Source organism: Peromyscus eremicus, chromosome 9 (assembly GCF_949786415.1).
Source record: "Peromyscus eremicus chromosome 9, PerEre_H2_v1, whole genome shotgun sequence".
Taxonomy (NCBI): Eukaryota; Metazoa; Chordata; class Mammalia; order Rodentia; family Cricetidae; genus Peromyscus; species Peromyscus eremicus.
In genome coordinates this window covers 48253735-48325823 of record NC_081425.1, presented here as the reverse complement: position 1 = coordinate 48325823, position 72089 = coordinate 48253735, and positions in this window count along the sequence as shown.

Here is a 72089-nt window from a genome sequence, read left to right as displayed (position 1 = left end):
TATGGTACATGTATTTTTTAACCATATTTTTATAGTAGAGATGTTATTTTGAACATCTATTTTAATGCAATGGTATAAAAATAACAGTCATAGCGCTCCCTGTGCACAAAAATCGAACAGGACAAGATTTTCCTGAGCCAAAGGCATGGAAGATTCCCTCCTTACCCTCTCAAAATCCCTTTTCTCATTTCAGAGCATCTTTCTGTATCTTTTTTGGGGTGTTGAGTGGCTGGGTGGTTCTTCTCTTTTTTATTATTTCCAAACCTGAATACAATATATTTAGTTATAAAAATATTTTTGTATAAATTAGATTATACCTTATAGTCTACAAACTTGACTCACAGAATACTATTTATTAATCACTTTATATCTACTATATCTTAAAAAAACCTGAGTAGTCCCTGAAGAGGTTCAAAGACTGGTCCAGGGAGCCTATGAATGCATTCCATTATATGGCGAAGTGGACTTCACAGATGTGACTGAGGTTGAGATTGGGAGTTACCTAGAATGATCCCCACAGGCTCAATCTAATCCTAAAAACCCATAAATGTGGAAGGTGGAAGCAGACTCAGAATGAGACAAGGAGAAGGAAGACTTGATCTTCCTTTACTGGCTCTGAACACGGAGAAAGGGACCATAAAGTAAGAAATAGTGACTGAGACCTTCAAAAGCCAGCAAAGACAAATGGAAAGGTTGTCTCTCTAAGCATTCAGAAAGAAACATCCTTGTTCACACCTTGATGTTAGCTCAGCAAGACCAAGAACTATTGACCACGGAACCTTAGGCAATGGCTTGTGAGACTGAAGCTGGCTTAAGGAAGAGCCAGTAGAGGCCAGAGGTGTTTGCAATTCATGTAGAACGTGGAGAGGTGACAGCATACCTTGACCTTGTAGGAGAAAGTTCACATGGCAGGAGTCAGAGCCTCACAGCCACAAGGGGCCATAATATCCAAACAGAGCAACAGCTACTGATCCTTCAGTATTTTCTTGTGTAGACCCTAGTGACAGAGCCGTGAGGGGTTAGAGACCAGGTGCTGAGCTGGTGATGGGTCGGTACAAGGACATTAAATGATAAGTCTTCAAAGACCTTAAAATTCAGGATGGTTCAGAAAATACTGTTAACATTTTCTAAAAATTAAGAATCTCAATAAAGTAACTTAAATGGGTCATAACTCTCAAGAATGATGGGCAAACTGCAGGAGCAGGTAGGAAGCATTGACAGCTGCCGACAGTGCTGTGTTCAAGTGCTTTCAGTTGTTATTTGAGCAATTAAAGAGCTTTTGCAGATTTCTTAGGGGGAGAGAAAGATTATGGGGATAAATCAGCTTCTCTGAATAGCAAAATCTAAATGTTAAGTTATGTTAAGTAGGAGATAAGAGTAAAAAAGTTCAAAATCAGAAAACCCATATGCAAGGAATCAAGGGATGTTATAAATACATGTGTAGATCAAATATTCAGCACCATAAAATATAAGAATCACTAAAGATTCACACAGGCATAAAATAGATTGTATCCAACGTGTTATGACAGAGTAATGAATACAGTGAAACACAGAATAGATTTAGCTACACGGTTTGAATCAGAAATGGAAACTTCTGGTTAAGATTGTTGAATAAATTAGCATGGTGAGCTTCAAAGTCCAAAATAAGAAGTGAGAAAATATACTGATGTTCAATGCTTGAAGTTAGGTTTGGGAGAGAAATTTTTACATAAATACAAATTCATAGGTATTTCTGATAAAGTCATTTGAGTAGCTTGATGCAAAGGTTGGAAAATCAGAACCCAGTAATCTAGATTTGAGTTTGTTTCCTCACTTGTAGAATCTCCTTGGACAGTCTATTAAATACTTAGCCATAGAAGAAAGAGAATCCTGAATGGGAGGATAGCTTTCTGAATGGGAGGATAGGTCACTAGTTAGAATTTATAATTGCTTTGCTGATGACAAGGTCCTTCTCAGCAGGCAACTGTCCCTTGCTCCCACATCACAAACTCATCTGTGATGACAAAAGAGACAGGTAGATGGGATATGGAGGCAAGAGTAACAGAGGATTGTGGGAATATTTCCAACATGATAGTTATGTTCCTAGTCTTTATTGTGGTGGTTACATAGATACATTTATCAAATATTATATCTTAAGCATGAGAAATTTACTATCATATATAATAACATATAAAAGAAATATTTTAACCCTAGAAAGACTTTTCAACATTTTTCATAGTGTAGTTCCACTGGTTATATTTGCTTTTAATTTTCCTATGCATGAACACATTCATTTTGAACTCGTTTTTATAAGGTGCTCTAACTGGATATAAAATTCTAGAGTGACAGCTGTAGTTCTACAGAGATTCCTCAGTGTCTGCATAATTCTTATCACATTTGTTTTTCTTTACAAAACATGTCCTTTATTTACAGATTTAAAGTTTTTTCCTTATCATTGAACCTTGTTCTGTTAGACTATGTTAATGCTGTACCTTTTTAGATAGTTCAATATTTCTTGTGCTTAGAATGAGTTGGAATCAGAAATGGATCTTAAATCTTAGAACTAATGATTTATAGTTTTTATGCAAATGTGGAAATGTTCCATCCATTCTTTCCTCAAGCACCCTTTCTCTTTCCCTCTGTTACTTTTGGATACTCCAACATCAAGAATATTAATTGACTGAAGCAAGTTGCGTAGCGTATGGAACATCCTGTCCTTTCATAATTTTTCCTGGTTTAATTTTGCAGTTTCCTATTTTCCATTAACTTTACCCAGTATCTTTCTCATCTCCTGCACTGTGGCTTTCTTCTATGTGATTCTTTTTTTTAATATATCTTTCATATTTCAACTTAAATTTGGAACACTTGAAATGTGGTTATAACAGCAGTTTTAATACCTTTTTTGGTAATTTTAACATTTGAGTTCCAGGCCAGTTTAGACTGGTTCTGTTTTCTCCTCATTATGGATTCCTTTCCCTACTGCTTTGGATCCCTGGTGAGCATTGATTTTTGTATTTGTATAAATTATGGCAATTTTTCCTGAGGTAGAATGTAGTTAGCAAAAAGAACTTTGTGGGGAGGGGTTTGTTCGAATAATTTCTTAGGTGTGACCAGAGCAGCATTTAGTAGTGGAATTATTGTTTTTCACAAAGGCAGGACCCTTCTGCATTAATCTAGTTAATACTCTATGAATTACCAATGTTTTAGTGTGTGTGGTAAGAACAGGTACTCTTTGGGCCCTTTGTCAATATCAAATAACACCATTTTCTCTAATCTCCATTGTTGATTTTCTAGACTGAGGTATTTTATTCACAGGCAGCCATTCAATATTCTATTTATCTGATGGGAAATGCTTGCAGATTTGCGAAGTTCTTTTTCTGTGCTGTTCTCTTATTGGTACTCTGCTCTGAGCATCCTTTCCCTCCAGTGTTTGAGACCTTGGCTGTTGCTTCCTCAGTGCAGGTGCCCATTGAGCTCTGCCTGGATTTTTCCTCCTCCTCCATGTCTGTGTGTTCTCTGAAGATCACAAGCTGAAATACTTGTAGGGCTCACCTAATTGGTTTGCCATTTCCCTGGGATTACTGTCATTCATTGCCTGTGTTCAGTCTCCCAAACGTTGTTTTCCATAGTTTTCATTCTTTTTTAAAAACATGTGGTTTTTTTTTTTCTTGTTTTGGTTGCCCACTTTCAAGCAAAAAGATATGTATAATCCCTATTTCTACATCTTGTTCAGAAGTGTAGTTCTGTATGCCAGTGTCTTCTCTCCTTCCTGTTTTCTTCCTATGTTTTTACATGTTATAGTGCCGAAAGCCAGGAGCCAGTATCAAGATACTGCAAGCTAAAATGTACTCACAGCTGGGCCTAACTTACAGTCCTCTTCTTGGGAGTAAGCGGTCCTTAGCTGCAGCAGAGAGAATCCTATATTTAGGTCTTTCATAACCTTTGCAAGCATGCAAAGCTTAAACAAAAGAACTTCTTACTGTTAGCATTTAGCAGAAACACATTGTCAAAGTGTTTGACGTCATTGTGATTGGCCAGTTTTGGAAAGCCTCATCAAGTCGACCTGTTTTTTTCAGAAGGTTTTTGTGCTCTATTGGTTTGAAAAAAAAAAAAAAAAAAAAAAAAAACCAGTCTACACAGTAGGAACATGAATCTTATACACTTAAGAAATACAAGTACAAGAATCAAAATTTTGGAAACAGGTCTGGGAGCTGAATAATAAGAGGGATGAAGGCTGTTATTTTAAAATATTTAACTCATATTGAAATCAATAATGAATCATTCCAGAAATGGAGGAGTAAGCTTCTAACAACGTATATCAAGGTATATAACATGTTTGATATGCATATACATATACACATATACATGATTAGTTTAGTTAAGCAAGCTACCATAATGTGTCCATTCCTCAAATATCAATCCTCCTATTCTATGGTAAGAAGATCTAAACTCTACTTTCTAAGCAGGGTCCTGGTATGTAGTCTATCAACTGGAGTCTTCATGCTGTGCATTGGACCTCTAGATTAGCTGCCCCACATGACACTTTTTACTCCCTGACTGACATTGCATTGCTTAATAGGTAACTTCTACCCTACTATTTTTATATATGCTCAATATTTAATTACACCTCTAAGTGAGAATGTGAGTTTTTCTTCCCATCTAGTTTATTTCACTTAGCACAGTGTCCTACAGATTCACCAATGCTATTGTAAAGACTAGATCATTCTTTGTAAAGGCTGAACACTATTCCCATATCACAGTTTATTATCCATTCATGTCAATGGAAACTTAAGAGGATTTCCGTATCCCAGTGATTCTGGATAATTTGACAACAATCATGACTTTTCAGATTTCTGTGAGCTGTTGATTTTGTTTTCTTTAAGTGTATAACCGAGAGGGCATTCCAGAGTCCTGTGGTGGTTCCAATTTTGAATTTGGGTGAATCTCCAAGCTGGTTTCCATGTTGGCATGAGTTTGCATACTCATTGTAGGTGCATAGGGCTTCCCCTTTCTCCACACAAACACTTACCACCTTTTGTGTTCTTGATAAGTGGCACCTTGACAGGTGTGAGGTGATGTTTAATGTGACTTTAATTTGTATTTTGTGATTCACAATGTTGAACATTTAAAAATACACGCCTGTTGACCAATTGTTTCAGTGCTGTCGAAGGGTGCAGGAATGGGTTTGTTTTTCCACCAATTAACAAAAGGCAGGAAAGAAGTGGTCCTGAAAACCTTAGGGATGTCACAGCAGGGCTGCCTTGGAATTCGGGTTCTTCTAGTAAGGTTCTTCATTTCATCAATAAAAGAACTTGAGAATGAACAGGAATACAAGCTCCAGGACAAAGAACAGACTCAAAGAGATGCCCAAGGGTGATTTATTAGAACTTAGCCGGGGAACTCCTGGGCAGGCAGCCTGTAAATCTCCCAGCTGCTGGGAAGGGAAGAATAAGGAGGAGCAGAAACAAAAGCCACACTGCTTGAGAGATGGTCATCTACATGACTAACAGGCAGGGAGCTTTAGGGAAAGAGGAAGGTAGCCCAAATCAGAGGTTAGGGAGTTTAAAGCATACTTAGGCTATAGAAAGGTCCTAAAGGAAAAAACAAAGAAACAGAAACATTTACTCCCTTTTTTGAATCAGGCTTTAGCAATGTGGGTAACACAGCCAAACCTCATGGCAACTTGCTGGATTGCAAAGGCTGTACTAGAAGGCAGGAGTTCTGGAAGGGAAAAGCACTTTGTCTCAAGGTGAACTCACCTGTCTAGATGTGGTTTCCTAGCCAGGTCCTTGATATCCCCCATAATCTAATAATTTATGGGTTATTAGATTAACCCATTAGGGACAAGACAAGGGCAAGTCTCCACCTAGATGTAGAATCCATCCTCTTTTTAAAATTTTCATTTTTTTTAGTTAAAATACAATTATATCATTCCCCTTCCTTCTCCTTCCCTCTCCAGCCCCTCCCACAACTCCCCCTCCTTCTCAAATTCATGGCCTCTTTTTTTAAAAAATAATTACTTACACCCAAATAGATAAATAAAAATAAAATCTGAGACAATTTAGTGTTGCTTGTATTTTTCTTTTTCTTTTTTTTAGGGTAATACTAATTCTTCCTGTTTAGTAGTTGTTAATTCCCAATAGTTTTTTTTTTTTTGTTTTTGTTTTTGTTTTTGTTTTTCGAGACAGGGTTTCTCTGTGTAGCTTTGCACCTTTCCTGGAACTCATTTGGTAGCCCAGGCTGGCCTTGAACTCATAGAGATCCGCCTGGCTCTGCCTCCCAAGTGCTGGGATTAAAGGTGTGCACCACCACTGCCCAGCCTCCCAGTAGTTCTTATCTAGGAGTGGGGCCCCATCCATCTTGGCCTGTCAGTTGGTGATGTCATCGTTCAGGTCTTGTTTAGGCAATCATACTGTTGGGATTTGATGGGTGGCGCTTCCCTGCCACATCTAGAAGATAAAATCTTGTAGCCAACTTTCTGGCCTTCTGGCTCTTAAAATCTTTTTGACCTCTCTTCTACAATATTCTCTCAGTCTTAGGTGTATGGGTTGTTTTGTAGCTGTACCAGTTGGGCCTGGATACCTGTGGTAGTTTGAACGTATTTGGCACCCATAAACTCATAGGGAGTGTCACTATTAGGAGGTGTGGCCTTATTAGAGGAAGTATGGTCTTACTAGGGGAGGCTGGATGACACATACCTTTAATCCAGACCTTGAGGCTGGAGGGCATACCTTCTATTAGAAGTGTGTCACTGTGGAGGTGGGCTTTGAGGTCTTTTTTCTCAAGCTTCCCTCAGTGTGACAGTCAGTTGACTTTCCAGTTGCCACTAGGTAAAACTATTCATTGGTTTCCTCCCTTGGCAGCTTCCAAGCATCTTCAGATACTTTGAAAGCTAGACCTTAGGGAGGAGGCTTTCAGGTTAGATACAGCTTGATTCCTCTAGGTCTTGTGTCTGAAGTGCCTGGTATCTTCAGGAGTAGAGATTTACCTCCAATTTCTGTTTGGCAACCTAAGACAACAGCAACAGCATAGAATGATTTGTGAGTTTCTTGGGCTTTCTGGACCAACAACTTGAAAGAAGTTTCTTATATCTGGCACTGGCACTATGGTCCTTCTGCATGTGTGGGAATTATTATCACAATGTCATTACCTCATGAAAAGTGTATATATATATAGATAGATAGATAGATAGATAGATAGATAGATAGATAGATAGATATGTAGTGGCACACACTTTCAATCTCACCACTCAGGTAGAGAAAGGCAGATCTATCTGACTTCGAAGTTGGCAGTCTACAGTGAGTTCCAGGACAGCACAAGCTACAAAGTAATACACTATCTCAAAATAGCTAAAATGTATATGTATGTGTGTATATGTATATGATACATTGAAAAGCTAAAATGTATATGTATGTATCTATATGTATATGATATGTATATGTATGTATGTATTCCATTCTTTAAAGTGTGTCAAAATGTGTCTATTGAGAAATGTCCTACTTCATGTCTTTTCTTTTTGCTTTGTGACCCACTGGGTTTAACCAGGCTGTTCACCTGGGCATGGGTGTTAAGCTATCCACTGGAACATGAATAACTTGAAAGTGGCCATGTACCTGAAGATAATGACTACCTTTCCCCAGGCAGCCTTCAACTGCTCCCCTGGACAGGGCCCCATGTTCCTGCCCCGTATATGACCAAATGCTGGCTAAATCATGCACGGCTAAAGTCATGCTACCTTTGAGAAGCCGTTTTAATTTATTAAAATATATTGCTACTTCTTTTTAGGTTATGGTTTCTAATTTTCTTTCTAAGTCTACCTCAGGTCCCTAAGAGTCAAAAATGATTGGAGACCCAGGGTTGTCCTGGGAGATCTTACCAATTGTGATACACAATGTTGAAAGATAAAGAGTATTGTCTGAGCAGGATTCAGAGAGGAAATGCTGGACTTATGTATGAATCCATCATGGAAATTACAGTTTGCCCATTCCCACAGAAACTGAGTGAAAGGAAAAGAGCACAAATGTGGAGGTAGGTGTGGAGAGCTTGGGATGCAGATCATCTGAACTGAGATGTGCTGTGAGAATAAAATACATGCTAGATTTTAAGGACTTAGTGAGGAGAAATTAAAATAGTTCTTTAATATTTTTAATAGTGGTGGTCGTTTAAATGATATAGTAGCATTATTAAAATTGCTTTTTGCCAGCATGGCATGGTGGAAGGGACGTGTAATATCAGCACACAGGAGGTGGAGGCAGGACAATCAGGAATTCAGGACCAGCCTTGGCTACATAAGAAGCACAAGGCTAGCTTAGACTATGTGAGACTCATCTCAAAAAAACAATTAAAAAATGCTTTTGTCCAACTCCTTTTATGCTTGTACTTTTGCTAGGACATTTAAGGTGATAACATTGGCTACATTGTATTCCCTTCCATGGAAGAGGTGCTGTTGCCTGTGAGTCTCAGCCAGTCAAGCTTGCTGTAATGTAATGAAGTAATTACATAAGGTAAAATAAAACCCCAAAAAGGATGTCTGTAAATATTAGAAACACATTTGATTATCCCAGGGTGAATTATAGAGGAAAGTCTCATCCTCTGCATATGGTGATTCAGCCTGTATGCTTACTCTAATGCAGAAAAACCACAGTACTTGATGGCTAAGAGCTGAAATAGAATAGGATTTACTTTAAGCAAATGGAGATGAGGAGAGCATGTTGAGACTCACTAAATTAATTGAACAATTACCAAGTATAACTATGTATTGAAACAACAGTCTACAATGAGTGTGTGTGTGTGTGTGTGTGTGTGTGTGTGTGTGTGTGTGTGAGAGAGAGAGAGAGAGAGAGAGAGAGAGAGAGAGAGAGAGAGAGAGAGAGGAGAATTTGTGTGAGTTCATGAGCTCTTACTATCTATAGATACAAGCTTTCTGGGGAAACTGGAAGTATTGGGGTTTCCCACTTATGATACATACAGGTTGTTTGATGCTGCATCTGTTAATTGGATAATACTAGACCATGACTCATCAAACTTTTATTAGTAAATTAAAAATCCCATAACACAGTTACTGTGAGGGTTAAAAACATTTCTAACCCCATTCCCCACACAGTGACGGTCCCTGAGTAGCTTATTGGCTGAGTATGCCTGTCCTTAGGTTTTCTGAGTGGTGCAGAATGGAGCTTGTGTGGTCCACATTGGGACATCCTTTCTACCTCTTTTGTGACATTTGATGGCTTGCTGAGGCTCCCCTGTCTGTACTGTGTAAGTATCAGAGGGAGTGGCAGGTGCAGAATCTCAGAACAAGGGCAAGGTCAGTTGCTAACATTCTAAGTAGCACGTGATGACACATGGCATCAGTTTCTGGCAAGAAAATATAAACATCACATTGTTGAGCAAATGCTTAAAAATTTAATTCCACAGTATTTCAGCAACTTTTACATTGGCAAAGTTCTGTCTCCTGGTGATAAAATGGAACGTTCTACATTTTTTCCCCAGAGTATAAGTCAATTTATTTGAGATTTTTCCCACTGAAGAGATAACGTAAAATCTGACTTTGGCACACAATGAGTCACTACCAAGCCATTTACTAAAATTACAGAATTAAAGTATTTTATATCCTGTCATGTGTGCCAGCTGGCAAAGGGCATTCCTAAGGACAGTCAGTACACATCCCGGATGCTTCACCTTGGACCTTGGCACAAGAAGGAACAACCTCAGAGCCTTGTCAAACAAGTGTCCTGAGGGGCTCCTCACCAGCTGGGACAACCTGTTGACTTACCCCGGAGGTTGTGATAGTCTTGAGTACCAGCTTCAGGGAGTCACATAGAAAATGTTTTTTTTTTATTTTTATTTTTTATTTTGTAATTTCTTTAGTAATTTTTATCAGTTCAATTCCTCTTTGAAAATGCTCTCGTGTCTCCTTTAAAGTAACCCAAAGAAAAGTTACTTTTTGTTTGGAATGGGGATAAGAAAATTAGGATTTATTATTTAAAATATGCAATGCATGATCCTTGTAGAAAATCAGAAAATACAGAGATGAATAAGAAAATGTAAATAAATGAATATCTCATCTTCCTGAAGCAAGTATTGTCAGTATCTCATGGTGTTTTGCTCTGAAACATTTTTATGGCAGTGAGTAATAGATTAGACTTCATTTGGATCTTTTCTATAATAAAACACAATAGTAATTATACCACAAAACAGTACAAAAAGTGGCCTTTGATAATCATTTTCAGGATATATTATTAAACATCTTTTGAAAATAGTATTTTAAATGGTCTGTGTTTTTAGTTTACAGTCATATTTTTAATTGATCCATTAGATTTTAGGGGCTTTTTAAAAGTTTATTTTCAGTTTTTTGGGTGTCTGTTGAATATCATAAATCATTAAGCATACTTCATATTTTCTTAGGATGAATTTCTAAGATGAAATTTGGTGTTAGTGAGTATGAACATCTTTAACTCTTCATAAACAGATCCTTAAATTTTCTTCTTGGAGCTTCTATATTGATTTGTAGTGTATGAAAGTTAATAATCTTCCTAGGCCTAAAACAGTAAATGGGGTACCATAGCACAAGTTAGCAAGACGATGTTCTCATTATCGTAATCTTTACCTCTGCAGTTTCTTTTCTTGATTTTTGTTGTTGTTAACCACAGTACTCCGTGGGTTTATTTCCTGTCCTCATTACCACTTCCCTTGTCATTTTCCTGGTCTTTGTTTTCACTGTTACAGTCTCTTTATTCATACATGCTTTTTTTTCAACACATTATTTTCTAACTTTTAGGCAAGTCTTTCAAACTCTGTACTTTTTGCTTTTTACAGTTTCAATCCTTTCTTGTGATATACAATATCTTTATCTACCGTGAGATGAATATGCTGTCAACATCTTTAACATTTCTATGCATTTTTGCACAAAATTCTTCAATATGAGTCTCATTTTGTCGTGAAAGGAGCGAGTGGTTTTGCTCTCTTACCACTTTCCTTTGTTCCCTGCCGCTTACACCTTTACTGCTTTTGTTGCATTGAACAATCCAACTCTTCCTGAACGAGCTGCCACCTTGTGTCATGAGATGTGTCTGTGAAAGGCATTGCATCTGTTTCTGCTCTTCCCAGAGTCCTGCTGATCTGCCTGTTCCTGTTCATTCACTGGGGTTTCTGCAACTCCATCTGAATGTTTGAGTCTAGAAATTTCCCTTGCTTTGTGATCCCATTTGAATGTTCAAATCTAGAAATTGCCCTTGCTTCATGAAAATCAGGCTTTGCAAGAAATGTTACCCACCACCCCCTCCTTCTTTATATTTCAATTGATCTCCAAGTCCTAACAAGTCTATCTGTGAAGTGCCTTTGAGTCCCTCTAGATCTCAATGCTTAACACTTACTGCCGCTTCAGGCCACCAGTATTTCTTTGTTCTGTACGTTGATTACACTCATTCCATCCTACCCTGTCAACTTACTTCCTCCCTGTAGGATTGGAGGTGTAGTTCCGTGGTTGAAGAATTGTCTTGGCATCTGACTTACAATTAGAGTAAGCTTTCTAAAATAGAATGGTATCATAAGAACTATTTTCTCAAAATACTTAGTTTTTCATTGACTTCTTGTTGAAGTAAAATATTTGCGATCCAGTGGTGAATGTTCTTGCCAAAGACTTGTTTTCTACCTTCACCTAATGTGGTTGTTTGAATGTAACTGGCCCCCATATCTCATAGGGGGGCACTAATGATGGTCATGCCTCTTCTGACCTAGCAGATAAAGGATTATCTTAGGCAGGTCAATGGTCTTAGTTCTGCCTGCCAGGATGATGTTGGATGGTCCCTGTGCTGAGGAATGTGTAGCTCAAATATGTAACTGGAGTTACAACCACATGCTGTTGTCTCTGTTACTCCAGTATATATGTGTACTGATTGAGAATTGATTTTTAAAAAATGTAGATTTGATTCAGCAAACCTGGTGTATGGTCTGAGAGTATGTGTTTCTAACAAGTTCCTCAGTAATAAGCACACGTTGAACACTGAGGCATTCAAAGTTTTTTGTTTTTTGTTTTTTTTTTTACTTTGTTTCCTTATTTCAATGTACCCTGAAACACATATGATTTAAAGGTGTGTTAGTCTTTCTATGCAAATTCAATTTAAAGCATATGTTTTAAGTTGATCATATGAAAAGTGTTGCTGTTAGAAGGAACAATGAGGAATACTTGGCCAGTTTTGTAGGGTCCCTGAGGAGGGAAAAAACATAAAGAAATGAAAGCCCAGTGTCGTATGTTTTAAGAGTGTGTGTAGTAAAAATTAACAGAGGTATGTAAATGCATTTCCTATACCAGCTGTGGAAACTTCAGACTAGACTTGACATTTTGACAATGTGTAAGGAATCCACTTCACTTTGGACCTATTATGTTTCCCAAAGGCCCATGTTTTAAAGGCCTGGGTCCTCCCCATCCTGGAAAATAGTGAAAACTATTGGGGCCTAGTGGAAAGAAGTTAGTTCACTGGAGGTATGTCCTTGACAGGGATATGGGGGCTCTGACCTCTCAGTATCTCCGTCTCTGTTTCCCAGCCACTGTTTGTTTAATAAGCTTCCTTGTTAAACACATGCCATGGTGTACCAACGCTGCCACAGGCCCCAAACCCAAGATCCCAGTGACTGCAGACTCAAAACCCCAAATCCACATTCCTTCCTTTTGATGGTCTCAGCTGTTTTCTTACTGTAATGGAGAGCTGACATGTGACCTCATGAACAAAGCTAGGAATACACCAAAAGAGAAGGATGGACACAAGACAGGACCATGCTTTGGTGGCTTCTAAAGTTATGGTTTATATTTGGAGGAATCATGCCACATGACTAAGGGGTGTCTTCAACACTTGGCCTGTTAGCCCGCTCTTCCTCTTCAACTTTGCCATGTGTAGTGTAGACATAATGAGAGAAGACTTAACAAGACACTAGTTAGGAAGTACTCCAGATAGGTCTGGGCCAAATTAGTGTCAAAGTCTCTAGTTAGGATTATAAAGGATATGATGCCAGTAGAGAGAATATTATATTTCAGCCAACAGAAACAACAAACCCTTAGGTATATGTTGAGTTTTAATATCATAAATTGATATACTTACAACACAGAGCAGCATGTCATTGTGTCATTAATTTGGATTTAAAAGTACATGCTCCTAACAGAGGCATAAACTTGCCTGCTAAGAGGAAAAAGACATATACATTTTTCTGATGGGACACAGGAGAGCATCTGAAAAAAAAAAAACTGCGTTGATGGTAGATGACATCCTGGAATAGCCAATCTTGTCACATCAGTACAACACATTCAAATGCATTGCACACTGGGACACATCCAGAGCACATCACGTTATATTTGCCTGTCGGTGATTGACAGGGCAAAGGTTGTTAAAATGACTGTATGTCTTTATGTATGTGTTTATTAGATGTGTAAATGCAATTTACATATTCTGGATACATTTTAAAATCAGAAAGTGAAGTCTGTAGGCTCTTCTGAAACAATCTGTAATGCATGGAAATACAAGTGACATAAACTTGGTATGAATATTTATTTCCTGAACATCTGCTTGAATACAAAATATACAGTTTAAGCAAACCCAACATGAAAAAAAATGCAGCTAAAACTATAAGCATTTAAGATGAATGTTATCTTGAAAGCAATAGATTTCACTTGCTGACAGTGAAGAATATATTGGGCTTATGAAATGACAAAGAACAACAGAAGAAATCATTAGCTGAAGTTACAGAATGCTAATGAGTATTATATAAATAATCGTTTGAACCTTATGAAGTTACATATTCTTCTTCTCAGAGTTGCTTTAGGTATACCTCAGATTTCTAGTGAACTGTGCATTCATTTTCGTTTGGTTATAGGAATTGTTAAGATTTCCTGTGATTTCTTTCAGTGACCCCACTGGTCATTAAAGAGTGTATTTTTCACTGTCCATGTTTGTACACATTTTCTAGAACTTTTTTGCTATTGAGTTTATAGTTCTGTTGTACTATCACATGGTAAGAGAAATAAATGATTGCATATTTATTTTTATTTCTTAAAACTTGCTTTGTGGTCTAGAATGTGAACTATGTTAGAGACAGCAGCTGAGAAGAATGTGTATTGCCTTTTTGTGGGAATGAAATAGTCTATAAATGTCTATGAAGTCTATTTGATCCATAGTGTGGCTTAAATCTGAAGAGTCTTTTCTGATTTCCACTTTGGATGACCTATATAGATATGGGAACGTGGTCCTGAAATCTCTCAGTTATTGTATGAGTACTCACCTGAACCACTAAGCCTTTTGTTTAATAAGTTTGGAGCCCCCATACATTGTGCACATATATTTACAGTTGTTGTATCTTCTTTATGATGGTTTCCTTAATTAATATGTAATGGCCCATCTTATCACCTCTGAATAAGTTTTTTTTTCTGTATACTTTATCAGATATCAGAGTAGTTACACAGCTTTTTTGTGGCTTCCATTTGCATGATAGATTGGCTTCTAAACGTTGCATCTCTGTCTGTGGGTGTCATTTTCGCAGATAGATAGCATAGTTGGGTCTAGTTTTCTACCAGACAGCCTGATTATTTGTCTTACTGGTGAGTTGAGGCCATTTCTGTTAAGGTGGCTATGAATGGTGTGTTTCTGTAATGTAGATGGTGGCTTTTCTGGTTGGTTGGTGTAGCCTTTGTTCTTTTTTTCCCCTTATCTATTAACATTAGGGTTTTGCTGGTTTATTCCTTCAAAGCGCTCCTCTGTTCATCTGTTTCTCTCATGAATATGCTCTCGCTATTTATCTTTCTTTCTCTTAGTATTTAAGTGCCTTTTATTATGTTATCTTGCTTAGGATGAGCTGCCTTTGTTAGTGTGTGTTTTCAAATGTTCTTATTTCTCTATCAACTTTAAAATTAGCTCTGTTATATATAGCAATCTTGATTGGCACTTTCAGGGTTTTATATATTTACAATATGTATATAATTGAAATTTTCAGTTGATGATGACATCTGATGTTATCTGGATGTCTGCTTCTGTAGATGAGTTGACATTTTTTCCCATTGCAGCTTTTGATACTGTTGCTCTGCCTTGAAAAGAAATGACCAAAGTTGAGCACAGCTCTACCCATCCGGATCTCTGTCAGGGCACCACTCTCAGGGTTCCACTCATTATATTACAGTTAGCTTTCTGTTGCTGCGTTACACACCGTGACCAAAGCGACTTGAAGAGGAAAGGAGTTATTTGGCTTGTGCATCCGGGTCATAGTTCATCACTGAGGGAAGTCAGGGCAGGAATTTAAGTAGGAGCAGAGGCAGAATGCATATAAAAAGACTGCTGGTCTGCACAGCTGGCTTTCTTAAACAGCTGTCTAGGGATGGTACCGCCCACGGTGGGCTGGACTCTCCTACACCAATCAGCAAACAAGGAAATGCCTTCTAGAGATACCCACAAGCCAATCTGATTGAAGTAACCTTGTAATCAAGACTGACTCGGATAACTCTGGAATAGGTCAAGTCAACCAGGAGACCCATTTTTTTCCTCGCTGGAGTTTCCAGAAAACTGTTACCACCTTTCTGGATTCCCAAAGCTTTCTCCCTTCTTTGGAGTCAGATTTATTTTTTGTGTCTTTGAGTCTTCTTAACATGTCACACAAAAGCAGTTCATAGTCTGACATCCCAGAAATCTCAAGAACTTTGTTGACGTCTGAGGGTCCAGAATCAGTATTTTAAATTACATTTGTAAAGGTAACATAAAAAAAAATATGAGATTTATGAGGCAAAGCATAGTCCTATGCAACCTTTCCTGGATTTTAAAAGATTTAATTAAAGTGTGTTTCCACTTGCTCTCTATGAAATTGAGGTATTTCAGATGAAATTTTCATCTAACATCAATATTTATAGATTCTTAGGTACAGAATAAAACAAAATTGGATACTGAGTAAAAGAAACAAAAATAATGTGCCCAAGTTGCTATGCAAAAACTTCTCACTCCAAAAGTGAATAGTTTAAAATTCTCCTTGTGAGCTTTTACAGCATATCATGGGGTCACAAAAATCAAGTTACACCAGAAAAGAACAAACAGTCCATTTACCTGGCAGCTCCATATTCATGTGTATACTCATTCAAATGGTCATGCCTCTTTTTCAGACATTCTCGGAGCTGGCCAGAATATGTTCCACAAAGAGACATGTGGAAAGTGCTAGAAACAAATATGAATATCCATACTTTGAGGCTTAAGTTACAGTTTACCTTACTCATCATAATTTTGCATCTCAATGCATTTTCTGCAGTGCGAGAAGCAATAAATACATTTTTACAGTTACTGATACAGCTTGGTGGTAGGTGCTTGTATGATTTGAGCAATGTCTTGGGTTCCATCCTGACACCTGTTAATGAACCTACTCATTTATAGAAGAACCTACTCATATATGGGAAGAAGAAAATGGTCTCATTAGTTGAGGCTGCTGATAATTGTTTAACATGACACATTTCAGTCCCATTCCCTGGGCATCTATTTACTGCATTCATCTTTAGAACAAGCAAAAAAAAAATACTTCCACTATGTCAATTTGCAGAGATCAGAGTGGAAGTTAATTGTTTGAAGTAGATAGGCCACACCATGGGCTCCTAGTCCTGTGTTCATACTCTCCATGTTTATGGAGATGTCAGCTCCATATTACTCAAATTTCTTCTTAAATTGCTGTTGGAGTCACTATCCTTCTGTGATTCATTCTACTTTGATGTGAGTGAATGAGGCAGGCAATGACTTCTGCTTGATTTCATGGCCTGTAATGTATATAAAAGGCTAGAGTGTGTGCATTTTGTTGAATGCTGTTATGTCTTCATTATCACATTTTCACTTAATATTCTTATTTGTTTTTCATCTCTTGTTCTGTTCTAGAAGTGTGTTTTCCTTGATGTGTCTATATGTCCATGTGTTCGTTTATTCAGGGAAAAGTGAAATAGATACTAATTGAACTGGAATGTCACTTTTTCCCACAAGGGAATGAAGCCTGATAGTGAAAGGTGGCCATAAAACCCCAGCCCCAAATAGAATACATCAATCTTGACTTCCTTTCACTGTAGCTGGGGGGCGGGGAGGGGGAACAATGACCGAATTCATAATGGACATATGCCTAGGAGGAAACAGAGTGATGATGACATTTGAACACAGATCCTTTTTAATGGTTAAGTGCAAAGAACCAATTCATAATGGACACGATTCTGGTTCTGGTATATTCTCCCGCACCGAGAACAGAGCCACAGGTTTAGGAAATGCAGAGCAAGAATGCTCATGTGTCATTGTCTTCTAAAAGTAGCTGGGGGAATAAGATCGCTTCTCTGTTCCTGAGACTGGAGAAAGGAGCCAGTCATCCACACAATGCAGCGGACCCATCAGCAATCATTTCAGAGTTAATAGGAGGTAAAGTTGTGACTTTATTTGACTTATCTCCTTTAAGGAGGATGGTGACAGGTTCTATACTGTGCTAAATTTGAACCTGGAGGGTTTTGCGGTTTTGCAAAGGATTCCTGAGCTGTGTCTTCAGTGAGGCAGATAGCACTAACAATACTGATACTTTCATGTCTGTTACCCTACTACGTTCTCAACTGATTGTGTGGCTTCTAGCCTCTTTGCATTTGAATGTCTCAGTTGTAAGGGGTCCCTAAGCCCTTTGGTGCCTATGATGGCAAACTGTTAGCATGACTCTTACTCACTCTGCTTCTGGATGCTGGGTTGGGACCTTCTATGTCTTCTCTCTGTCTCTGTCTCTCTGCCTGTCTCTCTGTCCCTGTCTCTTTCTTGTTTGCTACCTTTATACATGGGTCTCTTGTTTGGTTCTTCAGCAATAAATAAATAAATAAATAAATAAATAAATAAATAAATAAATAAATAAATAAGACTAAAATGCAAGAGGGAGGGAAAAATTGACTTCTTTGTCACATCTCCCAAGAAGAAATCTTAACATTTGATGAGAAAATTTGGTCCACTTTACAGTTTCATCCGTGCACTCAGACTTCAGTGTCTTAAAACTCAACAATTTCAAAGTTAATAACCTAACTTATAAAATGGTGAAGAGATATGATCATTGAAACATTCCACTTAAGAAGATATGTCAAGTGGCAGACTGTGGTTCCCAGTGTTACAGCACTCTGTTGTGGCCTTAATGGGCACTAAAAATACATGGCACATATACATACATGCAGGCAAAACACAGATAAAAATGTCTAAATAATAAAAGAATCCAATCTGTATTTTAAATAATGATCATTTATTAGACATGTCTTTAGCAAACACCTTTTTCCCAGCCTGTGTTTTATCTTTCATTCTCTTGATGTTAGTTTATTTGTTTGGTGTATGTGTATGTATATATGTATACCTATGTGTGGTGTATACATGTTGGGCAATACACTTTGTGTCAGTGTGTGTGGAGGTTGACGGTAGGCATGTCTCTCTATCATTCTTCTTACTCTGTTTTAATTTTTCGTTTATTATTACTGTGCACATTTGCACTTTTTGGAGGATAACTTTGGTCAGCTCTCTCCTTCCACCTTTACATGGTTTCTGGGGATTAAACTTGTCTGGCAAGTACCTTTCACCCACTTAAATCACATCTTTGGCCTCATGTTAATATATTTTCAAGTGTTCTCTAAATGTATGCATACATAGTTTTAAGTATAAAAATGAATTTTCTTATCTTATTTTTACTTTAAAAGCTTTGATTACATTTTAGTGTGTGTGTGTGTGTGTGTGTGTGTGTGTGTGTGTGTGTGTGTGTGTGTTGTATGTTCCCCATGTACCAAAATGTATGTATGGAGGTCATTCTACCACATGGGTCCTGAGGATTGAACTCAAGTTGTTTTGCTTGGTGGCAGGCACCTTTACCCACTGAGCCTTTGCTCCAGTCCTGCATACACTATTTTGTATGATGCTGACATAATCCTTGCCATTGACATCCGCCTGTTTCCTCCCATGTAAAATGGTGGTAATTATAAGAGTTGTGATCTTAGAACAAAGCTTGATATATATGACACACTATGAAAACATGAGCTCTTCTCATTGGTACTTTGAAAATGAGCAAGTTGAGATTGTCCAGCTGGTGAGAAGAGAAGCTGTGACTTCATCACAATGGTTCTACTCTCCAGACTTCTCTCAGCTCCAGTTCTGAAGGAGAAAGAGAAGAAGTTGTTCAAGGACCTGAGTGTGTGTCAGTGGGGAGAGTTATGGGGAGAATGACTGCCCTTCGGGGGTAACAGCATTGCAATTGTCAACTTTGGTTGCATAAGGATCGATCTCTCTCTCTCTCTCTCTCTCTCTCTCTCTCTCTCTCTCTCTCTCTCTCTCTCTCTCCCTCCCTCTCTCCCCTCCCCTCTCCCTTCTCCCCTCCCCTCCCCTCTCCCTTCTCCCCTCCCCTCTCCCTTCTCCCCTCCCCTCTCCCTTCTCCCCTCTCCCCTCTAATCTAAGTAGCAACATTTGCCCATTCCCAGATACTTGCTGAGATACCTGATACTTGTTTTAAAAATTTAAAGTGGTAGCAGAGCTGTTAAAAATCAGCAATTCTAGGGTCTTCATTAAACAGTTAAGCCTCAGGTAGGGAACTGAATGGTGCATGAAGAGATGAGTTGACTGTTCCTGTCCCACTGAGCCATGAATACCCTAATCCAGGTCTCCATGTACTTAATAGGGATTCTTCTTCATAGTTCTGTTTCTTCATTTTTCTTCATTTCCCTCTTCTGTCCCTCTTCCTGTTCTGTATCTTCCTTTCCTTCTTTACCTGGAGTGTGTATATGAAACATCACTGATGCACAGAGAGGTTCATAGTAAACACATAATACACAAATCTCCCATGAATCATGACCCCAGGTGAGAGGTAGACCATAGACTATTCATGGCAGAGCTGATTATATCACCTGACTCCTTCAACTGGATTGTCAGGAGATAGGGTGGGATGTCGTATGCTACACTAGAAAGATGGACCAGGCACCAAGTTCCTCTCAGGCAGTGAACTGGCATAAAAGGGAACAAACCTGCAGAGATGCCTTGCAAAGAACTAAGCATGGCTAAATGATCGTTAGCTGATGTGCCAGGAACAATTAGCATGGGCGGAAGAGAATTTGGATCACAGATAGGTGTTTTGTTGTTGTTTTTGTCCCCCCAAAAACAGCTTTAATCTCTAGGGAAAGTACCCCAGGATTGATGCTGTATTAAAATCTTTCCCTTTGCATACACCATCACATAATTGTCACAGTCAACATGGCCAGAGAAGGTTTATGTCATGATTTTGAATACATTGACACTTGCCTGTTAGCTAAATTTAAACATGCTGTAATGTGCAGTTTCTGTCATGAATAATCTGCAATAACTTACAGGCACAAGTGGTTTGAGTGCTTCCTTTCTCCACATATAAATGACATGTTTGCTGAATTTTGTACAATGTCAGTCCTGCGAGGATGTGTCTATTTAGCTCTGGACTGGCAGTGTAGTGAAGAGGAAACACTGGAATTATAGTGAGGTGTGTGCTGCTGCTTACAAACAACAAAATAAAAACAGAGCTAAGGATTGGATTTTTTTTTTAAAAAAAAGCCACAGGTGCTATCCCTGATCACCAGCTCGGCTCTTCTCACACCACTTGAGAGTCCTTATACCTGTCCACCATTACCATTCACGTGCTCCTCTTTGTAGCTTAACACGTGTTATCTGACATTATTTTCTGTAGGTTTATTCTGTTTATCATTTATAGTTTATGTTTATAGTTTTTTTAAATCAAGCTTTACCTTTGGGGTAGCCATTTCTAGTCAATGCCATTCCATTTAGCCTGTTTTGTTGCTGTTCATAATATACATGCTACACAACAAACTTCATATTAAAGTTTATAGTTTCATGAATTTTGACATGTACACCATAGAAACAGCACCAAAATCAAGACAATGTGCAAACACATCTCCCCAAGGCCATGCTTGGTTGCATCTCCTCTTTTATGCCCCTGCCTTCTCCATACACCTTCCTCCAACACTCTAGATGGTCATTGATCTGTTTAATGCCATTATTCATGAGTACTATTTCTAGAATTTTATATAAATGAAATGGATGGTATACTCTTTTTGTCTGGCCTCATTCATCCTAGAAGGCATGATGTGGTATCTTCTTTGGGTTTCATTTTTAAATTTTATTGTTTAAAAATGTGGATATGTGTCTTTGTGTAAGTAAGCACATGTGGGTACAGGTGCCTGTTGAGTGTGGAGGAGGGTGTTGGATCACCTGGAGCTGGATTTACACATGAGCTGCCTAAAGTGGGTGTTGGGAGCTGAATTCATACTGTGTTCTGCTGGTTCTCATTAGCTGTTAGTTCCACCTGAGAGGTTCGCATCTGAATATTATATTTTTTATTCTAAGTGTTTATGAAGAAGAGCAGTACATAACTGTTGAGCCATTTACCCAGTCCATCTTCTTAGGGTTTTGATTTGGTGTGTGGTTATCTGTGTATTTCCTTTGTGAAAATATTCCTGACTTTTATTTTGGTGTTTAGATATTTTGTATGAGTCTGTCATGCATCTCATTTTTTTGTTACTTGTGGCTTTGTTCTCATTTTTGTGATAGTGCCTTTTGAAAACAAATGCTTTAATTTTCATGACATCAGTTTCTTGTTTTCCTTGATTATTAAGATTGTATGTTATGTTAAATCTTCCTCCAAATCATTGTTATTAAAATTTATGAATATAGCATTTTCCTGTGAGAATATTATACTTTAAACTAACTCTTAGATTTAGATCCATAATTCATACTAAGGTTAAAGTAAAAGTCAGGGCTCATATTGTTACAGCTAATTATTGTTACTAAATTATCTCTGGAAAATACTATTGCTTGTTTTGGATTGCCTTAGCATCTTAGTGAGTGGCTGACAGACGATGATGTTTCCGTTTTAGTATTTTTTATTCTGTTTCTTATATGTTCTCTTACCTAAATGCAATCCTTTTCATTAGGTTTGTCTTATGTTTTGAAGTCAGGAAATTTCAGTCCTCCAACTTTTTTCCCTACAGTTCTCTTTGATTTGTTCTAGATGGCTCACATTTGTACACTTGAATGAACAACGTAATCCTAATAAAAGTTTTAGGATATGTTTTTAATATTTTAATCCATGAACATGGTATCTCCCAGGCATTTGGGTCATCATTAACGTCTCACTGATGATTTTTAGGATAGAATATTATTTGACATTGCTTTATGTAAGTTTATTCTGCTTGGGATTTATTTAGTTTTTGGATCGTTTTGTTCATAGTATTTTAAATCAAGTTTAGTATTATTTCAGCCATTGTTCCTTCAAGTACACAAGCAGTCACCAGTTGCCATTTTTCTGACTTCAGTTTCAAGTAAGACTGTATTATTCCAAATGTCATTGCTGCTCTGTTGACCTTTTACTTAATCTCATTGCTTTGTTTTGAAAATTTATACTTTTTATGCCACAAATTTCCTAGTCCTGTCTTCTACCAGTTCTCACTAACTAGTTATTCCACTCTGAGAACTTTCCATCTGCCTGTTGCCTTTTTGATTCTATATCTTTGTGTTTGTTTTTATGCCCATGTTTATTTTCTCATGAAATTGATTAATTCCTTGGGTGAGGACTTTTTAAAGCTGAGTGCACACAGTTGTGTATCTTGCCCTAGGCTGCAGGATGATAGTCTTCTCTAGTCTTAGGACTAAATTCATTGAGATGGACAGACAATCTAACGGACTCTGTAATGGCCTTCCACCACTGGGATGACAAAGTTAGGGCTGTAAGGCGAAGGAGGTTCAAACAAATGACCACTTTCTTTGCAAGTAGGTGTCTTGTCGATCTAGTGGCACCTTGCATTAAAGGTTAGAGGTTACACTGAAGGTTAAAGCCAGAGGTATTTCTTGAATGACTCAGGTGAATCAAACTTGGGTTTTTTTTTGTTTGTTTGCTTGCTTGCTTGTTTGGGGTGTGTGTGTGTGTGTGTGTGTGTGTGTGTGTGTGTGTGTGTGTGTGTTTATATGCACCATGTGTGTGCAGGTGCCCAAAGAAGGCAGAAAAGGGTGTCAGATTCCCTGGAATTGGAGTTAGAGGCAGTTGTGATCTGCTGTGTATATGCTGGAAACAGGATCCAAGTCCTCCGTCAGAGTAATATACCTCTTAACCTCTGAGCCATTTTTTCCAGCCTCTAATCTTCAGCTTTAATTTTACATAAGAACTCACCTAATTTTAAGGTCACCTCTAAATTGGAATATCAGTTTATATTACTCATAGGTTTTAAAACTTCAATTGTAATCTATGCATATTTGGATTTTTATTTCTTTGTTTGGGTTAAGGACGGTGATGAAGATTATATCTAGCCCTTCATGTCTGGTAAATACGTGCTCCATCACTCACTTATACTTTTAGCCCTGTATTTTAACTTTTCTCCTTTTTTCTAAATCCCTTATATTTATTACATATCTGTAGGTAGGCACCTTAAATACTTAGAGAAATTTTTGTTGAATTTACTCCCTCCTCACTCCAACCCTTCCCCCTCCTGTAGCTGTCTCACCCTCTACCCCAAAACCCCTTTTCCCTCAGAGTCATGGTCCCTTTTTTGTTGTTGTTGTTTAATTATTATTGCCACATATATATGTGTAAATATGTAAGTACAAACTGCTGAGTCAGTTTAATGTTTCTTATATGTATATAGATTCAAGGCTGACCCTTGTTTTCATCCTACAAATTAGAAAAACTAAATTTTTCCTAGCATCAAAAGACAACGGTGTTACAGAATCATCTTCAAATGGCTTTCATTTCTGCGGCCCTTTGGAAAACACTGTCTGTTCTGGTTATTGACTTGCTGCTTCTAAAAGTCCGACACATTTCTTTATCACCATCTCTGTAATAAGAGAGCTGGCACCTGTCCTTTGTCTGGTGGCAGGATTGTCACACTCTGTCCTCAGAGGGTGCTAACTATAGGGGGAGGGGTGGAAAGGGTGTTCTCATTCTGATTCTGCTGCACTTTCTGGGAAGACTTTCACTTGGTTTTCTGAAAATCATTTGATTTTTGACAGCGCCCAGCTCTAAAAGGGTTCACTGGCCAGTAGAGATAGGGCTTCTCCATTGCTGGCATCTCCTGGCATCACTTCATTGCATACTACCCCCGGCATCCCACAAGTGTCTTTTCAGAGTCTCATGACTAGCTTTGACAAATGATCCCTTGAGCAGCTTTTAGAGTAGAACCAACTAATGGGTGGCTTCCTTAGGCCCAGGGCACCTCTCAGAAGGAGCCTTCCTAAGAGCTATGACACTTTACCATGGGTGGCTTTTTTGCAGAGCCCTTAGTGAATTGTTTTAATTCTAGATGTTATGAAAAAATTTATACCTGTCAGGCAACAATATGGTTGGACCTAGTGAGTTTTTATGCTAAGTGAAGTAAACCAGGGACAGAAGGATAAATACTGTATTTTTACTAGTAGCTAAAATTAGTTTCATAGAATCAGATTAGAGAGATTATTTTTTAATCAGTGTCAGGGAGAGGAAGTGAGGAAAGGAAAGATATAGGTCAAAGGTTTGAGTTAGTCCAGAGGAACAAATATGTTTCATTTAGCTATTATAGAACATAGTGACCATAGTGAATACATAAAGAACATTTCAAATTGCTAAAAATACGAGATTTTTTGCCTCTTAATAAATAAAATAAACAGAAGGAGCAATGGATATAAATTAGTTTGCTTGAATCTTTGTACAATATGTATGAGGATCAAAGCATCACATTGAACCTCAAGAATATACACATTGATTGTCAATTAAGTTTTTATTTAAAAAAACATGTCTTAGATCCTTGTCAGTTTAGTTGTAAGAGAGGTGTTGATCCAAATGATGTAGCATGTGGTTACTGAAGACTTGAATGGTAGCTTTTTTTTTCCCCCAACAAGGAAATTTGCTAAACCTTAAGAGATGAGAGAATATCACATGGACCTTTCCTATAGAAATACTGTTGTTCTAATAATCACAGCCCTTTGGGCTTCATATGTGCTTTACGATCTCCCCAGTTCATTAGCTAGTTGGTTATAGCTCATTATGGCTTTGCTGAAGTTAACATTTGAAAACTCATCTCTTAACATTTTTTTGCACCAATTCTCTTTACCAGCCACTCTGAATTTCTGTATACACTTCAGAGCACCGTATCTTTCCACCTGACCTGCTTTTCTAACTGGTATACTCCTTCTCATACGTGTCTTGGGAAGCATTTGGACATGACCTCTGAAAACTTCCACTGGCTGTGTCTGTGTTTTTGCCTTGGTGCTTCCACAATCTACTTCTATTTGTATCCAGTCTATTCGTCCTTGGATTGAAAATGTCATTCATTGATTTATTCATTGAGCAAATAAATATTTAGCATATTCCCCTGCCAAGAAAATGAAGATAGAAAGATGCTCAAGGTAGGCATTATTCCAGCTTGATATTTTGGTTGAACCTTGACTATTTAATGTTCTATTTTCCTCAGACTTTCATGAGATTGTTACCTTTCAGGACCTCATTCATGAGCTGCACACACAACTGTATAAAAAAATAAGTAAAAAAAATAATTCTTGAATGAATTAAGGATGAGGTCTGAAGCAGAAGAGGAATTATGAAATCTCAACATAGATTACTGATTGAGAAATACTAAAATGGTTACATTTTGAACCAACCTGTTTTGTAAGTTTACAGGTTAGTTTTCCATTCCTTATGTTTTTCTGTATTTGATTTTCGTATGAGTTGATATATTCTATACTTTATTTCTCTTGTGTGTGTGTAGGTGCATGTTCATGTTTATGCAGGTGAATGAGTATGTGTTCTGTCGACCTGGGATGTCACGCTTCTAATGCCATCCACCTTATTTTTGAGATGGGGGCTGTCACTACTCTGGAGTTCACATGTAGGCTAAATAGGCTGGGTGGCCACTGAGCCCCAGAGCTGGGATTATAAGTACTCATCATCCCATTCAGCCTTTATGTGTTTTGCTTTAGACATATTAATGAACACAAAGGAAATAACTCAAGGTATTTGAAGAACTTAATACAATTCTGCAGCTTCATACTGCAAGCCTAGACCATCCACGTATTCAAGAGCCTGATATCAACACACTCTGCTGTTTCTCACAGTTCCAACGAGGCAGAGTTTGAAGGACTCATTGTATTTAAAATGTCTAGGATGATGATAGTTAATTACTTTAGAAGCTGATGTATAATTCACTCTCAAAAAGGACATATAAAGAGCTGGTCATTCACAATGTGTCTTTATTTACAACTCCCATGGCCTTGTACATCGATTTCTTTCTGGCACACATCAAATGTGCATTTTTATGGTTATACTTTGAAAACCTGACATTCCTCATGCATACTTTCAAATAGCTTCCTTCAGCATACAGAACAGTAGTGCATGCTCTTTCAGCAGTGGGGTATTATTTTAGAATACAGGGCTTGCTTTTCCCATGGGCTTGTGGGTTTGTCTTAGTGCTTAATGGGGAGGGACTGTAGCAGAAAAAGCTTGGGGTAGAGTACATTGCCTTCATCCTGAGTGTCCAGTTTTGGGAAGCATCCTGGCTGTTGCTCACAGGTTGAGAGTCTGAGCTAGAAGCCATGATGAGTGGTATACTTTTATCTTATGCCTTAATTATTGTTGGTTGGTCTTTGGTCTTTTTTTTTTTTTTGAGGGGCCCACCACCCAGCTCCCAAATAAATCACACATGGAGGCTTATTGTTGCTTATGAATGCCTGGCCTTAGCTTGGCTTAGTTTCTAGTCAACTTTCTTTATCTTAAATTATCCAATCTACCTTTTGCCTCTGGGCTTTTCCCATTCTCTAACTTCTATAAATCTTACTCTTACTCTGTGGCTTGCTGTATAGCTGGGTGGCTGGCCCCTGGAGTCCTCTTCCTTCTCTGGCTCCTAGATCTTAGCTCTTTCCTCCCAGTTTTCTCCTTCTATATATACTCTCTGCCTGTCAGCCCTGCCTAACCTGTCTCCTGCCTTGCTATCTCCAGTTCTTTATTAGACCATCAGGTGTTTTACATAGGCACAATAACACAGAGTTAAACAAATGCAACATAAACAAAAGTAGCACACCTTAAAATATTCTACTACACTTAATTATGATGGGAGAGAAGACAATTTAGCTACCCATGGAGAGGTTAGTTAGGACTGGAGGAAAATAGTTGAGAGCAGACATCTGGGAATGACATCTGTTTGTAATGTGGTTCACAGCTAGACATTTATGCTCAAAGTTCAAATGAGAACTCTGTCCCTTATGGCTCATGTGCTTGTCCAGAGTAACCTCTCAGAATTTACCTTTCATACCTCCAAATAAAGGGGGGCCATTATTACTATCTGTCTCAGTGGAATGTCTAGAGGTTTACTTTTCTCCAGGATATCTGTGAATCACAATGAATGTTCTCTTTTCCTTGTCAAGTAAATGAAAGCAAATGTAGCAATAACCCTTGCATATTAAGTACATGGTTTGGTGATTGCTTAGTCTTACTCTACTGACTTCTTGTACTATCAATTTTTTTCTATGTATATACATTTATTCCATAGAACACTTGCTTTAATAAAAATAAATTTTCTATTGGAAATATGGGATGAAAATTAGGCCAAAATGATCACCTACTAAAGTTATACATATGCCCCAAAGTAACAACTGAGACCATCTGAAGAGAACCTCAAGATGATCAGGAAAGGGAGATTTAGGAAAGGGAGGAGTTGGCTGTGTCTCTACCAAGGAGAAAGTAGGACTTTTTGACCTGCCTAATATCTGGGTTGGAGAGACACACTGTGTGTCTACATGACACACTCCATAAATCCATGACTGGATCAAATAGAATCCTACATGAGCTTTCCAGGCACAAGTAAAATGGACACAATGGCCATTAAACAGCCTTTACTATACAGCTGGGAGATGCCAACATCATCACCAACCAAATTAAGTCTCTGGTAGGATTTTTGGAGACTTCATAATAGTCCTTTACACAGTAAAGGCAAAATCCGTAAGTTCTCATGGGTTTAATTTCATTGATGTCTTAATTATTGTGAAGAGACACCATGATCAAATGCAACTGATAAAAGAAAGCATTTGATTCAAGACTTGCATACTATTTTAGAGAGTTAGTCAATGATCATCATGGTGGGGAACATGGCAGCAGGCAGGCAAGCAGGGCTCAGAATGAGTAGCTGAAAGAAAGCTTACATCCTGATTCATAGACAGAGAGGTGGGGGATGGGGGTGGATGAATATGAATATAAATAAAAATGGGCCCTGCATGGGCTTTGAAACCTCAAAGCTGACCCTTCAGTGATACACCTCCTCCAACAAGGCCACACCTCCTAATCCTTCATAAACAGTTCACCAACTGGGAACCAAACATCAAATATATGAGCCTATGGGGTGAGGGGGAACATTCTCATTCAAACCACCATAACTGGTGCATCATCTATGAAGCTGATACTCTTTAAATGTCATTTCTCTGATGTAGGACCTCAGACATTCAGAAAGGTACATTAAGTTGATAGATATTATAGGCTAGTAAGTGGGGGCCTTGAACTCTAACTCACTGAGCCATGTAGCTATCAGGCTTCATTCTAATACATAGGCATCTGTACCTGAGGCTGGCTGGTTCTTGTGGCTACTCTTGACTATTGAATGGGAGGATTCAAATGAAAACAGTGGGTGGCAGAGGCTACTCGTGAACTGGATTTGGAGAATGCAGTCCCATGGTATCTTTCTAGTTTTTGGTATCTTTCTACGTCTCACAGCCTTGCTCTAGGGTTTTGAAAACAAACACCCAGTGGAAGTCTCTACATATGGAAATAATTATTACATAATTATTCATTGATAAGGAATGCACACAATAATTCCTACATCATGTATTCTAACTTCAGTGAACTTTTGTCTGCTCTTATTTGGAAATTTTAGTAAGCAGATCAACAAAATTTCTAAGGTAAGGATCTATATTCCTGTATCTTAGACACATTATAGTGAGAATCTCATAAACCAATGGCTATGTACAAGACCCATTAGAAATCTTTCCAGACATACTATTCCTGTGGGATGCAAGCCTGGTTGGATTCTTAGTCCCAATTCTTGCATAGTTCAAGACTAGTTTAGCGATCTTAGAGCCAATATACACAGCAAAAATATTTTCATTTTCTTTTAATGAGTTCTTATTTCTAATACTCATCAGACAGAATTGAATACAAAAAAGACTCTGGTTCTATGAATGAAAATCACTAGCTTCTGTGCTAGCAAAGTGTCAAGTGTTTATTGAGATACCAAGACCAGGGGGCCCTTGCAGCAGATACCTTTAGTGGCTCTTCAGGTCTGGTCCCTGCTGATTCCTAAAGCTGAAGTTGGCACGAGTATAATGCTACACTCATGTTGTGCTATTTCAAAGTGAATTGGGGACCTTGTAGCAGAATTCCATTTTTCTACATAAACATCTTTGGGGGTGCTTCTCTACTTTCATTTAAATCCAACTTCCATATGGGAGAAGGTAAATTTCTTTCTATGGTATAAGTTTTGGTTCTGCTCACATATTCTGGTTATGTTTTTGTGAACTTGATACAAGCTAGGATCATCCTGGAAGAAGGGACTTGAGAAAATGCCACTGTCAGACTGGCCTGTAGACAAGTGTATAGAGCATTGTCTTCATTAATGATTGATGTGGAGGGTCCAGCCCACTGTGATGGTGTGCCCTCTAAGTGGTTAGGTGGTCCTGGGAGGTATTAAAAGGTGAGATGAGTGAGCCACAGCAGTGAGCAGTTTTCCTCTCTGGTCTCTGCTTCAGTTCTTGTCTGCTGATTCCTGCCCTAACTTCACAAAGGACTGTAAGCTGTGAAATGAAATGAATGCTCTCCTTCTCCAATTACTTTTAGTCATGGTCTTTGTCACAGCAGTAGAAATCAAAGCAGGACACCATACTAAGCAAATTGAGTCTTTTGTGATGTGTGTGTTACTGAACTTACAGTGACAAAGTCAACGTTTAGGGTAATAAGCCCACCTGCTAAGCATGTCCTGTGGCGCAGAATTCTATTGGCTACTTTAGCAGTTTTGTATAATCCTTAGAGCTATCTGGTGGTAGTGCTTTGTACCAAAATAGAGGTTAAACAACTTAGCCAGTGTCACACAATAGCTGGGGCATTACTAAAACTCTGAACTGGAATTCCAAGCATCACATATTTAATTAATACACTCTATCACTCCAATGAAATTTTATTTAAAATTCATGTTTCTTGAAGACAGTACATCATTTATCCCAATGGTCAACATTTTCAGAAATGATTATATAATGATGAGGTATTGTGTCTTATTGGTTTGAGAATTGCTAAAATCACATGACAGAGGGCGGGGGGGATGGAAAAGTGTGTGAACACATACTTACCTCTAATTCTGAGCATCCTGATTTCCTATTGCAGCATATTTCTAACATTCCATGAAACTCACAGCATATTTGGAATATATTCAGTGAGCCAGAGTAGAGCTGTCCATCCCAGTACCACTTGGGAAACCTGCATTTACATTCTAGAAATTCTATGTGACTGAACTGTTTTTTCTGCCTTGGGTTAAAAATCTTGTGGGTTCCAGGGATAGATACTGTATTCTGATGCTTGAAACAGGCAGTGAGAATCCTGGAAAATCTGTCACGTTGTTTTCAGCCAGTCTTGAGTAGCTGACATATCTCAACAACAATAAAGGCGACTCTTTCTATGAAAACCACTTCAGACAGAATTGAAGCTGAGAGACTAGAATAATCCCAAAACACAAATCAGTCTCAGACCTTTACCCTTAAGTTTGCAAAGACAAGTCTACAAGTGGGTGTTTTTGTGTGTTTGATTTTTTTCTTCTTGTTTTTATAAAGTCCAATCAGTCCTTGGCAAAAATGACTTCTTGAGGCCACCGAGAGACTGATGGAAGGCTGTACCTGTACCATGGCCTTTCAAAGCCTTCTGAGTGTGCCATCAATATCCCGTTGAAAGCTGAAAGCTGAGGCTAGTGTACAAACTTTACCTGGATCATGTTTGAAAGTGGAGAATGTCTTTTTTCCAGCTGGGGTTCAGTCACCAAACGGAGCTGCTTGGCTTCTTAGATACAGTGGAGTATCAGAAATACGGTCTCTTTATGACAGAAACTTCAAAACAAATATGTGTAAACCAAGGGGATCACTATAAAGAACACTAGCCTTGGGGAAGTCAAACACCTTAATAAGTAAACCAGAGGGAAGCTTGCATAAAAATACCCTTGTACATGTGTAGGTGGCAGCTATAAAATCTTTTCTAATAATTTAAATTCCATCATTTCCTTATACCCCAAAGATTGCTAAAGTGTTAACTGTGACAGGAAAATGGGCCCCTTATCCTTGAGCAATAATTTTTGTTTTAAAATAAACCTCCTATTAAAAGAAATGTTATATATGAAGAGCTTTTGCCCAAGAGTCAGCTAGACTGTGGTTAACTAATGTTCCAGTATAGGAATGTATGAAACGGTATGTTCATGGGAAGTACTTCAAACCCTACTCAAGGGAAAATGGCCATTAAAATCTGTTCCTCAGGAGACACTATGAGGGTTAATGTAGATGTCCCTGAAGTTATCCATCAGAGCCACAGTCAGGACAATAGAGAATTACAACATGCTGGGGGATCAAATGAGGGGTGCTGAGCACAAAGTGTGGAGCCTGACTCTCAACATAAACACACATTTTATAGCTGACCTTGGATTAGCTAATTGGATGCAGTTTGAATGAGCTAAAATAATTATTTAAACAAATAGCATTGAAAATGGAATTTTGGGTAATTTAAAATTTAATTAAAATATAATTTGTATCATCCCCCCATCTTGCTCGCTTTCAAATTCATGGCTTTTTATTATTTATTATTGTTACATACATGTATATAAGTGAAGAAATATATCAATGAAACTTGCTGAGCCCATTTAATGTTGCATGTATGTGTATCTTTTTAGGGGTGACCATTTGTGACTGGATAACTATTTAGGGTGCTCATCTCTGGGGAAGACTAATCCTCCCTCTCTCTATACTCTTTACTTGCCTATAGCTCTTCTTCATCTAGGGCTAGGGCCCTATGCAATTTCCCCCATCTACATTGGTATGCCGACTTGTGTCTTTGTTTAGGTCTTATTTAAGCAGCCATTTTGTTGAGATTTCTTGGGTATAGATTTTCTGTCATTTGCAAAGTACACTATATCGCAGCAGACTTCCTAGTCCTCTGGCTCTTAGAATCTTTCTACCCTCCCTTCCATGATCTCTGACCCTTAGATTAGGAGTTGTATTATAGATGTACCAATTGGGGCTTCACCCTACAGTCATTTTCTGCATTTTGACCAGTTTGGGGCTTTCTATAATGGTCTCTTTTAGGGTAGGATGCCTCTTTGATGAGGATGAGCTACACTTATCTGCAGATATTAAGATAAGTAGTAAGAATGCAGTTAGGAATTATCCTGGCTTAGGAAAGTGGCAGTAGTAGATTCTCCTCTAAAATCTATGGTCTCACTCAACATGGATTTCCTAGTACTAGGCATGGAATATTTTTTTTTTAATTTGATTGAGTGGGACTTGAGTCTAAATAGACAACTGTTTGTTAGATCCAAGATGTAAGTGGCACTATTGCACTTTTAGGGCTGTCGTGCTGTGCTGATCAATGTTATTGTTCACAGGTGTTGCAGCCAGGTAAGACTACTAAATGCTTTCCCCCCTTGGTGGCTCACACAGCACCTTTAGGCATTATGGCTAGTCTTGAGGGAGTAGGCTTTTGGGTCAGCCAGATCTGTTTTCCAAGCCCTGCGTTTAGAATACAGATGTCTTCAACAATGAGACTTACTTCCAACATTTGGGAGGCAACCAAGGGCAACAGCAATAGCCTATGTTGTCTGGTGAGTCTCTTGGACTTCCCAGACCAACAAAAAAACTTGAAAGGAGGTTTCTTATGTCTGGCACTGGAGTTTTTGTTAGACAGTCTATGAATCTTAGGGAAAGCATTATCATTCCAAGTGGCATAATTTCATATAAACTATATGCATATGTATATAATATACTTTTATATATCATATTTAATATGATTTCTTCAGGCATTTTTAGAAATACTGAGAAAAACTACACATCCTGTTATTTGCCTCATTCCACTGGGTGACACATGTCTTTGTAGTAGTATTATGTGGTGTGTAGGTGTGTAAATGTGTGTGTGTGTGTGTGTGTGTGTGTGTGTGTGTGTGTGTGGTGTATGGATGTATGCTTGCCTATTGTATGTGTATACATTCCTGTGCTATATCTGCAAGGCAATCTAAGATGCTAGATAAAATCCATGTTCTTCTAAGTTGAGACTTTGGGATTAGAGCTGCCAGATGTTCAAAAGAAGCATGTTTCTGGTGACCATGGGAGGGAGGCAGTAAAAGAACACTAGTAAAATTAATTTTACTTGACAGAGTAAATCTAACAAGTGGGCAATATAGCTCATCCATTCTCTTGAACACATCATGCTGAAACGTGAAGGGAAAGATGAAAGAGTATCATTGCTGATTTTGCCTTATGGCTCTGTTTTTCATTTTGGAGGTGTAATACTAGATGACTTGTTACTTTTATTGGTTTTGCAGTAGGAGTAGATGATGGCTATAGATAGTGGCAACTGAGGCAAATCTCATTTATATGTCAATCTTGTTCATGTTTCTCATGTAGGCCTATAGTGGTAAAATCAGGTACAGAGGTGCCTCATTGACTATGGTGGTTGGTCAGTTGCATGTACTCAAGGCCAACTGTGGCTGATGCAGAAAAAGGCAATGTGACTTGAGTCTTTGGACTGTATGACAGGTACTAGCCAGAGAAAGATGGCTGAGGGAGAGGGGTGAGGGAGTCAGAGAAAGTACTGTTGATTAGTTGATTATCATGGAGGAATAGCTTGTTTTGGGCTGTATGTAGAGGAAGGAGTGGAAAACTGGAGACAAAATGTGCAAAACTGCTAAGATCTATATACTGAGGAGTGGGTATTCTTTGATTCTATATAGGTCTATCTGGAAATTGTGGTCAAAGGAGCCTTCCAGGTATGCTGGTTATGCTGCTTGCTTCTAGATGGCTGGCCCCAACACCCTGGCTCTTTCTGCCTGCCCAGCTGACCCCTTGCAACTCAGATTCTTGGTTGGATCAATAATACTGTGTTATCTTAAACCCTTATATGGGCCCCATTTGTATTTTCCCTCCCCCTACCTCTTCCCACGTTCCAGCCTGTCAACCTGTTTTGGAATAATGGAACTCAAAGAAGTGGAGAAATGCATTTCTGTGCTTCTGATGCAGGGAATGAGTACACCGGGTACTCAAGGGCTGCTTAATACCAAGCAAGGGCAGGTAGTCCACTTCATATTTTATCTTTCCAGGAATCTGGTCCTGTTATAACATCTTATGTGCCTGCTATTTTTCTTCTTATGCTTCCTTTAAGTTTTCCAGAAATCATGGCAGATCTGCCTTTAAGTGTGTATGTATGTATGTATGCATGTATGTATGTGTCTTAACTCTAGAATCCAAGCACCTACTTCTAGGCTTTAAATTTTCTTCACAACTTTCCCCTGAGAGATCTATTATACCAAAAGGAGCTCCGATGGTTTGCTTTTAGCTTCATATCCCAGAATTCCAAGGATGGTAAAGAAGGAACACTACCCCATTACCTCTTCTTCTTTCTCTCTTCTTCCTCCCTCTCTTATATTTTAATACACAAGGAACTATTTTTTCCATATTTTAAATCAATGAATAATCTAAAAGTAATGTACTACATTGAAATTTTAAAAGTTTTACCCATTGGGAATTGTATATTTGTACATATTTTTCCAAACACAATGAAATCATAGAGGAAAAATGTCCTTGTTTCATATCTTTTGTAAGATCATATCAAATAAAAAGGTGGTCTGCAGTAGTGATTACACTGAGACTTCACCAGTACTGTTCCCCATGTTTGGGACCTCTTAATTTTCTTCCTTAGGAGGCAAAATTCTGTTTTCCTCATTTTTTTTTCAGCATCTTGTCTCTTGTACAGAGTTCTAGGGTTGTATCTACTAAGGTGTGTGTGTGTGTGTGTGTGTGTGTGTGTGTGTGTGTGTGTGCGCGCGCGCGTGCGCATGTGTATGTGAGTGTGTGTGGGCAAGGGGGAGGGATGAAAGGAGGGAGGGAGAGAGAGAGAGAGAGAGAGAGAGAGAGAGAGAGAGAGAGAGAGAGAGAGAGAGAGATGCAGAGTCTTTCTGTAGTGGCTTTCAAATTTAACATTCAGATGGAAAGTCTTTCATGTGTAATATTATCATTCACCCCAAGTTCTAATTTGCAATTTAAGGCTGTAGAATTTCTTCATAAGTCATTAGGTATTTCTATCTAAGAATAACATTCTCTTATGTACTGATCTAGAGAGGGGAACTTGAAACAACTGAGAGATGACGGTGAGCCATGGCAAAAGTAGATGTCTTATTTTTTTTATAGCATTTCCAGAAATTATGCCTGGTCATAGAATTCTCTTCTTCTGTTGTACACGTAAGACAAGCATTCTTCAGCTCCTACACAGAAGGAACCTTCTGGAAGGGTCAAGTAATTTGCATGTCTGTCTTTCATTTACACTTGCTGAAGAAACATGTTTGTGCACGCAGCTGCCAGGTTCAGTGTGGAGATCCCTAATTGAAAATGCCCAGCATCGAGCGAGATCAAGGCATAATAAAGCAGAAAAGGTCACTAGGCAGATTGATTATTTCCTCTCATCACTGTGTTTCTCTGCTGGCAGAAAAAGAGGCAATATCATCTCAGGTATATGTGGTTGCCATAGGGACAGAAGTTGTGATTTACTGGGGAACAGTTGCTGCAAATAGCAATAAAGCAGCAATTCAGCGGAGGTCAGAGGCACAGAGTCTCTGAAGCTGCAATCAAACCAGACAGCTGCTCAATTCATTCAGTACGAATTTCACAGTTGCCGTCGGAAGGCAAGTGGAAGAATGGGGAAATCAAGCCAAGTGCTCCTCTCATGCTCACTCCTTTGCAAACGACGCCAGGGCTTTTGTCCAGAGCTTTCAAGCCACCATACCAAGAACTCTGGGTAATTAAAGGGGGTAAAAAATATGTTACCAAAAAAAAAATGTTATTGTTAATAGAGTAACTCAAAAAGCAAAAATTTGGAACCATAGTCATATTCTAAAATGTGATGCTTTGTGAAGCAACATAGAGACAAACAGCATTAAATATTACAAATAAACCTGGTGCTCAAGTTGGCTTATGAAATGAGAGGAGTACTGCATGTCAGCTGAATGTGCTATGCATGTGTGTGGTTATGATATGCACATATGGAGATAAGCATGAATATACATGTGGTTTTGGTTTTAAGTGGAGCAGACTGACTTGGCAATGGTCTCTCTTTCTTCTCTCCTCCCCATCCCTTCCATCGCTTTCTATCTTGGAACAGTGTGCTCTGAAATGAGGGATGCTCTCTGCTGTCTTAGAGTGAGGAGTGTGTCTTTTTCTTCATTATCAACATAGCTGCTTACAGCCTTGTCTCCTTTGGCCCTTCACCCGAATCTTCGGTTTCAGTACGTCAATAGGACTTTCTGTTATAATTTTTATTTGGGGCAAGGATTTGACAGAGGAGGCAGTGGCATTTTGAAAGGTAATAGGACAAACTTTACCTATGCATTTGAGATTTCCCTTTAGTTAACAGGCACTTAATAGAAGCCTGTCTGGTATCTGTTCTCAAGGGATGGAATTTGGAACATGCAAAATAACACCAGCTGTGGTTTCTGCACAAAGGAATGTAAATTTCAGTGAGACTCTTAAAAAGAAACTATTAACAGATGAAAGAGCGGACTGTGCAGAAGACAGAGTGCTCTGTTGCCTTTTATAGGAATTCGCTGTTGGAGTGACTCAATGTCAGCTGAGAGCCATTGAAATGATGTAGCAGGATCCAGGCTTTGGAATGTCCAGTCCTTAGAAGCCTTCACATCTGACAAGCTGGGGAGGGCTCTGGGATGTGCATGTTTCAACTTTTGATGGGCCGAGTGAGCCATTAGTTGGTTCATATTTGTCTTTTTCTTTTATCAAAAGAGATTACTATTTCTTCTGAAACTCAGGCAAAAAAAGATTATACAAAAAATGCAAAAAACCACCACAACAAAACAAACACAGAAGGCGATTTTCCTCTGTGCTGCAAGTAAAACTGTTTTGTACCTGTCTTGCTATTCTGAGTTTTTGTCAACTTAACACAAAGTAGAGTCATTTGGAAGGGGGAATGTCAATTGAGAAAATGCCACCATCACATTGCCTGTAGGCAAATGTGTAGAACATTTTCTGATTAATGATTGATGTGGGAAGACCACGCTCACTGAGTGGTGCCCCTGACTGGTGGTCCTGGATAGTGTAAGAAAGCAGATTGAGCAAGCCTTGGGAAGCAAGCCAGTATGCAGCAGTCTTCCATGGCATCTGCAGCAGTTTCTGCCTTGAGCTCCTTTCCTGTCTTCCCTCAGGGATAAAGGGTGACCTGAGAGTTGGAAGATGAAATAAACCCTTTCCTCTCCAAACTGCTTTTGGTAGTGGTATTTTATCCAAGGAACAGATCTAACTAAGATAACTGCTCTTAATTGGCATTTTTCTTACTCAAGAGCATCTTTATATTTATTTGTTTGCTTTAAATGTAGAAGTGGAAAGTGGAATTGATCATCCATGACATGCAATGATTAATGTACAGTTAATCAGTACTGGTATCTCTTGACTGCTATGTTTTGTTTTGTTTTTGTCTCAGTTCCTGGTCTGTGTTATAGTTAATGTCCTTGCCTCACCCTACCTCCCCTTACTTTTGTAGTTCAGTTTGTTTAATGCCTTTAGCAAACATTCTAAGATGAATTTTATCCATGAAGAATATATAGTATTCTTTTCACAAGGTATTCAGTGCAGTAGTCAAGGATGAAAACCTGGACCCACTTGCTTGGGTGAGGCCTTCACTCTGCCACACACTAGGCAAGTGTACCTCGGGCTAATTGTTCATCATGTCTGTGCCTGAGATTCTATTTAGATAGTGAGAGTAGTGATTAGTGCCCATCTTAATGTCTGGTTGAGAAGACTATAAAATACACACACACACACACACACACACACACACACACACACACGCATATATATGGAGTACATAGTATTTATATTTGTTATTATAAAGATTATTAGATATATTTAATTTATACAGACAGAATTGGGACATAGCAATTTTTCACAATAGTTATTTTTCAAACAGCTATTTGTGTGGCCTAGTCATTTTCTTGATTGTCAGATTTTGTGGCACACATCCCTATGCATTCTCACTTACAGAACACCCAAGCTATTCTTGTCCTCCTGTAAATGTACACGAGGCTATAGTTTCTGTCCATGTCCCTCCTTAAGGAGAGTCTCTAAGGCTGTACCTGCCACCATGAGGCTACTGAGCCATGGGACATAGGAGTTTTGTCAAGAACTACCCTCGTATTCTTCTCCATATCTTCTTCATACTACTTGGAATGTTTCCATTCTCACCAGAATCCTATGATCTTTAAAAAAGCTGAAATTGATATATCATTTTTTTTATTGTTATCTACTTATTGTACACAGTAATGGGTTTTATCGAGACATTCCAAGCAAGTCTATCAGGTCTTTTGACCACCGTCACCTTCTCCCCATTCTTTCATCCACCTTTGCCCTCTCAGACATTCTTGCTTCTACTTTCATGTCTCTTATGTATTTGTGTATATGGGTTTGTGTGTGGGTACCTATATCTGTATCTGTGTACAGCATAAGACCCTCAAATTACAGAAAACACAGTTGTCTTTCTGACTTGATTCTCTTACTTTTGCCCATTTACGTTAAAGCCACGGTGAAAGAACCATTCTTTCCCTTGCCCTGATGGTAGACAATGGGATGTTTCTTTATTATCAACCATTCACGTTTTCTCCATTGTCACCCTGTGCCTACTTTCTTTTCTGCTTCAGCTAATGTCTTTTTCTTGCCAATTTTTGGCCCAGGCTGGTCTTGAACTTGCTATGAACTTTTGATAGTCCTTCCTCCACCTCCTGAGTACTGTGATACAGACATGCACTGCCATACCCAGTTTATATGGTACTGAGCATTGAGCCCCCACTTCACGCATGCAAGGCAAGTACTCTAGCAACCGAGCTCTGTCTCCATTGTTCAGTTTTAGATGCTGTAGATATCATTTAGGACTTTCTAGCTAATTCTGCTAAGTAAGGAATATCATTTACATTTTTGTCAGTTAATTTTCTGACATAAAGATATATTCACAAGTACATCATTCTTTTTTTTTTCTGTGTTATTTGTAAGTTTTCCTTTTCACTAATCTGATAAATTATAATTTCAAAAACTCTGGTCATAACTTTTTTAGTTGAAAGTTTAACCCATTGTTTTTAAATTTTCTTGGCTTTTTGATAATGTATTTGAAAATGCAAGCATCTGAGTATTACTGTAGCTGTTTCCTCCAGATTTTTACATCTGGACTTAAATGGTCTCTGGAGCCCCTGATGTCCATGCCAATCGGCTTCTTTGCTGACAGCATCTTTGTTGCTAAGATGTCCCCAGTCCTCACAAACAAGCTTCTTACTGTTATCATTACAATTTTCCTGCTTAATGGAGCCTGAAAAAACTTAGTGTATGAACTGTTTCCTTGGACAGTACTGATGTCTCATGGTTATTATACTGTCAGTTTATTATAGTCCCACTGCATGTGAAGGAACATATTTATAGATATTCATTTATATATGTTCAATCAATATACTATTTGCCTTAGAAATCACATTATAGAGATTTTAAAACAACTACTTATTTTTGGCATCTTGAGCTATCATTCCTGAAGGGAATAGACATAGCCTATGAGGATAGCTTTGTTTTCCAGGTTCACATAGGTAATTAAATTGGAGCATACAACGCGATACCTAGAAATGTCCCCATTCTACTCTGTGACAGCCCCATTATTTGCTTCACAGAAGCAAACCACTGACTTTTTGTGTGTGGTTTCTTCTCTTAATTACTTTCATATTGCTAAATTTTCAATGTAAATGTCAATGTGCATATGTTTTATTTATACAAATGAAACTCACATGTGTATACATTTTTTATACATTGAGATTTTATGTTCATATAAATGTTGAGCAGGAACTATTTCCTATGACAGGGAGATGCAGACGTAATTGTTACATGCTTTGATCTCTCCTTTCTGTCCTCCCATGCCAAACAGGTATGGTTTTCATGGCTTAGCTGCATAGATTACTGTGATAGATGCCACAATATATTTCTGATTATGTTTAGCAATTGCCTTATTTCTCACTGATGATTTGTCAGAGATGGAAAACCCCTTTTGAAAAGATCAAACATGCCAGAAAATCTGCCAGTTTTAATTTTTTTATAAAAATTGATATTGACTGTGCTCTAGGATTTTTATATATATATATATATATATATATATATATATATATATATATAAAACTGTATATATACATATATAGAAAAGCATATATGTATAGATCTATAAGCATATATGTATAGACGTATAATTATATATACATATAGTATATACTTATATAGATATACATATATATACTTATAAACATACTTTCTAAGATTCCTTTGTCTCTTCTTTCCCCTATAAAGCACCCATTTTCTGTTTTTCTTCTTTTCTTCTGGCTTCCTTTATAGAACTTCTTAGAATCTTTTGACTATGAATCTGTAGATGCAGAAGAAAGGTTTGTAAGTGATCGCTGAATGAAAATAGTGTATTTCCTTTCACACATGATTTCATGGGACATAATTCTCCATTTTGAACAATTCTCCTATTGAGCACTGAGACTACAGCTTTGTTGAATTCTATCTCCCAGGACTGTTGTTCTACCATCCATCTTATATTTCACTTACCTTGTAATAAACAGTACAGAAGGATGAAAGCACCAAGGACACATGTGGTTCCTTGTTTGGGCCCCAGACATCCTTGGGTAGACTCTCCTGTGTGCCTGGCAGCTGGGATATGATGTTAACTAAACTCACTTTCTGTTTCATAGCACTGCAGGGTGGTCTAGCAAAGACAATGTCAGCAGAGACATGAGAACCCTTAAGCATTCCCTTTGGCTTTCCTGGTCCATGGCACCCTCCTTTCTAGATCCTGTCATTGACTCCCTAAGTCCTCACTAAATCTAGATGACATGGCAATCTACTACAGCTGCCATGTTAATCAGGATCCTCAAAAGACTTTTGCTATGACATATGTGAATCTTATTCAAATATCTTCAAGACCATATTTACTAGTTAATTTCATTAAAGTAAACAAATATTGGAATACATTGTCTGTGTGAAGCTTCATATTTTTTCCTTTTGGTGAGTGGCATATCCTCTCAGCCCCTTGTGAAACTGGACTCTTAAGAAGCAGTTTCGTTTCTTCCTTTTCCTTTATCTTACAAACTTACTTCATCACCATATTCTTAAGACATTTCTTTCTTCAAAATATACCCTAATGCTGTCCACCTTTCTTTTAAAACTTACTTTTATTGTTTTAAATTATGTGTGTGTGCCTACAGAGGCCAGCAGTGCCAGATCTGGAGCTGGAGTTACACAGGTGGTTGTGAGCCACTCAGTGTGGTTGCTAGGAATCCACCTTGGGTCCTCTGCATGACCAGTGCATGCTCTGAAGCTCAGAGTCATTTCCCCAACCCCCACTTTTCTTCATGTACCCTACTGTTAGTGTGGATTACTGTAGTAGCTCAGCATGGTCTCCGTTCCTCTAATGCCCTCATTCTCTGCAGGGAAGCAGATGCAACATTTATCAGATGTCCTGTCTCCATGGCAGACAGGAAGCATGGCTCAAATCTCAGGTGCCATTCTCTCAGCATCTGACTGGCTTTCAGTGCCTGCATAAGTCTCTGTTCTTCCCAAGCCTCTATTTTTGTGTAGGAAGTACTCTTGCCTTTACTGTAACAGCTATTGCTCATCTCTTGAGCATCAGTGTGAATAATAAGAGATTTTCCCTGAGGACTCATTCTAAGGTGAGCCCTCCCCAATTTCCACTTAGAGTCATTTCCTGTTCCTTCATCTCATTTAAGACTGCAATCATATTGACATTTACTTGTTTACTTAGTGTCTGTCTCCCAAGTAGACTGTAAATACCATAAGGCAGGTGTCCTGTTTGTTTGTTTTGTTAAGGTCCCTACCTGAAGAAACTTCCCAGGACCTTGTTGAGCCATAGTGGCTGCATCTGGACTTAGTGGCATGTCTTAGTCAGTGTTCCATTAATGTAAAGAGACACCATGACTACAGCAACTGCTAGAAAAGAAAGCATTTAATTGGAGCTAGCTTACAGTTTCAGAGGTTTAGCCCATTATCATCATGATGGGGAGCATGGTGGCATCAGGCAGACATGGTGCTGGAGAAGTCATTTACAGCTAGATCTGTAGGCAGCAGGAAGAGGGAGAGAGGGAGAGAGAGAGAGAGAGAGAGAGAGAGAGAGAGAGAGAGAGAGAGAGAGAGAGAGAGACAGACACAGACACAGACACAGACACACACACTTGGGCTGGCTTAGGCTTTAGAAACCCCAAAGCTCACCCCCTACTCCCTGTTACACAATTCCTCCAACAAGGCCACACCTTCCAATCTCTGCTAAGTAGTGCCACTCCCTGATGACCAAGCATTCAAATATATGAGCCTTTGTGTCCATTGTTATTTAAACCACCACACAGCAAGTGTTACAGCCCAGCTCTGTAGATGCTGCTGAAGAAGTTGTGACCTGGATATGTGGTCCACAGATACAAATTATTTGTTCAGCTCTAAAATGATGACATTTGCAGGACAATGGGCAGAATTGGAGTCATTATACTAAGTGAGCTGAGTCAGACTCAGAAGGATAAACTTGCATATATGTGTGTACATATATAAGTAGGACATGAAAATAGAAAGGGGGCTTTGAGAGGAGAGGTGGAATTCTAAAGAAAGGGGGATGAGAAGGCATGAAAAGATAGAGAATATATATGTCATGAAAGCCAAGTGGAAAACTATTGGAGGGAAGGAAGGGGAGAAGCAAGAGAAGAGAGGTGATATGGGAAGGTAGTAGCAGAGACATTGAATAAGGACAAAATATAATGGTATGAATGTATGAAAATGTCACCGTGCAATGCATTTGGTTGCATGTTAACAAAACATTAAGAAAACAAAAGTTAAAAGATTAGCTAATGGAAGGCTAGGGTAGAGGATAGGATATTAATATGTCACCCCAAATATGGAGCGATTTCTACATTCCCTGAAATATACTAGGTATGGAGTTCTAAGCTTGGTGCACTCATACGGGAAGTTTAAATGTCCAGTTTGTATTAACGTATGCAGTTGCATGTCTGAAGAAAATCTATGTGTTTTTCATGCAAAGTAGAATGACTTAAGTATTCCCACAAAGCTAAGCATCAGTCCTATGGATATGGTGGCATCAGATAAAATTTGGAAACAATGGTGAAGGATTGTAGCAGGTAGCTAGGGGCCTTCCCTGTCTTTCAGATAATATGAGCAGTTGTGGAATGGATCAAGGCTCTGGTCAGATGGACTTAACAGGATTTCCTCTTCTGCACAGATCTTGGTATTACAGACAAAAAAATGTGTGTTGCATAAAGAGAGCATTCCGGTTAAAGATTGCAGATATTTAATACGATAGACCAGAAGGATACTGGTGTTAACCAAATTTTTGTCTGGTGATTTGCATACAAGTAAATTAAAATTTATCTCAATCATACCTTCTCTTTAGTGGGCCATTATGATTTTGAGAATTAGGTATTTTAAACACTATACATTTAAATCATATAAAAGCTATGAGTCTAGGAATCATACAATTTGTCTACTAATATATTTTTGTGTATGTACATCCAGATCTACTTCTAGGTAGAATGAAGTTTGACTTAATTTGAACATAATTCTTATTTTTCTTTATGATTTTACTTAGATTATAGCTATACACACGGCAGCTAATTGCTTCTGAGCATTTTAATGTGAGAGGGGATTTCTCTTCCCTCTCAAGGTAATTTGCTGCTGTAAATAGGCACACAGTGTTCGGTGCACATCACACAGTGGTTTGTAAATGTTACAGCCTTTGTTTAAAGGTGACTGATGAGAGTGAAGTGACAACCAAGGATTTAATAATTCATGGGAATCCTATGTTCTCTTGAGTGGCCGCCTTCTCCTTGGAAAACCTTTACTGGCATGCCATTTACAATGGCTAATAAAAGAGTTCACCAAGGGACTGGGGTTGTAGGCTTGGCAACAGGCTTGTGCATGCTGCTCCTTTTCCTCTTCTACAGGACTCTGAGCTCCAAGTTTCTCTCTGTCATTTCCGAGGAGATTAACCTGGTTTCCTATATCTCGGACTCCTAAAGATAAAGCAAGGGTTTGTGCTGAGAGTGAAGAGCAGGAAGGGTCCTGTATGTAATTCCCTTATAACTCAGACTCTTGCAGTTCCATTATTTTTAGATTGTCTAGAGAATACTGTTAAATCTCGATGTGTTTTTAGATTGATGTCATTGAGGAAATACCTACCCAGATCAAACTATAGGCTGCATAGGAGAGATCTTTTTCTTACTCAGATGTGAGTAAAAAAGTCTTATAAAGAAGTTGTGGCAGATGTACTGTAAAGCCCAGTATTAGACAATAGAAATCTTGAAGGTTACCAGATGCTGAGGTCAGAATCCTCAGTTCAGCAGCCAAGCATTCAAGATCCTTTGCAGGTGATGACTAACATCAGGTCAGAAGATGGTATGACATTCTGAACAGTGATCAGAGGTGGAGGGAAAAGAATAAGGATTGAGGATTGTTGTCAAGAGAATAGGAACAGAAAGATTTCCATTTACCTATTATGGGGTTTAAGAATCCAGAAGCCCAATTTTTGAGATATCTTGATAGAGGGAGCCATTATAGGGTTAGGGAGAAACCTGATGCTAGGGAAATTTTCAGGAATCTACAAGTACAGCCCTAGCTAAGACTCCCAGGAATAGTAGAGAGGGTACCTGAACTGGCCTTCTCCTATAATCAGATCCATGACTACCCTAATTGTCATCAAAGAACCTTCATCCAGTAACTGACAGAAACAAATGCAGAGATCTACAGCTAAGCACTGGGTCGAGCTCTTTGAGTCCTGTCGAAAAGAGGGAGGAGGGATTATATGAGCAAGTGGGGGGTCAAGATCATGATGGGGAAACCCACAGAGACAGCCAACCTGAGCTGGTGGGAGCTCACTGACTCTGGACTGAGAGCTGGGGAACCTGCATGGGACTGAACTAGCCCTCTGAATGTGGGTGACAGTTGTGTGGCTCGGGCAGTCTGTGGGGCCCCTAGCAGTGGGACCAGGATTTATCCCTAGTGCATGAACTGGCTTTTTGGAGCCTATTCCCTATGGAGGGATACCTTGTTAGCCTTGAGCAGTGGGGAGGGCCTTGGTCCTGCCTCAACTTAATATGCCATGCTTTGTTGACTCCTCATGGGAAACCTGTGCAAGTGGGACAAGGACGGAAGTAGACACTGAAGTTTGCTTTCAACACTAACTGCTGTTTCCTCTACTCGATTCCTTGCTTTTGCTTGCTCCAAAATTTTCCACGTCAACTTGTTGATCTTGACCTTGAATTGTGAGTTCGAAAACACTAGTCTAGTCTTTCATGTCCACTAGCTTATTTTCCCTGTGGTCTGATGGGTGTGGAGATCTCATGGACTATGATTGATGCAATCTAGGGGAATGCATTGTTTTTCCCATTAGAGTTTAGGATGCTTTGGGGACATGTTATGTACACATGTGTTTCATCACCGTGAAATTCAGCTTAAAAGCACCAATGGTATTCAAACCCTCTTTGGAGAATGAGTCTGTGAAATTATAGGGTAAATTGTTAAAATGTTTATGTACTTTGACTTACGTATAAATGTTCTCCTTCTCTGCCCACAGTCTGTTTCTGCTCTCTCTCTAGTCTGTCACCATCCATCACATGGGCCCAGAATAAGAGCTAGATTCATAGCTCTTACCAGTGGCTGACAATGTTATCTTATAAGAACGCTGATGTCCTCTTTATGCCTCTGATACCTAGAGTGACTAATGTGGGTGTCATTCTAGAGAAAGCCTCAGAGCTTAGAAGTCAGCATGGTTAAGCACTTTCATATTTATTGTTTGGATCTGTTGCTGTTCTACTCCCTCATTACTTATATTACAATTAAGGGTTTTATTTGTTTGTTTTGCTTGGGCTTTGGGGTTCATCTCTCTTCTGTATGTCTTACATTATGATTTTGGTTAGCAAAATGCAGAGCACGCTACCATGTAGCCTCGAATAACTTCTTCTCTCTAACTTAGGGAATCAAATTCACACTTCTCATCACAGTATTCTACTCCTTTCACAGTTCTGTCTCAACCTTGTTCCAGCCTTATCTACTGCATGTCTCCTGTCTGTCCAACTTAATGACCACACAGTTGGTGTCTCCCAGAATTGACGATATAGTTTCATGTTTTGAGTATAGGACCTGGAGTTGAGTTCCAGCAGAAATACTTCTCCACTTCTCTTTTGGGATAATTGATCAAATCCCTTAGTATTTGTCTTAAATCTCACCTCCTCTGTAAAGACAGCAAGAAATCTTTGAAGCAAAGAAGTAAATTGGTTTTTCCTCCCAGCATCCTGTTGTCCATTCTCTAGTATCATGGATTTTTGCAACTTTGTTCTGCAATGCAGTGAGTTCCTGAGAGATGTTGATGATCTCATATTGACTTTCCCTCCCACATCCTTTAACTAGAAAACAGTGTGCATATAGTAAACAGTTGGCCCCTAGCCTCTCAAAGACAGGGCAACAGTTTGTTTCTGTTCCCCATCCCTGGAATAAAACTGTCTGTGGCAAATTGTTCCGAGTAGGAGGTTGGCCTGACCCAGGCAACCATCTCCTTAGAAAGACATCCCTCTCCTGCGTGGCTCTATGTGGCTGCCTTGACTTGGTCATCTGTTATTCTCAAGTCTTTTCTGTCTATCCACATGAAGGTCCAGTCAAGTGACAAGTGGGTTGGAAACTTCCGGAAGGTGAAGTAAAATGTCACTGACTACTGACTGTCTGCCGTGTGACCTCACCTAACACCGCCGCTTCGGTTGGACATCCTCGTCTGGAATAAGGAGATGGTGGCAAACTACCATATGGTTAACCACACAGTTTTAACATTGTGTTACATGTTATATGCTAGAGTTTACAAATGGGGCGGTGTGTATATTCATCTCTTTTGAAATGAACCATGAGGAGATGCAGTTGTAAAAATCAAAAAGGTAAGAATAGAATCTAGAAATGCATGAGGGGCAGGAGCCTTTAACTAAAGAACACAAAGTAAGTTGAAAGATTAAGAATAACAAGGGTTTGCTAAAAAGCCAGGTTGTTGGATCACAGCTATTACGCCTAGAGAGAAATACCTTAAAAAATACCATCAAAAAAGTGGGTGAACAACTGAGATCAGAGGAACTCTGGAACCCCTCCCTGCATTGATTTATTTGATCCATAAGTTTCAGTGGGACCATCATTCCCTCTTCTCCAAAAACTAAATATTGGGGCCTTATAAATGAAACTGCAAAGTGATGCTGGGGGCCTGTGGATATATCTCTTCCTCTAGTGGTTCTTTGCCCATATTTGACAACTACAGTTGATTTGTATGAAACAAGATAAGACAGGCTTGCCATTTCGCTCACATAAAATGAGTCATACCAGGTATTCTCCTGGGAGTCTTGATAAGGTTTTGATAAGGAGGAAGGCAGAGGAGAAAAGAGGGCACCAGACTAAACAAACAAAAACAAAAACTGTGGCATAATTACCACCCCTCACTACCACCAAGACTTAGGACATCCCAGAAGAGGAGGCAGAAAGAATGTCAGAGCTGGATGATGGAGAAGATTGTCATGAGATGCTCATTTCTGGATGTGGCATGGTTGTTGCACATATGTGCTCACAATGACTATGGCCACCTTTACAAGACCCTTGGAAGATCCAGCCAGTTGAAAATTCCTGGAGGGATAGGCAAGGAACTACTGAGGCTCTACCTATAGCTGAGCCATTGTTGGCAGCTGATAGCTGTTAGTGGACGAAGAACCACTTTCTCTGAGGAAGTAGCCTCTAGTAGGTTGCCCTGCCCCAGTGGATGACCACACACCCCTGTGCCTGTGGGCACCATTAATTGGATTGAGTGGCTCAAAAACTGAACAACAAACAAACAAACAAAAACCAATGAAAAAACAAGCGAATGTTTTTTTTTTTTTAATATGGCAGAATTGGGGAAAAGATCAGGTAGGCCAGGGCTTAGGAACTCAGCATTCTCATTCTTATCTAAGAGAAAAATTCTAAATTCTTTGAGATTGTTGAAGATTCTGAAAAGATAAAAAGTATGCCAACCCAGAAGAGCTTCCAAACAAGTACAAACTCCTGACATCTTTAAAAATGCTAGGATGATTATTTACATTGTGAAGTAAAGGGTGAATATAAAAAATTCACGGTTTACACAGCATGTTCAACCTCTCATCCATGCTGGGACTAAATAATACATGTGTTTTTATTATTGGAAGTGTTTTCACTTGCGCCAAGTGTATTAAAAACTAAAAAATACATTAATACAATATTAAAGTTAAATACATGAGTTTCAAAGAAATTGTTTTTCATTAAGCCCAGGAGTTCTCGAAGAAGGGTGTTTTTAATGGCAAAGTAGAATAAGAATCTTTCTTTGTGTGAAATGTTCTTATTAAAAAAATTGTCAGGGCTCTGTAGGCTCTTAGAAAGTTGCTGTATTGATGAATGGTTTATTTATGTTTGGGCTAGCTCATAGGGGATAGTTAAGGGCCTAAACTCCAAGATGAATTTCTGTTATTCATGCTGCTCCTCTTTTGGCTCACAAAGTATATGAGATTGACTAAGGATTTCCCAGGGTCAGTGAGATTTCTAATATGGTTCTTTTGAGCATGTAACATGAGAAATTGCTGTAGTTTGTGGATAATACAATCATATAAAGCCACAGTTGTCCATAGTGAAAGTACAATCTTTTTACATCTAACACTAATGAAGAATGGCTCAAGAAATACTTCCAGAAAGGAATTTTATCTGTCAGATCATTCCTGGGCAAAGAAACATTTGTCACTAACCACATGATTAGGACCATAAGGAAACAGGAAGAACAAACACATAGGGACCACATCTGCATTCTTCTTTAGGCTGTGTAAGTGTGTATTAGGCTGTGCAAGTGTGTATTAGGCTCACAGGCCAATGCAGTCTAGTGTCAAAACCAAAGGAACTGCTCAGGGAATGTTGAAATAAGTCTTTTCAGTAATTCCATGAGTTTCTGTAAATATACACTGAATTTCTTCCTAATTCTTCAACATCTGCTTAGAGATACACATTTTCCAACTATGTAATTGGGTTTTAAGCGCCTTTTCACATCTATAAATAAAGTGTTACATGTGATTGCATTGAAAAATCTGTAGTGCAAAAGCAAGCTGCAGCCTACAGGTTACTGTACCTCAGCATATGGAGTGTGCTTTATATGGTGTGAAGGTAGCCAAGTGAAGAAGAACGCCTTACTGCCAAGCTGGGTAAGAAGCTGCTTGTATTGATAGAGTCCCTTCCCATAGTCATTTGATAGAAAAGATGACATAGTTCAAACTAATTCTCCTGTACAGTACCATGACTGGGAGGAAATAGTAGCAGGAAAAAATAAATCCACTGAGGATGGAGACCCAGAATGTTAACCAAAGTTTTTAAAAGAAAGTTCTATTTCTATCCTACTTTCAAACCTTTGAATTTTTCCCACCCAGGATAAAAGCTGTGATTCACAATATGGAGGTGATTTGGGACAAAAGATCAGAAGGTGTGCATCTTTGATATAAAGTTCACCCCTTTAGGTACCAGCCTCCATCACTTGAGGCCACATCCATACCTCTTTTTTTCTAAGCTACAGTAATAGATGTTCAATTACTTCTCACAGTGGCTGAATGCTGAAAGGCAGATGGTCCTTAAGTCTGTTGTTAGGAAGAGGCAGAAATCAGAGATCACCTGTGTGCATCATGAAGCTGTAAATGAGGATGCTTTGAGCACGTTGCTTAAGAAAGAGCACACTGCCAAGAGACCCTTTGTCTTAGTTCGGGTTTCTGTTGCTGTGAAGAGACACCATGATCACGGCAACTCTTATAAAGAAAAACATTTCATTAGGGCTGGCTTACACATCAGAAGTTTATCCATTGTCATCATGGCGGGAAGCATGGCGGTCTGCAGGCAGACATGGTGCTGGAAAGGCAGCTGAGAGTTCTACAACTGGATCAGCAGACAGCAGGAAGAAAGTGCCACACTGGAGAGTGCCACACAGCATCTGAGACCTCAAAGTCTACCACCAGTGACACACTACTCCAACAAGGACACACCTCCTAATAGTGCCAGTCCCTATGAGTCTATGGGACCATTTTCATTCAAACGGCTATGCCTTCTAGCTAAATCTTCCTTCTTCTGAAACTTTGCCGTGTTCTTTTTTCCAAAGTGGCCTCTATTTTAGCTCCTGTCTTCCTGCCATACATCCTGTCATTGACCACTTTCCTTTGCTTCCTGCTCCATTGCTCTGCCAGGATGGTCTGCAGAGCTCGCCCTTGCAAGTCTCTCTTGCTTTGGGACCTAACCAGACTGTCACCAGATCTGTTCGGAAAGTTTGCTCATCCTTCAAATCAAATCCACAGAGCCTCTGTGGGTACCATGTGCATTTTGTCCATAGCTTTAGTTTAGGTGATTTTCTGAATTTCATTTTCTAACTTCAAGGTAGAGCAAGCATTTTCTTTGATAAAAATATTCCCATTTTAAAAATTGTTAAATGTATGTGTTTTCCCCCCCCAGGATGTAACAAATGTTCCCACCAAAGAGAAAGCTTCCCAACAACATAATGCACAGCTTTGTGTTGTTTTCCCCATCAGCTTGTGGTTTCTGCTTCTTTCATGCCCTCTGGTTCTGTCCTCTGGGCTCCCCTGAGAGGTCAGATAGAATGTGAGAAAAAGTCTTTTCAGCCATTAATATTTATATTTCATCAGGGAAGTGAAGGGCTAGACATATCAGTGAGCTCTGATGTGTCTGGAGCTGACTCTAAACTAACATTTAGATCTGTGATGGAGAAGAGTTGGTGTAGCATATGCTGAGTTTATTGGTGTAGTTCAGTAATTTGTGTTGATGGGAAACAATAGAGTCTTCCAAATCCATCTTACTGAAAAACTGAGATATTAATAAAAATTTCCCCATAACTTATTGCTCAGGGAGTTAAAACATGCTAAAAACACAATATGAAGATAGTTTATATCATTTAGGATTTAAGCATAAGAGCAACTCAGTTAATTTATATCATTTAGGATTTAAACATAAGAGTAACTAAGCTCACACCTCTCAATAGTAGACTGGCATTTAATAGAGGGATGTGGAGAAGAACGTGATGCTGAGATGAAGCCACACACACACAGCCAAGAAGAATGGACAGCTGAATTAAAAACATCAACAATTTCCAGAACTTAAAATCCTGAATCATGACATGACACTAGTGGAATTCAGGTGTTTCTGGTACATAGACTGCTCTCACCCAATGTGAGGTCGAACTGTTGACCTTGTGTACATCCTACTTCGCAAATGAGTCTGTCAGATATGCTAAGCCTTAGTTACTCTTATGAAAATGGTGACCAGATACTGTTGGGATTTTTGCAAGTTGGTATTTTCATTCCTTGTCTGATTTTTCCAACAAGGAAAACTCTGCTTCATGAGTAACAAGTTCCAGAAAAGTTTGATGTATGATTTTATGTGTAATTTTAAATGTCCCTTTCTTCAGTACTTATGATTACTACTCTCCTCTTTCTCAGAAAGTGTGACTCATTATTTATTCAGTCTTAGAGGAGACAAAGAATCAGACATGTTGTGAAATGGAAATCCTTTTGGACTGCTTCCTTCCCTAAGAAATAATGGCTAGATGAATGGACATGAAGAAAGCATGCATGAACATTATCACCAGGAAGCCTTTTTTTTGTGAGCTTGAGTATGAGAGACTTAGGAAATCCGTCATCTATACACAGATACATGCCGTCATGTATCTACATTATAGCTTTTTACATTTGTTTTCAAATTAAGCAAACCGTTATTGAGTTCCATTTTATATCAGAACTTCTATACTTGTAATCTCATTAAACATATCACTGCAACTTAAATTTCATTGTGTCTAATTTTATATTAATGAAAGCTTTTCTGGTGCCTGCCCTGAAGAACATTCTTCCAGAGTCCAGGGAAGGCAGTACAACTGGCTGGGGAAACTACTTACCTATGAGTAAATCTACTTATCTGAGGGTATATCAATAAATCTACACACACCATGCTCTTTTAGTCCATCACTTTATTGTTTCAAGTAAGCGTCTGATCTCTCTGCTGTTCTCCCTTTGTTCTACCATTTCTCTAAATCTACAGCTTCTTTTCAGCTCTCATTCTTAACTCTTCTCTTGCCTGACTATTCATACATTTCTAACAAGAGACTCCTTGCAGTCCTGAGAAAAGTTTCAAAACCCTCAAGGTCATAGCATATTTCTAGACTAGACCATAAGGAGCAGAACCATTACCATAATTTGGTTCCACGGTCTTGGGACCAGAGGGGGGGGGGGTGCAGTGCCCAGTGTGACAAACTCTGAGACATAGCTTTTTATCAGCAGACTTGGGAAGTGAAGAATTGGCAGGCTTTTCTTAGGGTGTTTTGTGTGAATAATATTGGTGGGACACCTGCGACTCTGACCTTGTGCATAACTGTAGAGTTTTAAACTTATGCTCTATATACAAAGGTCTTTCGTCTAATTTGAACTTGCTCTGAGGTAAAAATGAGCTAAATGCATGCAGTTTGTGTTAGAATGAGGAGAGATTATTAATTTCTGTGTTAATCTGAGCAAAAAAAAAGCAGGCTTTAAGTGTCTACAGTCTCATGGAACAATAGATCTGGCTATGAAGCATATCCTAGTATATCTTCTATATAATAAACTTATACAACTAAATGAAAGAGTCATCTTCCTGACCACTGACAGATATATGTGCCCACAAGATTGAGCTGTAATCATGAGATTACATATATACATTTTATGAAAATGCATGGTAATGGGGAGATATCATAGTGTAATTGCCTAAAAAGTTTACAACAAGAAACAGCCAATTCATTCAAAAGGCAGCAACTCCAACACGCCTTGTGTGATGGCTTAGTCCTCTCCCAGAGCCCTTTGTTCTGATAAATTGACCTTTTGAATACTAGTTGGCCCCTTTTGTATACTCCTATGGCCTTTGGCTACCAGCAGCTCTCAATATTATATTTTAGATACGATTACTTTATCAGACTTTTTTAAACTTTTTCTTCTGGTCTGTGATTTTTCCTTCCATTCTCTTAATGATGTAATTCATGGAGCAAGCATCTACTTTTAGCAAACTGTTATAACCCTGTGGTTATAACATGTAAGGCTCAATGTAAGTCTTGCTGTCTCTCAAGTTTTCTGTGTTGTCTTCTCAATGTTTTATAGTTTTGTGTTTTAAGTATAGCCATGTGATGCTTTCGCAGTTAATATGTGTGTATGGTATAAGGTCTTTGTCCATTTTTAGTTGTCTACACCTAGCTGGCTTATTTGTTCAGTGTGATCTTTTGAAAAGACAGACTTTCCTTTTTTCTACTGTCCCATTTTCAAAGACCAGGCCTCTCTTGTATATCTGCATGGGTTGATTTTGAGGCTCTCTGTTCTAATCCACCTAGCTGTGGATTTTTTTCTATTATGACTAATTTGTCTTACAGGAAGTCTTGGGGAGGCAAGTGATCACCTCAGGTTACTCAGTTTCAGATAGGGCTTTGAATTTGGGTCCTTTGAAATCTTAGCCTGTGTGATTTACAACACATTGGTCAAGTGGGGGCATAGTTATTCAATAAAGTCCTACTCTTGAGTAGGCAATACATTGCGCGCTATAAGAGTATCTACCTGTTCAATCTGAGCCTGGGAATTGTCTAATTGGAGTTTGATTGCTTTATTGAAATATACACAGATGCAGATTAAAACCCAAATCCCTCCAGAACCTACGACAGAAGGTTTCTGGTAACATGTACTTGCTGGATAATGACAGAGCTGCTAACGGTGCAGCTGGAGAGGCTGGGAGCTACTCCTACTGCTGCTTTTTAAAGGGGAATGATCTTGCTGGAAGAAATATTTGCAGGGCCCTGATTTTGCTCCTGTGGGCACATTTAACATAGGAAATGTTTATTTTGAATGTATGTGTATATGTGTGTGTTAAAACAGTAACAGGTTTTTATAAGATTAGTGTCTTCAAGACAGTATTTTCTCATATAGTTATCATTCTTTCAAAAATTTTACACATATTAATTAAAATAGAATTATATAATGTTCATTCTTCCTTTTCCTCCCTTCAGATCCTCCTATTTCTCTGTCTCCTCTCAAATTGATGTCCTCCTTTTCTTTGATGATGATTATTCATAAATATATGTGTATTCACAAATATGTAATTACAACCCACTGAGTATATTGTTGTTTGCATATGGTTTCAGGGTTGACTGCTTTGTATTGAATAACCAGTAAGGGCTCTCATTCCTGGGAGAGGCTAATCCTTCCTCTTCCATCAGTCATATGCAGCCTATAGTTCTTTGTCTAGAGGTATAACCCTGTGAGATCCCCCCCGTTCTGTATTAGCATGTCTATTAATATTGCCATTGTTCTGGTCTTATTTATGAAGCCATTTCCAGGAGAGATTTCATTCCAGCAGACATATTAGTACTCTGGCTCTTACAATCCTGTGAACCCTCTTCCTCAATGTTCCCTGAATTACAGGTACAGGAGCTGTGATGTAGATGCCTCCTTTGGGTCTGGGCTTCCCACCATCTGTTAATCTCTGCATTGTGCCCAATTGCATTTTTTTTTCTGTCATGTTCTCCATTTACTATTAAAGAAAAGCTTGCTTAATGAGGGGCAGGAACTACGTTTATCTGTGGGTACAAGGATAAAATTTAAAATGCCATAAGGAATTATATAAGGCTAGCAAAGTGGTGGTCGTAGATTCTTTTCTAAGGTCCATGGCCTTGCTAGCCCTGGAAAGTTGGCTCAGTTTGTAGTGTCAGGCATGAATTTCCTCCTTCTGAGTGGGTCTTATGTCCTGTTAGATAGCTGTAGTTACCACCAACATGTGAGTGCCACTCACTGCACATTTAGGGATTTCTTGCCCTGCTGGTTGTTGCTGTGCTTTAGAGGAGTTGCACCTGGATGGAGCATTTCCCTCCACACCTGAGAAAGAGACAGACTGGACAATAGAGGCTAATGGCTTTCCTTTCTTTCAGATGGAAGAACTTTGACCTTCAGTTGAGTCAACATGAAAGGAATTCAAGACAGAGCCCCTTCTATGGAGCTTAGGTGAAATCTTCGATGGGACTCTGGATAATGAGTGAACTCTAAGACCTGAACATTCTGTAGGTAAGTAACAAGTCCTTCTACTCATGTGTTGTGATGGCCTAGCATCAAGATGGGAAGATGAGTAGTAATCTGAGTAGGGTCCATCCGTATGCAGATCCTACATGCAGTTTTTCCCCAAGAGCGAGTTCTGGATGATGTAGCACCTGAGATACAGGCCATGCCCCTTGAAATTTAAGGTTTAAAGATAATTCAGAAGAAATATAAGTATAGAATAGGGCACTATGGAGATGCTTGGGATACAAATCTATATTGTTTTTATTAATACTATGCTGAGTCAAAGCTGAGAAATCGAGATGCTATTAAACAATATATAGATATACTAATACTGAAATTTTCTTTGTTTATTGGCATATGGGTCATAATCTGCTGTGTTGGATTTCATAATGAGATTTCTGTAGTGTATCATATATTTAAACACACTCACCCTCCTGGTCTCTTTAATAATCAGTAGTATAGAACAAGCATTCCCACTCCAAACCAGAGGAATGAGGGAATAGCAACAAAAGGTTGGACCAAAGCAAGAGCAAACCCAGCAAGGTAAACATCAAGGCCTGCAGGTCTTTGTCAGGCATTCTGATCAGCAGTATGAAAGGGTTCTTTATCCTGTCATCTCTCCACAACCCCTGCATCCTCACTATCATGCTTTTGTTTCTCAATGATAGCTACTGTGAGATCAGATAAAATTGTAATGTGTTTTTACTTTTAATTTCTTTAAAATTGAAGGATGTTGAACATTTTTTATGTTAATCTACCATTTGTACTTCTCTTTTGAGAACTGCCTGCTCATAATATTAGAAGTGTTCGGATGTTGGATAAATGATTTGAGTTTTTGATTTCTATCTCAGCATGCTTATTGATATAAAAAAAAGTTGATGATGTTTGTATGTTGATTTTGTATCCTGCTACTTTACTGAGAGTGTCAGTTCTATGAGTTTTCTAGTGGAATATTTTGGGTTTCTAATGTACAAGATGATATTCTCATCATGATGATGATGATGATGATGATGATACTTTGACTTCTCTTCTTAGTTATATCCTTTCTATTCATTTCTCCTATTGTTCTAGCTAAGATATAAATGACTATATTGCAAAAATGTGGAGAAAGTAGATGTTCTTGTTGTCTTTCATCTCTTAATGGTCATGCTGTAAGTTTTTCCTGTATAATGTTCACTATAGTTTTATCAGACACAGCCTTCACTATGCTTAACTCGGTTCCTTTGGCCTCTACTCTCTGCAGGGTGTGCCAGGGAATTTGGACTCTATTCTCACCTCTTAAGAGAATCTTGTGATTTCAGCCCATTATTTTCATTTTTTTTTTGTCATTTTCAACCTAGTTTTGGTGTCCATTGGCTTTATACAACCTACCAGAAATCTTTTATTTCTGTCTAATGAAATTGTTTGATGTACATAGACGCTAGTTCTCTGAAACCTTGGTGTAGCTTGAAATACAGCTCAGTGGTAGACAATTTGCCTACCTCTAAGTTCAATTCCCAGAAAACATCAAGCCCTGGTAGAATCCGTCCTGAATCTATCTGTGCCTAGACTTATTTTTAATAGATGAGAAACTTTTAATTGCTATTTCAATCTCTTTGCTTATTGTAAATTTTCCAATTGATTAGAATACATTGTTTTTAAATATACCAAAGAATCAGGTAATTCTTCTGTAACTCTTATTTCATTCTCTAATTTTATTAATTTGGAACCTGTTTTTCCCTGGATGAGTTTTCTAAGTGATTGTCAATCTTCGTTACTGTTGTAAAGAACCAACTTTGTTTCATTGATTCTTCATGTTGTTCTTTTAGTTTTGTTTAATTCCTCTTTGTGTTAGTCACTAATACTTCTTTCATCTGCTGACTTTGAGCTTGGTTTGTTCTTAACACCTGGAGGTACAACCCTGACTTATTTGATACATGTGTAATTTCAGTGTAGACTGTCATAACTACAATTTTTCCTCTTGAAATGGCTTTCATGCTACAGGTTAGCCCATGCTGTGTTTTCAATTCTATGATTTTTTTGCTCCCATCACCTACCTGTTAAGATAGATGGACTCCAAGTATCCCTGGTGTATTATTTATATTGCAACAGTCTTTGCATGGTAACCCATCAAGTCTCCAAACATACCCTGAAAATTATGTTCTTTAACATGCATTATAAATTAAGATGAAGGTTCTCTTAGTAAGATTGAAATTCTTCTTTGAAGGCCTATTATACGGATTCATTTTTTTAAAAAAAATTACTTTATTTTTATGCACGTGTGAGAGCCTGCATGTCTATATGTATAACACATGTGTACATGGTGCCTGAGAGGCCAGAAGAGGACAAAGGATCCCCTGGAACTAGAGTTATAGGCAGTTATGAGCTGCTATGGTAGTGATAGGAACCAAATCTGGGTCATGTGGAAGAGCAGTCAATGTTCTTTACTGCTGAGCCATCTCTCTAGCCATTGATTCATTTGTGTATCATGTAATCCTAACAGTTCTTTATCACACCTCAGGGGCATGATTTTGCCATCAAACCATTAAAGGGTTTACAATTTGAAACTTCCTCTTAAGCACCAAAATGCTTTGTACCATCTATATTTGAAATACTGTCTAAGAATTTAATCATAGACATTAATTGTGTTAGTTTTGGATTTTGAACTATATGGGAATGAATTCTTCTCTACTAGGTTTAATATCTGAAAATGAAATTGATTTTGGAATTTTATAGGAAAGCAAACATTTTTTTGACATTTGCAGGATACTTTAAGTCCTTAGGGTCAACATGTTATACTTGTAAATTATGACTGAATAAAAGGATGTAGGAACTGTTGGAGTTCCTAGAACAAATCATATGGCCTAAAGTTCATTTAGTCTGTATAAATAGCATGTAAAGCTTGCTTGGAATCCTTTGGATTTCACCCAGATGTTTGGTTCAGATTTAAGAGAAGACTTAGAGTTTTGCATTTGTAAAAACAAAACAAAACAAAAAATCTATATCTGAAAGTAGCTGATCAAAGATCTGAACTTTGAGACATTTCTTCAGAGAAGTGAAACTTTAAAAGTAGTTAATGTGTACTTGTTTATCATTTCTCACTTTCTTCTCTGTCTCTGTCTCTCTGTCTCTGTGTCTCTCTGTCTCTGTCTCTGTCTCTCTCTGTCTCTGTCTCTGTCTGTCTGTCTGTCTGTCTGTCTCTCTCTCTCTCTCTCTCTCTCTCTCTGTGTGTGTGTGTGTGTGTGTGTGTGTGTGTGTGTGTGTGTGTGTGTTAGACATTTATTGTATTCAGTTTGTTTTTTTCTTATATTCAGGTCAGGGTCTTAGCCCAGGAAATGGTGCCACCCTCAGTGGGTGGGTCTTTCCAACTCAATTAACCTTATCAAGATAATCTCTCATAGGAATGCTTAATCTCATCCCTCAGGTGATTCTAGAGCCCCTTAATTTGACCATTGTGGTTACCCATCATAATGGGCAATAATGCTTATGTACTTTTCTCCACTAAGTTAAAAACCAATACAGAGATGGATACAGGGGTGTTTGGATATAGGGGATATTTGGCAAATGAAATACTAACTTTGTCACTAGTAAATCTACCTGGAAGCTTTCGAAATGAAAAGGTGGGATCATTTCTCCTAAAGCCTGCACTAACCCCTTAGGCACAGGCAGAATGGAGTAAGGATAGTTCACCCCAACAAAGGCAGGTTGTTTCTGGTGTCAATTTCTATTGTCACAAAGGGGCCACCTCTCTTTTATTTGCAGTTTCAGAATTAAGCAAAGTAGCGTTGTGAAAGATTGCTCAATGTTGCTTTCTTCATATTTTTCCTTGGCTCATACATTTCCTCTTTTTCAGTGACATTTTATAAGAAATTAAATGCTATCCCCATCATAGGAGAAGTGAGGACAGATATAAGGAAATTTGTCACCAGCCCTAACATCTTGTACTCTTTTTAAACAAATATCCTAGGCCTTATAGACCATGCTGCACATGGGATTGCCTCACAGACATCCCAGAATTCAATAAGCCCTGTATTTCATGATAACCAAATGACAGGCTCAAGTGATGCAATAGTAACCACATTTACCTTCTCACATTTCAAATATCTCCCTTGTCATAACCCTAAGTGAGCTGATGGAGAAACATTTGTCCTCTGGAACAGCTCACTCACTCTCAAATCTAGCATCCCTTCCCTCAGGGAACCAAGGCTCAATGTGGTCCAGAACATTCCTCAAAAGGACCTGGTAAGTTCAGAAGACTGCAAACTTTAGCACTGAACTCTGCTTGCTACCTATCAAAGAAGATACAGCTGCACTTTGACATTGACACAAACTCTATTACAGTGTGATCCAGTTTTATGTCCTGTACAATAGTGCAGTAGTACAAGATTTGTCTGAGGTTGTGGTCCCAGAGGGCCGTACAGTGATACTTCCCAAAGCAGAATGTGAGTTCCCTGGGTGTTATCTAAACTGTGTGGTGAGGGGAGGGAGTCCATGATCACAGGACACTCTGAGCTTCAGAAAATTAAACTAATGGCCTTGGTTTAGGACTATGCAGAGTCCTTAATTTGTTAAACTACTTTGAATCTCCATGGAGAGAAATAATGGCTGATGTTTTATGCGTCAAGCATCCGTGAGGCTGTGTTTCCATGGAAAGCAATTTGAGACACTCTGCTCTGAAAACTGCACTAATGGTTGGAGTTGCAGCATTTTACAAACAGTTGAAGAAACCAATATCTATTTGGAGCCAAGTAGAAAGTGAGTTTCCTTTGTTTAATCATGGGTAAACAATAGAGCCAAAGCAACTCAGTGTGTAGCTCGAATGTTAAAAGGTCTTATAATAAAATTGCCCAGTCCCAGATATTGGGGTAAATGCTGAAATATCAAAGACACAAAGGAACAAGCTACTGCCACATCTCACCTCGCCAACTCCTCAGCCTGTAAAGGCCTCCGCTGATAGGCCTCTAGCTGAATGAGCTTCCTCAGCTGAAAAGCCTTCAGCCGAAAAAGCCCCTAGCTGAAAGGGACGCTTCTGCTGAAACGCCTTTAGTTCCTGTCTCCTCATGCCTTATATACCTTTCCCCACGCAGCCATCACTTCCTGGAATTAAAGATGTGTGTGCTTCCCAAGCAAAGTCATGAGATCTCAAGTGCTGGAATTAAAGACATGTGATTCCCAAGTACTGGGATTAAAGGTGTGTGCTACCACTGCTTAACCTCTGTGTCTAATTAGTGACTGGCTCTGTCCTCTGATCCTCAGGCAAGCTTTATTTGATACACAATGTATCACCATATCAGTGTGTGTCACAAAAGGCAGTAGAACACCTTTGAAGACAGTAAGGCCTGGACTTGAACCATGAACTGACTGAGTGGGATTAACAAATTTATCAAATTAGAGCCTTTATTTCTTTGTAAAACTGGTAGCAACAATTCCCATGTAGTTAAGTCAGTTCTGCAAAGACCTGTAACAGTGCTTGGAATACAATGTTTATAAAGTAAAGCTTAGCTTTTCTTCCTTCCCCAGAGCTGTGTATCTGTCTTTACAGGGGTCAAATATGAGATATTGGGAAAATATGTTTTTTCATATATATAATAACTTACTACTTTTTATGAGCCATCTTAATGGGGCTAATGAAGATTTAATAAGGAGATATTAATTTGTCCTTATGCATTGTCTTGTCTCATTTTGAATCAGGTACATAAGTTAGTTGAATTGTGTCATAATTATAAATAGAGACTTAGAATTATTCAGCATATTCACATCTTAGTCAATGTTGTGAGATCACTTTTGAAGTAGATCTTAGTATTTCCCCAGAAATAGAGATGGATAAGGTCTAAAGAAACTAAGCAACATTGACAATGTCCCGCAGTTGCCAGCCCCAAATGTAGGACTGAGAATTCAACCCCTCCATGCCCTTGTTCTATCAAATACTTACTGTACTTATCACTTTTAAAGTGAAAGGTTTCTTGGGAATTGTTTTCTTTTTAAATGAAGACCACAAGACAGGCTGTCAAACAATGACTGATAGTTAAGTAGTAAAAGGATGCTTGGTGCTTAAAGCTCATCATTACAGTGACAGATTAACCATATGAATGCCCTTGAAGGGTATATTTTGGTAGGTTTTAAGGCCTTCTGTGTCATGCCGTCTAATCTCAAATAAAAGAGGAACAAGACCCAGGCTTCTCATTGACAATAAGAACAATGTGATAGTACCTGGGAGTATTTAGGAGTCACAACACTGCTGCATACATTTCTAGTGTTTAATTATTCTCTCTAATGTGGGAAGCAGTGATAATGTGAAAGCAATTAATAGTTGTACAAATTTGTAATACATTTCTTGACTATCTCTGTTAGGCAAGAATAGTATCAGTCATTAATAGTTTATTTTCGCTGGGTGTTTATAAACCAGTAGCTGGAGAAGGGAATTGGATTCTGAACTTGATGAGTCCAAAAATAATTTGCTAATCTGACCAGAAATAGACCCAACAAGTCCAAGGATGGATTGAATAAGCCTTTTTTCCAGAATAAGAAGCACATAAAACAGGAAAGCTCTTTTTTCTTAATTCCATTGGAATAATTTCCTTTTTCTTTTATATTTCTGGAGATAAGGGTCTCGCTCTGTATTACATGCTGGACTGAAATTACTGGGTAACCCAGGTTGGCCCAAAACTTGGAATAGTTCTTTCTTAGCTTTCTAAGTGCTGGGATTTCAAACATGAGTCACTGTCAACATCTTGGAATGATTTACATGGCTAAAGTGACTGGGATGTTGCCGTATGTTCTGTTGTGCTCTTTCTCCATTCCACATAAAGTGTCATTTTTTTTCAGTTGTGTAAAGGATACGTCTTCCCAAATACATGATGTGACATTTAGAAGATATTTCTAAAATATGTATTTTGATTCCCACATGATTTGCTTGTAAGTTTATTTTGTCAATTGAAGATATTCCTTGTTATTATCTAGAATTTAGATGAAAGTGATAGGACTTACTGCTGGCAGAGATCTGGGTAACATTACAGAGCTACAAACTAATAGTCCCTATTTATTTAATAAATATTAAGTATTGGATTAAGGCTTCTTGTTAAATACTGAGAATATCATGTGAATAATGTCTTTTTTTCTGCTTAACATGTGCAATGGATTTGAGTAGAGGACAGAAACCTTCTTGAAGATGCCAGAATTGAGTTTCCTACTTTGTGGTAATAAACCTTGACTCTATGAACTCCAGGTGCCAACACAAGCTCATCCCTGAACCACCAAAGTTCTTTAATGTTTCTTCAGCTTAAAGTGTGGTTAAAAGTGTCTTTCCTCTTTGGAATATCTGGCAATGTAATGTGAGCTCTGAGCAGAGTGCAGCTGTGTCCTTGGCCACCTGAGGTAAAGCTGATTTGAATCAATGGATAAACACAACAGTAGAGCAAAGAGTTCTAACAAAAGTGCTTCTCAATTGATGTCTTTTATCCATGCTTACAGTTTGGTTATTTGAACCAAGTAATATTTTGGCTCAGAGTTCGCTTTTTGTTATTGGTAATCTGAATAACATAATTTACTGCTGTTCTTCTAGTGAAATACGAACTATAAAATTATTCATACCTAAAGACAAAGTAATTTCACTTTGATAAAGTTTATAAATATAGTTGTTGGTCTTCACTCCTTGCATATTCTGTATGTGTGAATTCTCCTACTCATTAAAATTTATTTTTAATACTCAAGGAGAAGCTCACCATGCTGTCTGATCATTTGTGGGTGTGTGGACAAGGTTGGGGGACTTCCTTGACAAGTCATTCCCAGCTCAATTTGTACAAAGTGACATTCTACCTTCTAACTTTGGCTTTCAAACTATAAACAGATGTCCTTTCCGTGATCTTTGTGATAGCATGCTTAGCAATGAAGGAATGTAATTTACAACCTTATCAGTAGTCATTCTACATTGTTATAATGGGAATATAATGTTTAGATCACTAAATGATAGGGAGAATAATTTAGTTTAGGAAATAAAACCATCATATATTTCTAGTGGAAGAAAGCTACAGTGACTTTTAAAGAGCAACGTGGTCATGTTTGCTGAATTAAAGATACATCCCAGCAACTCAACTATTACTCTTTGTAGAATCCCATCCTAACAACACTCAGATGCACGAGGCCAGGGAGACATATCTAACAATATTCATAGAATTTTAGTGACTGTGAACTTCACAAATAAACTGTGTATTCACTTAGAGGAGAATGTTATACATGAGTACAATATAATCACAAGATGGGACATGGCATGGCAGGGAGAAGAAATGCCACACACAGCAATTTGTTTATTCTCCAAAACATGGTATTTAGTGAAACAATATCGTATGAGATCACATGCGGTATTTACGTATCTGTGTAAAGTTTATATACCTATAAAAGAAGTATAGGAAATTTGAATGAAAATGATGACAACCATATTGCATCCTTGTTTTTTTTAATGTATGTTTGTATGTTTCTTTGGAGGGAAAGATCAAGGCCCTCACCATGTCCTGTCATTTTTCTTTCTAAAGAATTTATTGGTGTCTGATATACAGCCAACTTTTGAGGTACCAATGTGTAAAATAACAACATAGGCATCGGCTGCATTTGTCCAAATGTTTCAGATATTTAACATCTTAAAAATAAATTCATATGGAAAATTACCAGTGTGCATTGGAATTTTTGAAAGCAGAGCCCAGGTACTTAAGTTACTAAAGGAATCCAAACTGGAAACTGAAGATGTTGCAGGAGAAGGTGGAGCTCCCTACATTTAACTCCAGAGTACAATGGCTATTACCACATTTGTTGTTTCCATTTTGTTTCTTTCTATCTTCATTTTTCTATTCTATTCTGGGCCAGTGTGAACATTTAAAGCACTTCCAAGAGAAAAAATCCTTAAGTTTCAGAGGGAAACTTATAGAGGACCATCTGATTTATTCAAGTCTATTTAAAACTTGCACATACACATCCCATCTCTACTGTGCATCTTATGAGCCGGATCAACCCCTGTAAAACAAGAGTCACACCTCATTTACAGGAGTCTGGACTTCATTTGTGTACTTCCTACTTCTCTAACTCACCCATGTCTCTCAGATCATTACAGCACTTAAAGAAATAGGGAAACAAGTCATCTGCTGTCACCTACGTTACATTCTTGTTACCTTGAGAAATTACATGATTACAGAAAACTGCATTGGGTAAGGCATCTTTTTCTGGTGTTCAGTGTGTTGCTAATAAAAGTTCAGAGAATCTTTGCAAAAAGAAACAAAAACCCCAGTGGATCTCAGACAGGAAGCTCCACCTGTGAGCTGGCCTTCTCTTGAGCTACATACAGTAAGCACTAGGAAAGAATCACAAAAGACATTTAATTGCCAGATAGTTCTCCAATTTAATTGGCCTTTCAAAAGGTACAAAATGTCTTCACTGTATTTTTCCTTTTTCTCATAAGTTAGAGAGCTCTGCCCTCATTTTTCTGAGAAAGCGATGCTATCAGGTAAGCAAGTAACACATATATAAAGCATGTTATAGGTATTTAGAAAGATGAACAAGGCTCACATTAATGGACTCATCTAACCCATGATGCAAGCTTCTCAAAGCAACAGTATTCTAATAGGATTTTTTTTTTTGCAAAATTTGCTTATCTTTTAACTTATCTGTGGGGTATATTTACATGAATATAAAATGAAATAACTGATGTGAAAAGAGAGAAATGGGATAATATGAATTCTAGCTCTCTGTAGGTTTTTCTCTCTTTTATAGACAGCGATGGATTTTAAATTCATAAGCCTACACAGAAGGAATCCCTTCCGTGTCTAGAATGGCAAGCAACCATTTACTTTAAAGCTTACAGTGAGCATCAGGGTTTTTAATCCTATGCTTAGGAGAGTGGTGGAACCAAAACCAGCCCCAAAGGTCACTTACTGTAGGACATGGAACATTCTACAAAGTGAGTTTCCATCTGGAGGCTTCTGAAAATGTAATCATTATTTGTTGAATGATTTAGAGAAATGCCCAAGTTTCTATAGAACACATCTAACTGTAGAACAGCTAACATGGGTGTCAGATGATAAATATCAGAAGGTGGAATGTGATATCATTCAGAGTACATGAAACTACAATTGTTTCCATAGAAACCTGCTTCCTGTTACCTAATGAGAAGTTGATGAAGTGTGAGACTACCATTTGAGGTGAAGTCAAGTCTGAACCAAACAAAAATGCAGGGCTAATGTAGAGGATAGATCCTGACCTTGGGATAAGCAAGTACATGTTATTGTAAATAGTCTACCTGGAAGGGCAAGTTTCTCATGCAACCAAAATGAAGTCTCAATTTGCTTCCATCTGTATGGTCATCACTTATATACAGTAAATAAGTCTATAGTTTATGAATCAGTCTAGTCACAGGTTTGGTAAACATTAATTTATCATATGTGACTTTAGTTCAATACTGAGCTAACTGTATGCCATGGCTGGGTGCTGTGACAAAGACCAGCTTCCTATGTCTGTCTTCTCTACTGTTCAGGATGCCATTCCAAGAAAATCAGTCTTTTCCAAAGCCACACCAGAAAATATAGACAGTCAATGCGTTTGTGAAATAGCTACCCATTTAGAGAAAACATTAGAGTCAATTATCATAAACAGGGCCGATTTGCTGAACGGCCTGGCTTCCCCTAGAGAAAGAATTTCACACATGACTTCATATAATCCTTTCATCTTCTGACCACTTTATGATATTTCGTAACATAGACAAGCAAGAAAACTTTCCGCCAGGCGGTGGTGGCGTGCGCCTTTAATCCCAGCACTCGGGAGGCAGAGCCAGGCGGATCTCTCTGAGTTCGAGGCCAGCCTGGGCTACCAAGTAAGTTCCAGGAAAGGCACAAAGCTACACAGAGAAACTCTGTCTTGAAACACCAAAAAAAAAAAAAAAAAAAAAAAAAAAAAAAAGCTTTCCAAATCCTTTTTACAAATTCACCTTACAACGCCACAAAAATACCTTACAAAACAAAAACAAAAACAAAAAAAACCCCAAAACCATTAAACAAAAAACTGCAGGTCACTCAAGTGCTAATGATAAACATTTCAAACAGCACCAAACAAACTTAGGCATTCTGTCTGGAAACACAAGTTATTTCGGTTTCTTAAATTTTATAGAAATTTATGTTACAAATATTTTAAAAAATTGTTTAAGTTACTGATACTTTAAAAAATTCTTTTTACTCACAATGTGAACATTTAAGTTATAAATATTTCTAGTGAAACCACATTTACTCAGTTTGAATTTCCAGTTAACTATGAAGTCTCACTTTATCTAGTTTTTGCATGTCTTTCCTGAACTTAAGTATTTTAATATTTTATATCAAACAGTGACATGTTTTCCTGTGTTGTATTTTGAAATGGTTACCATTTTTGTAATGAAATAATATTTTATTTTGCTTATAAATTTTTTTAAAATAAGAATCTGAATCTGAATATTAAAATTTCCAAGTTGTTCCTTCCTTCCTTCCTTTCTTTCTTTCTTTCTTTCTTTCTTTCTTTCTTTCTTTCTTTCTTCCTTCCTTCCTTCCTTCCTTCCTTCCTTCCTTCCTTCCTTCCTCCTCCTCCTCCTCTTCCTCCTCCTCCTTCTCCTTCTTTTTTTCTGAATCAGTCTGATCATATGACTCTGGGTAGCCTGGAGCTCACTGTGTAGACTAGGCTGGGCTTGAATTCACAGAGAGCTATCTGCCTTGGCCTCTTTAATGCTGGGATTAAAAATGAGCACCACTATGCCTCGCTATCATTTTTTAAAATGCCATGTTTTACTCTTTCAGAATTCATACATTATACAGTATATCTTGATTATACCCACCCACTTCTTTCTGACTTTACCTTCCTCCCAACACAATCCTCGCTCAGCTCAGGCTTTTGATTTTAGTAGAACTCACTGAGCCTGGTTAGTGCTGTTTCTATGTGTGTGGGTGTTTATTTATATTTTAAACCATTGTTTCTTGTAGTTTCAGATCTCTAGTGCAAATCTGTGAATGGTTATCCTTTTTTAGTGTTCATATGCCTCCCACTTTATTCTTACTCTTGATTAATCAGTTATGCTAATTTTTATTTTCCACTGTAATTCTGAAGGTAGTCTATTTCCAAATCTTTTACAACTAATGAAAGGTTTATTTTATTTTTTTTTGGTGTGGCTGTGTCAGGAACAGTTTTCCTCTCTGATGGTAAAGGGTGATGTAAAGGGGGAAAACAGAGAAATAAGGTTAAAAAAAAGGATAGAAAGAGAAGAGTGGACACTTCTCCCAATAATGAGAAAGTCATAATCAAAATTAAATAAATGTTGAAAAAGCCAAATAAAAGTAACGTAAAGAAGTCCAGAAATCAATATAACAAAAGATTAGCAGAAAGCATAGCAGGAAGGGAGAAAACGGTGAAACAGTGGGTCAAAAATTGCCCAACAAGGCGAGGTGTAAACAGTTAAATTTATGAAAATGAGAGAGAGAGAGAGAGAGAGAGAGAGAGAGAGAGAGAGAGAGAGAGTATGTATCTGTATTTTTAATGTAGTCAGTTAAATATACTACCAAAAGCTCAGTAAAAGGTTAAAAGGTAAAACACAAGGGGCAAAATAAGAAAAATAAAATAAGGATACATTCTTGCTTGAAAGTTTGAGACGTCTCTTTGTGGTCACCTACAATCCTGGTCTGATCCTCTGTTTACTAGAACAGTATTGGAGTGGTTTCTTTTCAGAGTCTTTGAAAATTGGGGAGTAGGAAAAGGAGTGTAGGTCAGGCACAGTCGGAATCTTTGCTGTGACTTATGTTGCTAAGGACCCTCTGCTAGCCACATCTTAGACATTTACTACAACTGTCTTAGTCTGCATGGTTAGGGGCCTCTGCTGGCTAAACTTAACTTTGTTGACTGGACAGTCTCCCACCTTCCTGAGACTGCCCAGTCACATCCCCCAGGTGTCTAATACTTTACCCCTGAGGTATTTTCCAAGCACTTTGGGATTAGCGTAAGCAACTACAGCTTTGGGTTCTATACATCTGGGCCTGGATTAGTACATTAAAAATCCACTAAGCATTTGTCTTAGGGTTTCTATTGCTGCAACAAAACACCTTGACCAAAAATGCAAGTTGGAGAGGAAAGGATTTACTTGGCTTACACTTCCTCATTGCTGTTCATCACCAAAGGAAGTCAGGACAGGGACTCAAAAACAGGGCAGGAACCTAGAGACAGGAGCTGATGCAGAGGCCATGGAGGGGCGCTGCTTACTGGCTTGCTTTCCCTGGCTTGTTCAGCCTGCTTTCTTATAGAACCCAGGACCACCAGCCCAGAGATGGCACCATCCACCATGGGGTGGGCCTTCCCTCATTGATCACTAATTGAGAAGATGCCCTACAGCTGGATTTCATGGAGCCTTTTCCTCAAGTGAGGCTCCTTCCTCTCTGATGACTCTAGCTTGTGTCAGGGTGACCCCCAAAACCAGCCAGTACAGCATTAATGACCCTGCTAGAATGATATGACTATAGATGTCACCTGGTCTTTCGAGCTTGGTTCTTGGGCTCTGTACTACTGAAGTACTACTGAACTTTGGGACAGACAGATAGTTCCAAGGTTTGATCTATCCCCTGTCCTCAGGTTTATGACTATCAAATTCCGGAGTTATTCTCTTTGGATGAGGTTGGTACCGAGGCACCAAGTGTACATACACTATGAGAGGGCTACCATCCCTGTATGTGTCAGACTGAACCAAGCCTCCCACAGCCTGCCTTCCTTGGTTGGTCACTGTCAGCCTTCCTGCTCTTCACAGTTGACTCTCAGGTCTGTATCTCACCCTGGAACTGTGGTTGAATTTAGTTTCTCTGACTTGTGGCTGCTCCTTGTTCTTAGGAATCCAAGAGAGCTCCATTTTTAAACAATGGATTGTCTACACCAAGATGATGATTAGCCATAACTCTGAGCTGGTGGGGGATTCCACTCCACAACCAACCCAATTTGCCAGAGAAATCACTGTCTCAGTAGGACCTACATCTGTGATTGACACCTTTGACACCCGTGAGCTGGTCCTGTAGATAGGACCACCAATCCTTCCTCACCACAGTCCCCTCTTCTGTTTTAGCTGCTTTTCTTCCTTTCTTTGCATCTTGGTTTCTTTTCCTGGTGTTGTGCTAAAATACCATGATGAGAGAAACTTTGGGGAAACAGGATTTATTCTGGCTCTCAGTTCAAGGGCAAGGGTATGGAGGGGAAGTCAAGACAGTGGGATTTGGAAGCAGCTAGTTACATTGCATTTGCACTCAAGAAGATGGGGAGATGAATGTTTTTTGCTGGTTAGCGCCCTTACTCATACATGTATAATCCAGGGTCCCAGCAAGGGAATGACAGAACCACAGTGGGTTCGTCTTCCCACTTCAGTTCATGCAGTCAATATGATCACCCATGGGCATGCCAGAGTTCAGTCGTCCAAGCAATTCTAGATTCTGTCAGTTTGGCAATAAAAACTATTATCACCCCTTGCCAGGAAGCAGTATGAGTAGAACTACATCTGGCTTGGTTTTCATCATAGTACTTTGCCATTCCATTCTTCTTATTTTTCAGCTGTCTTATTCCTTCTTTAATGGGTTGCTGTCTTACTTATGGTTTCTATTGTTGGGAAGAAACACTATGACCATGACAACTCTTTTAAAGAAAAAAAAAACATTCCATTGGGTGGTTTACAGTTTCAGAGACTTAGTTCCTTATCGTGGCAGAAAACATGGTGGCATGCAGGCAGGCATGGTGCTGAGTGTCCTACATCTTTGATCTGTAGGCAACAGGAAGTGAATTGAGACACTGGGCGTGGCTCGAGCATACATGAGACCTCAAAGTCCCCCACCACAGTGACACACTTCCTCCACAAAGCCATAACTACTCCAACAAAGGCACACTTTCATTCCCTATGAGCTTATGGGGGTCAATTGAGACACTGGAAGCCTCTGAGTTCTCATTGAGAATGAATCTCAGCTGAACTGCTTCTCAAAAGCCTGAAAGCTTAACCAGGCTAGTTTCTGGTCCTCACTCCTTATGTACCTTTCTGCTTTCTGCGATCACTTCCTGGGATTAGAGGCGTGAGTCACCATGCCTGGCTGTTTCCAGTGTAGCTTTAAACTCACAGAGATCCAAGTGATAGGATTAAAGGCGTGTGTACCACCATTTTTTGGCCTCTATATCTAGTGGCTGTTATGTTCTCTGACCCAAGATAGGTTTATTAGGGTTCACAATATTTTGGAGAACACAATATCACCACATGTTCCCCTCTCTCTTTGGAAGAGAATTGACTTTTCCTTTCTGGCCACACACAGGTAGCATCCAGATGCTGCCCTACTGAGAAGTCTTCTGTGCACTGATTCTTACATTGAATGAACATGTCTGTCTGTCTTCATTTCTTGTCCTTGGGAATGTACAGAAAATGCAATCCATTGGATTTAGATGTTTGCATAGTTAAATATTGATATGTTTTTTTCCTTCCTATGTTGATAGTTTTTTGGTGCTATCTTTCAATGCCGTCCCTCTTCCAATCTCATTTTACCCTAGGTATTAAATTCTTATTACAAATACCACACACCCACACACTACAATTTATACTTAATGATTTGTAATTCCTTTTTTTTTTTTTTTTTAATTTTTATTTTGCAATACAATTCAGTTCTACATATCAGCCACAGATTCCCTTGTTCTCCCCCCTCCCGCCCCCCTCACCTTCCCCCCAGCCCGCCCCCCATTCCAATCTCCTCCAGGGCAAAGCCTTCCCCACAGACTGAGATCAACCTGGTGGACTCAGTCCAGGTAGGTCCAGTCCCCTCCTCCCATGCTGAGCCAAGGGACCCTGCATAGGCCCCAGGTTTCAAACAGCCAACTCATGCAATGAGCACAGGACCCGGTCCCACTGCCTGGATGCCTCCCAAACAGATCAGGCCAATCAACTGTCTCACCCACTCAGAGGGCCTGATCCAGTTGGTGACCCCTCAGCCATTGGTTCATATTTCATGTGTTTCCGTTTGTTTGGCTATTTGTCTCTGTGCTTTATCCGACCTTGGTCTCAACAATTCTCTCTCATATAAACCCTCCTCATTCTCGCTAATTGGACTCCCAGAGATCCACCTGGGGCCTAGTCATGGATCTCTGCCTCCAGATCCATCAGTAGTTGGATGAGGTTTCTAGCACGACAATTAGGGTGTTTGGCCATCCCATCACCAGAGTAGGTCAGTTCGGATTGTCTCTCGACCATTGCCAGCAGTCTGTTGTGGGGGTATCTTTGTGGATTTCTGTGGGCCTCTCTAGCACTTTGTTTCTTCCTATTCTCATGTGGTCTTCATTTACCATGGTCTCCTATTCCTTGTTCTCCCTCTCTGTTTTTGATCCAGCTGGGATCTCCCACTCACCCAAGCTCTCTTTCCCTCGACCCTCGCCCTTCACTACCCCCACTCATGTCCAGGCTGTTCATGTAGATCTCATTCCATTTCTCTGTCGTTGGGCGATCCCTGTGTCTTTCTTGGGGTCCTGTTTCATCTCCCTTTTTTCTTTCATGTATCTTTTAGACCATCCAAAAATAATGACCAAATTGTCTTTGTATAAGTACTCTTTAAAATGTATTTCAACTAAATATTTCCCGTTTTGAAAATTGATTATC